The sequence below is a fragment of the Malus domestica genome, chromosome 07, assembly GCF_042453785.1.
Source record: "Malus domestica chromosome 07, GDT2T_hap1".
Classification (NCBI taxonomy): Eukaryota; Viridiplantae; Streptophyta; class Magnoliopsida; order Rosales; family Rosaceae; genus Malus; species Malus domestica.
In genome coordinates this window covers 1,035,122-1,096,074 of record NC_091667.1, presented here as the reverse complement: position 1 = coordinate 1,096,074, position 60,953 = coordinate 1,035,122, and the positions used below count along the sequence as shown (strand labels likewise).

Sequence of the window (60,953 nt, the reverse complement as noted above, 5' to 3'; positions counted from 1 at the left end):
AAATGTCAGCCGAGATCTGATGATATATCTACCTCCGTCCTCCAATCCACAAAAGTCCAATCCACACCGTCATCTGACGATGGCCGGCGCAGGATTGCGACACGGCCCTGCACCACTAATGGCACACGTGTCTAAGCTTAGTCTCTGCATGGCCGCAACTATTCGCAGCTCATACGGCCGACACTTTTTATCAGCAGTCGTCTTATCGCAATTCTAACACCTGTCCAACGTATCAGTCTCGTTAAATAAGCAAGCTGCAACCTTCGTCGTCTTGATTCTATCTTTGTCTGGTATCTTCAAACAGCGAAGAAAAATAACAAAAAAGAATCAAAGGAGTGTTTGTTTCCCGGGAAAATAATGGTGGCAATGACGACGGCCAACACGACCGAGGAACCAATTTTGTTCAGGATGGACAGACTCGATACAATTCTGAGGCAGTTGGAGGAAATCCGACGCTCGCAGTCGCATTCACGTTCACATACTCATACGCCAAAGAGTAGCTCGCTTACGTCCACACCCTCGAGGACGAGCGGGACCCTCACGAGCGAGGGAGGGAAATTACCCTCATCCGCGGAGTTGATCTCTCCCGAGAGCCTAGAGAAGCACTGCCGTCCGATTGAGCACGTGATGATGGAGACCGACGCCAAGGGGTCGCTGATCGAGCGGCTGGATCACGTTGAGGACCGCGTGCTGAAGCTGTGCGTGCAGCTGGAGGAGGAGTTTATGGAGAGTAGTGCCGAAAAGAAGAGAGGTGACGAGGCGGAGATGATCAAGAGGAGTGAGAAAGAGAGAGAGGAGATGATCAGGAGGAGTGAGAAAGAGGAGAAGATTGATATCAGTGAGGTTGAGAGGACTCAAATTGATGTGATTAAGAAAAAGAAGAAGAAGGGACTGAAGCAACTTATTAAGCAGTCTGTTATGGGAAAAGGAAAACCCAATAAATCAACTAACCTTTGATTGATTAGGGATTTTTTTTTTCTCTCTGGACTTCTGTATTTTGTTTTTTAAAGTTCTTTTAGTTCTCCAACTTCTCAGCCTTAGTTTGGAGATTGATGAGTGTGTAATTAATCAAGCGAGAACGTAACTGGTGTTGAATTAGACTAGTGTTTTTCTTTTTTGATAAAATGCTTTAATTTCTATTGAAGTTTTTGACCTGTCATCAATTGAAGTATTAGAAACATGAGCAGATGGCATTTCTGTAAAATTATAATTGATTTCACAAAGCTACAAACATATCCCAAGTAAAGCATCCAAGTCAAGTGACTTGGGAAACTAGTAACCTAAGAGCAGTTCTACCGTGGGCAATAGCCCGATGGACTGGCTCTCAAACAGGGCCAGATAGCCCAAGCAATGAGGTCCAGTGTATGCAGGCGATTGAGCCCAAGCAAGCCCGAGGAAGAGGCTCGGCACGAGTAGCCAGCCCGAGAACCCGAAGGCCACGTGACGCAAGGCTGACGTCTGGGCGACGTCAGCCACGTGGTGGATAGGCCTGAATAGAGTCGAAGAGCGGCAACACCCTGATGCGGTGGTGGACGAGCATGGAAAGCTCTTCGCAGAGGTCGATCTCAACACCGGTGACGTCAATATCTTGGAGACGGAGGGCGAGCTTCTCGCCGACGTGAGAGGCGACCTTGGCGTCCCAGAAGGTTTGGGAGCGAGGGAAGCGGTTGAGATTGGATGGGTAGAGGACGACAAACTCTTGCTCGGAGGAGGAGGCCATGGTTATGATTGAGGAGCTGCTGCGGCTCGTCACCTGTGCTGTGATTTTGCGGCATGAGAGCACCAGGCGGAGGACATGGTGGTTTCTCGACATTGCAATTTGCAGAGAATGATAGAAACAGAGAGAGACGGAATTGGGAACTATTCGGTTCTATTATGTTCAATTCTATTAAGTCACCGCTAGGTGGTGTTTGAGTCTGTTTTACTTTTCTTAAAATAATTATTTTGTATTATTTTATAAATAAAAAAATACTATTATTTTATTGCTTATTGTTAGGGCTATTCAGTGTAGGGATGGAGATACAAAATGCAATTACTGTTTATTAAGGGCAGTTATTGTTCACTGGGTGGATTAAATAGTGAATAGCCCTAGGGGGCCTTAGCAACGGTGGAGTTGCTCTAAGCTCATGGGAATTTACAAAACTTAGCTCATGAGAATTCATCTCCTACATTAACAGCCCCTAAACTTGGTGGTCTTGGAGCAACAGGTTTGGAATGTAGAATTTCAAAGTGAGGATTGGAAACTGGACTTTGTGAATATTCAAATACACATGTTTACGAACAAATTATGGTTAAGCTCAATTTGTTTCATCTGAGCATGAAAAAATGGATCGGTAGCTATATAAGTAGTGTTAAGATTATCACAAAACATAAAGGTGGGTGAAGTAACAGGAAAACGAAGCTCGCACAGAACATAGGAAAGCCAATGGATTCGGCACAAGCACGAGCCAATGAATGGTATACAGATTCCGCCCTAAATCGAGAGACTGTCCGCTGTTTAGTGGAGCTTTAGGAAATCAAATTCAGTGTAGGGAAATATAAGAAAACCTGAAGTGGAATGATATGTGTCCGGACACCTAACCCAATTAGCATTAGAAAAGAAGAGGACTGGAGGAGCAAAGGAAGGAAATCCCATGGTCCAGGGAACGCTTAACATATTGTAGGATGCGTTAGCAGTAATGAGATGAGTCTGTGTGAGACGAGACATGAACTGAGATATATGATTAACTGTATAGGTGATATCTGGGCGAATCAAAGTAGGATACTACAAAGAACCCAAAAGATGAGGAATTTTCATGAGACCGAAGTGGTGTGCCATCCTGATTAGATAACTAAGCACGAGAGGCAATGAAGTTCTACATGGCTTACAATCAGTCATATTTGTCTTTTTGAGTAAATTAATAGCACACTTGGTTTGAGGTAGATGAAGACCAACCGAGGTAGGACGAATCTCAAGACCCAGAAAGTAATGAAGAGGACCAAAGTCTCTCAAATTCATGTCTCAAGAGATCTAGCCGAAGAGCAACCAAAATTATTACAAGTTAACATAATATCATCCACATAAAGTAAAAAAATAAGATGGGTTATACCACGATGGAAAGTGAAGAATGAGAGGTCGACAAGACATTGCACAAAGCCTTGACGGATGATGAATGTACTGAAGCACTGAAATCAAGCTAGGGGAGCTTATTTGAGACCATAAAAAGCCTTGTGTAATTTTACAAACCCGATGAGAGTGACGAGGATCTACAAAACCCGGTGGTTGGACCATAAAGACATTCTCCTGTAAGTGGCTAGGCATTTTTTACGTCTAGTTGGCCAATGGATTACCCATGAGTGACTGCTAAAATAAGAACAAGACAAATAATGGCAGGCTTAACAAACATATTGAATGTCTCATCATAATCAAACATGTTGAAACCAAATTTGTGCACATCCGCAAGCAAATGTGAAATCCAGTCAGAATAGCACATGATCTTCGATGAGGGAAGAATGAGGTTGATTGGATGGTATGATTGAATGGACTGCCTACATAAAGGGAAATCAAACCACGTGTGTAGTTTTAAGATAGAATAGAGTGGACCATCCTTGACGAATAGCCTATGACGGCGCGTTAAGGAGACGAGTTTTCCATGGACGTGTCTACGCGTAGACGGCCACGTAAGGGTCTTTGTTAGGCATAGAGAATATGTGTGTAGAAGTTTGAGAGAGAGATAGATGTGTCCCCCGTCCTCCGTTAAATACCCAAGCTAGTGTATTTATGGAGACCTTTGAGAGTTCTTGTAGGAAAAGTAATCAGGAGACTAGAATCATGATTATGTTGCCTAATCCTTAATATATCCTAATTTGATAGTAATTAGGATTTCCTTACTTGAAGGACAAGTAATATCTTTAATAGGTCTTCATTCTGGCTTACCAGACTACGCTCAATGGGCTTCGTGTATTCCGATCCTTTTTGTCACCAATCATGTGCCTAGAAAATCGTCCCCACAATTGGCCCTAACTATGCTTATAAGAATGCGCTTCCACTTCGAAGATAGATAGTTACCAATATACAGTGAGTGAATTATCCTAGAATAATTTCTCTAGAATGTGCATTGGAAGCTTATTTAAGTCATTAAGCCTGTCAGAGTAAAACACTTTACTCTTTTCATCCTTCATAATTGCGGAATATAATTTAATCTGTCAATCTTTCCGAAGTAAGCTAACTTCAAAGTAAGGAGTACTGAGGCGAAACACGAGTAAGTTGTAGGCCCGACACAGAGCTCAAAGCCCCCCAACAATGACATTGATTCGGAAAAACGTCACCTCCCAAATTTAGTATTTATTAAAATTACCATCGAGGTATTCGAAGTTCCACCTTAGTCCAGTACCAAGTATTAAATATTAAACCAATGAAAAACCTTTTACCCTAGAATTGCAGTATTGCATTGATCGGATTAAGGATGAAAAAGTGTCGAATTATATCTGGAACGACCTCCAGATTTTAATGACAGTCTAACATGTTTGAGCAGTTGTTAATTCTGTTTGTTCTTTCATCTTGCCCCATTCTAGGTGAAAGGCTGATAACCTGAAAAGTCCGTATTGTTGAAAATTTTGAGTAGAAATTTCTTATGTGGGGTTTGTCCTAGGGGTGGGCAAACGGGTCCTGGACCCGCGGGTCGGGGCGGGTACCCGCGATTTGGGGCGGGTAAGGGGCGGGTCCTAAATTTCAAAACACAAAACGGGGCGGGGCGGGGCGGGTACAAGAAATTAGCGGGGCGGGGCGGTTCTAGAAATAGGAGGGAACGGGCCCCCGGCCCGGCCCGTTTCTAGCAAGAATAATTGGTTTTATCCTCATTTCAGTCTTCTCAGTTCTCATATACTCATAGTCACTCACTTTTCCTTTTTCCCAACTCGATCTCTCATCCCGACTCGCTCTCACTGTCCCAGCTTCGTCTGCCGCCGCCATCATCAGCTCCGTCCGCCGCTGCCATTATCAGCTCCGTCCGCCGCCGCCATATCAAACCTCGATCCAGGGAAGTTGAAATCGTCTCTTCGTTTTTTTTTCATTCAATTTATAGCGAATTTCTTTGTTTGATGTGGCTTTAATTTTTGAATGCATGCAAGGAATTGGGATGGGGAATGCAATCATGGTCGATGATCTGGAGCTCCTTGTTTTCTAATGTAATCTTAAACCGCTGCTGCTGTGTCTCTCTCTCACTCACTTTCTCGAAATCAGTCTCTCTCTGTCGAACTCGAATGGACGAACGACGAAGTCAAACAACTCAAAACGATGAATCAATCATCTCATCCACCTGACTCAGACTCATATTTGCAGCGCAGTCGAGCTCTGTTAACAGTCCTCTTCAGTTAAGGTAATATGTTTTAGGGATTTAGGATTTAAAATTAAATTAAGGTTTTCTAGATTTAGAGATTTTGTTGGGTTTTGAAATCTTGACCTCTGTTATGTTCCAATTTCAAATCTTTTGTTCAAATGATTTGGGTGGAAAGGGTCGAAATCTGGGATTAAGCATTAACTGGTATCAGTTTGTGAACCATTGTTAAAATGAGATCATATTAATATGTGCTGATGTGCATTTGTGCTTCAACAATCTGTGCTTCAATATTTCTGTAATTGTAAGTGTAATATGTGCTGTTGTGCACTGCAGTGCAGCGGCAGGCTGCAGCTCCATTTTATAAAATGATGTATTAAAAAAAAAAAAAAAGTTGGACCCGTGGACCCGCCCCGAATCGGCCCGTTTCAAACGGGCCGGGTTAGGTCCGGTTCCAAAACTCAAAATCTCTTTACCCGGCCCGTCCCGCCCCGTTACTATTTAAAACGGGTAAGGTCCGGTTCCTTCAAAATTGGGCCCGGCCCGGCCCGTGCCCAGCCCTAGTTTGTCCCACATTGACCATTCCCACAAGGTCTCCACACTTTATAAGGCTTTATCTCTTATAGAAAGTGATTGGAAGATAGGCCTTGGAGAAGAAAATTGGGCTCACCCTTGGGGTTGGGCTTTGGGGTGTATTAATTAATTGGTAATTAATATATAATTAATTATAAATAATATATAATTAATATATATTTAATTATCAAAAAATGGGCTATAATAATTAAATTATTTAATTAATTATTTTTCGGATTTAATTAATTATTTATTTTTTATGAAAAGACTCATCCTTTCAGATGAAGTCTGAGAGTTCTTTCTAAACACAGAGCAAAGCACCCTTCTGAAGAGATGTCTCCCAACAGTCACACCCCATTCTCATACCTGTTGCAAACAGGCATCCATATGCTATATATACATCCATCTGCATGGCATTGAAAACACAGAAAATAATCAACTTCATCTTCTACATTCCTAAACCTTCTTACTGAGAGAAACACACTAAATTCGCCAGAAGTTAAATTTTCCGGTGCTGGAATTTTAATTTGATCGTTGAATCCTGGTGAAGCAGACGTCTGTAGAACTACAAGCAGAGAGTAGGGACGAAATTTCTGTTTCAAGGACATTGCGGTACGCAAGCCTCGATCTTCAAGTTGTCTGTTTTTATAATTCGTATTCTAGTTTATATTCTGTCAATTCCTATTGCATTTATTATTTATTAGCATATATTTAAATCACAGATTGTTGACTTATATCCAACAGTCCGTACAAAATTCTTTTTACCACACAAGAATACAAGTAAAAAGGCTGCCACTGATTTTGATGATACTAGCGATGGGGGAGGAGATTGGGAGAGATTGCGATAGCTTTGGGTACATGCACTACTGATTGCAACAGAGGAGGAGATTGCTTGGCGAGTGTGCTGCTTATTCTGGTGGGATTAGATGTGTCCAAACCGCTACGGTGAGGGATGAAGACAAAATTCCTAGGTGGCAATGAGGATTGGGAATGGGTGGACTTAAGGTACGAAATGTTGCCAAACATATGTTATATGTGTGGGAAATTTGATCATCACGATGTAGAGTGTGAGGAAACTCTGACCCTAAAAATTACACGTATTGAGCCGAAGTAATCTACGAGCTAACTACGTCTTTCTATGGATGATTGTTAATGCGCGTGTGCCAATTCATTACCGAGCTTGGTCAAATGAATAAGTGATGGTATGATAATGAAACACACTTTCAATTTCTACACCAAGAAACTTCGACTAAGGAAGGAACACTCTCGGCATTGGGCTCTAAAACATGAAGACAAGGTTTCAACTATATTTGTGAAAATATATGTACGCCGAATCGGCGTTCTGAAGACCTAACTCTAAATGATACTTGTGAATGAACCGACAGATCACTTCACTGAGAGAGTTGATGAAGTGACCTTTTTCGATGAAACAACTAGAGATTCTTAGCCACCTGAAACTTGGGATAGATAACCAGTAAAAAAAGGAGCAGGTGTTGTTTAACCAACCGAAGAAACTCTTAGACCGAGCTAATTCTACGACTCCAATGATTTTAACCAAACTGAATTTGTGTTGTTGTCAATCAATTGATGTTTAACCAAATTGAATATAGGTTGACGTGTTAGTGAAGCAATTACTATTTCTTAGGGTATGAGAAAGTTTCGCGTAGAGTGTTAATTTGTGTGTTGACTGAAGGTCCTCTCTACGTTGTAAAACCACTTTTATTTATAGGGGTGAATAACCAAATTTGCCTAAGTAGAATCATACTAGGATAAAAAGTCCACAGTTTATATTGAGTACACTCAATATTATCTTTTGTTGGAAAATATTAGGATTTTAGTTTATTTGAATATTTGGTTTTCTGGGCTTAGCCCGTTAGCATTAGGGTTTTGATTTCTTACCTTTTAGGGTTAAGGTTAGTTTATTATAAATAGCATGCTTGTTATTCAGTTGAGAAATAAGTTAGTCACAATGTAGCCTCTTAGGGTTTTGGAGCCGTCTCGGCATTCTCAGTTTGTTTAATAATATTTCTATTATTTTGTTAGTCTTGTTCGTCGTGCACTCTGATATTCAACTTGGTATCAGAGTATGTTTGATCTTTCGGGATTTAATCCGTTCTTGATAGGTATCCATGTTGTTTGTTTGATATTAGTTTTCAGTGTTAGTTTTGAGAAGAAAAAAAATTGAAAATGTTTGCTTTGAACCACCACTAGAATCCCATTGCCATAGCACGCGGTCGTCACCCTGCCCTGCAATCAAATTTGAGGATTGCTGCACTTGTTTGGAGAAAACAAGAAAAAAAAAGAAAAAAAAAAGGAAAAAGGAAAAAATTTGTTTGGAGGTTTTGACGCCCACATGGGCAAGGAAAAGAAAATGGCTTGTTTGCTCATTTTTTTTTGTGTTGGAAGCCCACACGGATGAGTTTTGCTGTGGAGTTTACTCGTTCGTTATTCAAGTGCTTGGATCCGTGATCACTCGAGTGATAGTTGTGTTTGTTCATTTTTTGTTACTATTGAGATATGGAAATCTCATTAGTTTAGTGACGGGTTCTCTCCATTCTCTCAACACTAACCAGTTTGAATCAGAATCAGTTTGCTAGTAAGAATTACGAATCAAGTCAAGTTTGTCAATCAAGTCAAGTCAAGTCAAGAATCAAGTCAAGTCAAGTTTGTATGCACTCTTGAGTTTCGATTCATGTTTACTTTTGGGCAACTTGGCATTTAAATTGAATGAACCAAAAAAGAATAAATTTACAAAAACAAACAAATGTATACCTAAATCATTTTTTTAATATATAAAAACCTTTACTTCTCCACTCCATCTTTTTAGTCTTTTATTAAAAAAATAAATACACGAGTTCATGGAATATCAAATCAACAGTGTGGTCAATTCAACAAGAAAAGAGAGATGCGACCAAATTAAAGCCACATAATTTGATCTAAATTAATTGATAAATGCATGTGGCCCAATATTTGAGTAGACATGTTATTGAGTTTCTACTTTTTCGAGTTTGAAACTCTCGTTTCTATTTAATTATTGTAATAGTTTCGAATAATAAATTTAAAAAAATGGCAAATGGAAATTAAACTTTTATCAGTGTTTCTTGATGCACAATAATTCTTGAAATTGTTTACAACTGATACATGAGTATATTGACTCATCAAAGAAAATGAACTAATCCTAAACTTCAATCCATCTAATCAGCAACTAATTACACCTCAGAAGTATTCATCGATCCCACAGATGGATCCAGAGGCGACGTTCTGCAAATCGGGCAAGAAGGGTGGAGCTGCAACCATTTATCCACACAAATTTGGTGAAAAAAATGGCCACAGTTAGGCACACATCTCAATGTATCTGTGTCATCAAAATCTGCCAAGCATATGCAACAGCAAGAAGGCGCTGAAACTGAACCAACCATTTGAAGCTTGGCCTCGGAGTAGGGCAGTTTCGGGTAGCTGCATATTGTAGCTTCATCAAGCCCTTGTTCTATGGTTGCGGAGCCCTCGTCATGGTCCGACGGGTCAACCGGAGATTGTCTCCGCTTGCAGTAAGAGATCCAGTATATGAGTATGATTATGGCGATGACGCCAATGCAAACTCCAGCGGCATCATATATTTCGTCAGCGTCGACTGGCATGTTGATTTTGGCTTAATTACCTCAACCATGTAGAAGAAGAACAAGGGTGCATTTTTTTTCATTTTTTTTAATTGATTGTAGAAAATGATTAATGCTAAATATTGTGAGGTGGAAAGGGCGGCGATTTAGAGATGTGTTTGTTTTGGATTTGGAGGTATTAGTTGGTATCTGGGGTGTGCCCAAGTAGTGGAGATTGTATCTGATTCTGTTAATAATATATAGTTTCTATCATATTCTTAACAAGGCAATTTGTCCCCACTTTATATAATAAACGAATTGTTATCTGGGGTATGTCACAAGTAGTGGAGTTTGTATCTGATTTTGTTAATTATATATAGTTTCTATCATTCTCTTAACAATGAAATTTGTACCCACTTTATGTAGTAAACCATTTATGCTTATTTTATTTATATTATTTATTAATACCATTTGTACTATATTTTTAATAGAGATAGAACTTAAATGTGGTAGTTGTCCTACCTATATTAGAAAGATAATACAAATAAATTATTAGCATAGCACTACTCTTGTTTATTTGAAGAAATATTGATAAAATGACCGAAATATTGAGCAAAATGCAATTACATTTTGAATCAATTAAGATTTTGTGTTTTTAAGGAGCGGTCAATGAATAGAAACTTTTGCAAGTGTTATTGACCTATGTTTTTTCAAGAAGCGGTCAATGAATAGAAATTTGAGCAAGTGTTATTGACCTATGTTTTAGAGAAAAAATAGTTTTTATTTACCTTAATGGAAGCGAATAGTTGCTTCAACTGACCTATGCTAGAAAATTAAATGCTTATTAACTTAGCACAATATACGAAATTATTTATTAAGTTAAACCAAATAACTTGGGAAGCATTTTTGCTCACCACCATTTAGTTTGGTGTGCACCACCTTATTTATCACCGATAGATGAGTTTGAATTTTGAGATTCGTGTAGTGGATATGGATGAAAGGAAGTCCATAGGTATTCAATTAAAAATTTAAAGGAGTTCATAAAACCACATAGGAATCTGCATGTATTTAATCAAGATTTTAAAAAAGTCTATTAAACTCCATTTGTATTCAACTATAAGTTGATTGTTAAAGTATTTTAAAAATTAAGAATTTTGAAGAATTTTATAGGGTATATTAGGATTTAGGAAATCAAGCATCTTTCTCTAAGATTTTGACTGAATTCACATGGAGTCTATAAAACTCCACTAGAACTCTATCAAACTTCGTGAATTTATGACTCTTTAAGAACTTTTAAATCTCAATTGAATACACATGATATGTGCACAACTTTTTTCTTCTTAGAGCATCTCCAATTGGGAGATGCAAATTTGGGGAGAAAAAACCATATTTATATCTCATTTTACATTTCATGATATGTAAATAAGTTCTACGTCAATGAAAGAGTTGTAAATTTGAGATACTATTTAATTTTCTCTCATTAATTGACGGAACCCACTATCAAAAGATATAAAAGATGTAAATTGAAGTTTTCAAAACATATAATTTACATTTCTCAATTGGAATGTTTTTCGAGGCTAACAAAAAAAAAATGTAAAATACGCATTTCAAGGTATTTTATACTTCTCATTACCGATGCTCTTATGTGCATACCCATATGTACTTTATTGGGAAGTGATTTTCCCACAATATTTTTAGTTTCTTAGAGCATCCCAAAATGAGATGTCGAATCTAATATTTTAAAATTTTATCTGATAGCAGATATGGTCTATTAAATACAAATGTTAAATTTTCTTCTTTTTTAATGAATGTGTCAAATATTCATTTTATTATTATATTGGACATTAGCTATTAAAAAATAATTAAAATTGTTTTTAGTTTTTGTTTTATTGGATGTCAATAGGACTCATGAATTAAAATTAAAATTATATATTTGACTCTTTCTTTGTTTGCTATAATAAAAATACAGCTAAAAAATAAGGAGCTAGATAACTGGGTTATCACATCATGTATGACATCTCCATTGGATAACATCCGAATATCTTTCAATCCTATTTGACTTTGACATATCCTTTAATGATGGTCTTACATACCAGTGTAATTCTAGCCGTTGATTTTATTCTATTCTATGATTATAAATATAAAAAAAAAAGTGAGAAATTAGAAAGAAAGTGTAAAATTCACTTTATTTTTATTAGTTTGATTCAAAGCAAAAAGTTAAAAGAGCGCACAAAAGAAAGGAATAAGTGTGTTAAGGTTGCTTTCCTAGCTATTTCCTTCCCTAAACGACGAGTTAACTTTTTTGGGGGTGTATGTACCAATTTCAAATATGTGGTGCTGTGTTATAGTGATGGAGATCGCAGCAACATGTAATAATTGTGAATAAAACTAACAATAATTATGTTTTTTTTTTTTTTTGTCAATCTATCAATATTATTTTAGTTTCAAAAAGTTATGAACATTATTGAGGTTGGCTAATTAACTTGCAAAATATGCGGTGAGACTGAGTCAGTCTGGTCCTCCGTCCATCCCGACGGGCAGTCTCACAAGAACTGCATGAAAGAGCAATCTGAAAATCACGTATGAAAATCTCCACATGCATAAAAAAACTACCAACTTAAGGAAACCCTAAGCTAATTAAGAATCTCCACAAATTAAAAAGGGTAAATTCAGTAGAATCACACTGACTCATATTTTCTGAGAAGTTAATTAAGCCGCATATATTTTGGAAAATCATGGTGCTATGAGCTCTAGGTGGGATTCACCTCCAAGGCTCCAACTCTTGTTTCTTATTTTTGTTGTTGTAGAGAGTGGTTGGGCATAACCATATACCTAACCTGTTCGTCTTTTTTCTTCTCGGTTTTGGCTACTTGTCCCCTCGTTGTAATTTTTTCCTTTTTAATAAATTGTGGTAGCCATGAATGTTTGAGGGTCGTCCTCTAGCCATGCCTATGCTAGACTAAAAAAATGTGACTTACAATCGAACCAATGAATATTATGAGGGTGATTATCAGGAACGGAGCCATAAATTTCTTCTAGTGGGGGCAACTGAAAACAACTAAGAAAACCTTATTATAGTATGGTTATACACAATATGATATTAAGGATTGTTTCAAATGATGATATATCATAATTCCAATATTACAAAAATTTCAATATAGTAGTGGAAAATGACAAAGTGATGAGAAAAATATAAGTACATGATAGGCGGGAGGGGGTTTTTTTTGGTTTGAATGACAGAACAAGAGCATTATTGCTCATATAATATTTGATATGAAGTATAAGTAGAATGAATGTATGTTGAATATTAAATACATATATTTTCTTAAAAAATAACTCGTGTATATTATATAATTGTAGTCTACAACTAAACAAACGAATAACTTGAGTGGGGGCATCTACCTCCAGTGAGCCTTCATTGGCTCCGTCCATGGTGATTATAATGTCTTTCATGTTCTAAGTATGGTGAAGATGAGCCTTTTCAAATTTGAATTTCATTTAAAATTGACACTATAAATTGAATATGCTTGTGCTTGGAATACCAAAAAGTTCCATTAGGTTCTCACTCCAATCATATAATGGATCATCATCCAAAAACCTTTGAAAATTCAATTAGTAATGATACAAATAATTAACATGAATGAATGAGTAGATCTGGGCGTGTTAGTGTCAAAATCAGACAGAACCTGACTTATGTCAACATGTGACTTGTCTTGGGTGTTGCTTTCTTTCTCAGTGCCAAGAGATGGCTTGAGAGGAAGTATGAGAGTAGGCGTGCCAGTGTTGGAGGCTGTCAACATACAGCCAATGTCTAGTGGTTTGTAGGTTTGCGATTAGATCTGACTCTTTAACCAAAATGATTGAGCACTGAATGAGACGCTAATTTAATTAGGTTAATTTTTATGTCTCTGAGACCAAGGACTTAAATCCAGTGTGTTATTCTTTGCCCAGGAGCGTAAGTGGAAGAAAATAGAAACGAACAACTTATTGTAATCATTTCATAGTTGAAGCAAGATTAACAAGCATTTAACAAAAAGCTGGTGAACTGATGAGCTACTATATATAACTTGAAACATTGAAATGTAGATACACTTTGAAATGTTAAGAAAACAGTAAATTGTTAAGAGTCAAGCCATAGAGGGCAGGATAATGCTAGGAGAATCCAACGATAAAGTTGGTATAAAACTAGACTAAGAAGGAAACATTGCCTCAGATAGGTGTGGTGGTTGGAATTAAATTAATTAGCCAATATTCCTCTGAGAGAGATATCCAAGTTCGAATTAAGCTTTACGTAATTTATATTAGATAAATTAGCTAATATTATACACAGAGAGGGGGTTCGGGATGAATGATCTTCTATTTGCTTCTTTTGTCATTGGTAGATCGATAGAGTAAAGATTGAGTTTCATTCAATTAGGCCATCTCCTCCAAAGAGAGACACCAAATACAATATAGTGCAATATTACATAAAACACAAACATCCTTTGCCAGGTCACCATGATACAAAATGAGGAAAAAAATGCATAAAAACTAAGTCGAGTTTTTATGCCTGTACTAATAACAGGAGTGAAAAAAATACAAGGGTTTAGGGTTAATCATGGGATATGTTGACTGTCTCAAGTATTCCTGTAATACTAGGCTGATAAAACCTACTGTGGTGAACGACCCTTGAGAAAACGCCAAGGTCCAGTTCCAGTCCCCATCCTGCAAATGTAGTATATAGCAACCTAGCTCAGTTCAAGTAATTCAAATCATAATGTGGAAAGGATCGTTGGAAGAGGTCTCAATTTTGAATTCCTTTCCTCAATCCATTGCTAAGATAAATAAATTATAGTTGGTCTAGTGGTATTTCTCTTTCTGATATTGTAAGAGAGATAACAATTTCAAATCTCTACTCCCATTGTTAGTTCTAAAAAAATAGAAGGAAGGATAATTACCTCCATACACCAGCAAATGTACGTAACGCCATATAAATGGTTAAAGCAATCCAGATTCCAACAAAACCATGGGATTTTGAGAGGAGGAACAAGGATACAATGCTTGCTATGGCAACCAGAACCTGAGAAGCACAAAAGAATAATTTGGATTATTAGCTAGTAACACAACTTGTGAATAGGAAATTTGGAAAGGTTTATTGCAAAGAAACTTACCAATGAGTATGCAGCATATGCAAAATCAGATGCTCCAAAGTTCACACCATCAAACACAAAAGACAGCGAATTGATCGGTTGCGTAGCTGCAACAAACTGGTGAGTAGAAAACAAATTAGATGATGATTCTTTTCATGCTCGAAAATAACAGTAATAATTATAATAAATGAAGATTTGGCTTTAGAAGAGCTAAATTTAAATACCGGGAGGCCAATCTTTATAAGGTGCAAAACGTTAACATCTCTAGAAAATACTCCAGCTCCAAAATACAGACCAATTCCAACAACAAAAGCAAGACCCACACCAAGAATAAAGCTCATCTGCAAAGCATATTCTTTCACAAATTAGTGAAAAAGTAAATAAATGGGTTGTTCAAATGATGAAGGGTTTATAATTTATAGATTTTTCCACTATGTGTAGAGAATGAAGTACCTGCAAAACCCGGGTTGCGGTAGCTGTGGCCTTTTTGTAGTCTTTCTCAGCAAAAGCACATGCTAGAATAGCCTAATGAGAAAATACACACAAAGATTGTTTGAATAAGTAGTAAACATTTCTGCCTTTTAAGTCACGCTTACATTTTATTTTTTTTGTTTTAAATGAGAAAAAACAATACCTGTCCTGCAACAGCCAAACCATCAGCAAGAAGAGATGATGTCAACCAGACCTGCAAGCAAGTCTGAAATGCAGCCATCGGAGTTGGACCCAGCCGCGCTGCCAGGGATGCGGCCAAGGTCACACAGAATGTAACAGCAACCACCCTAGCCAACAATAGAGTTCCTGTGCCCAAATTCAAGGAAAAATTGTAACTCAAAAAACCATAATATTTGTCTAATTATGCATTTCAATTACCATGATTGGAATATTAAGGGATGGAGGTCAGATGAATTATGCTAACTATAATACTGGAGTGAGATATTAAGAATTGAGCTCATTACCGTTCTTCAGAAACCGGCCAAACTGCAAATCTTTAAGACTTGGAGGTAAGAGATCAACTTTTGTTGTTAAGATTATGAAGAGTACCAGCGCCATCAAGTACCTAAAACGGTTTCAAACATTTTAATATTAGAAAAGATGCACACCAAATCTTAGATAAAAATGTATGAACAACAAGATTTCAACAGCAGTTGAAAATATGCAATTATAAAAAATAATACCATGACAAGGGTGACACTACTCACTGAGAAATAACATGTGCCATAGCTGCACCTCTGATTCCCATACCGCAGACAAAGATGAGTAATGGATCCAGGGCAATGTTAACTGCGTATCCGGCAACTACAATACGATACAAATGAACAAATAAACTAGAGTAATTAGACTTCTCCATCACTATAGGGTTGATTTCATATAGGATATGTTTCTATTTCTTGTGTTTAATCATATCTGAGGATAATGAGAGAGGAACACAAATCAAAGTAGTTGGGGGGTGAGAAATCGGAACAGAGTTTTTGGCCTACCAATGACATATAAAGGAGTTTTTGTATCCTTAAAGCCACGGAAGATCCCTTGCATGGCCAATGTGAGAAGAACTGCAGGTGCACCAATCGACCTTATTCTCAAGTACTTCTGTGCCGGGGCTAGCATAGGGGAACCCTGCTCCATAACAAGAGCTGTAATTCTTTCCTTCATTCGATATAGGCGGAGATGACAAAAATGAATCACTTACCGGTTTCACACCCATCACACCAAGGAGAACTTTGGCTGTAAGCATGAGAAATATAGCTTGAAAAAGGCCTAATATTGCCCCAAAGATGAGTGCTGTTGACGCTGAAGCAATATGTCGCTTCTTTTTCCTGATTTTCGTCTTCACACTGTTGTTCATAAGATCCGAAGGACGCTTTTCCATAGTGGTTTTGGAACCTAATCAAGAAACCACCAATGCATATTATGTTTTAAGATATTTATTGATCTTTGGGTTCTAATGGCAGTGAGCTAGAGCCTAGAGATCAAAAGAGAGAAAGAGTACCATTTTCTAGTTGAACACTGTTTTTAGCAGCACCTTTCTCTGCATTCTCAAGCTTAACATTTTCCAATATGACTTTTTTTGATTCAATATCTTTAGCTAATCCCTCGTCTGATCTCTCACCTTCCGCTTCAGCAGCACCTTTTTCCGCTTCCACACACTCAATATCATCAGTTGAAGCCTTTTCCACCCTACTGTTTTGAGTTGAAAATTTTCCTAGATGCTTACCATTTTGAGGTGTATCATCTCCTTTTGGTTTGGCAGCCCCTTTTTCCATGTCATCAAGCATGTCTGAATTCTTTTCCCGCTTCTCACCTTTCGCAGATTCCGTGTTCATTTTTGCAACAGTATCTTCCTCGGCAACAAAGGAAGTTGTTATACTGACTAATGGGAATATAGTAATCCTTGAAGCCTGGTTGAACAGGGCAATAGATACTCCTGCTGCCGCAAGCTCGACTGGACCTATAGGACAAAAAGATTCATCTATCGAGTCAATCTACGTGAAACAAAGATCAGTCGAACATGAACTAATAACCGTGTCTTTCAATAATACAGTAACTGATGAGTTTTTAGTACAACACTGATCAATGTTGCCAAACTCCATACAATTTTTATCTTACTGTGAACATGCGGACAATTATTTACAAACAAAATTATTTCCTAAAAATTTATGCATTCCAATGCAAGCTCCTCTAAAAATCAAGATAAAGCAAAGGCAAATGTACCTATATGACCAATGAATGCTGTGTCAATCAAAGAAGCAACTGGATCAGCAGCTACAGCGAGAGCAGCAGGGAATGCAATCTGCAGTATCTCCTTCCCGAGTGTATCCCATTTGAAAACACGCCTGCAATCACGTGGAAAAAAAAAAAAAAAACTTTAGTACTTTACCCTTGTCAACCTTAAATTAAGATAGAAAAGGCTGTCCCCAAAGCAGAAAATTAATTAGAGAGAGAGTACTAAGGGCTGGTTTGGTATTGCTGTGCTTTGAAAAAAAACTGCTGTGAGAATAAGCGGCTGTGCTGTGAGAATAAGCGGCTGTGAAATAAATCAGCAGAGTGTTTGGTAAACTTTTATGTAAAAGTGCTTTTGGAAAAAAAAGCAGTCTGATAGTGGGTCTTTTCATTAAAGGAGCACTGTAGTTCTGTGTGCTTTGAAAAAAAAGCCAGTTTTCCAAAGCTACAAATTGCAGCTTCAGCTTTTTCCTTTGATTTCAGCTTATTCTCACAGCAGCTTCCAAAATAAGCCATTTTTTTTAAGTTTACCAAACACCAAAAACACTCCCAGCTTTTTTTCATAGGAGCTTTTTTTAAAATCACCTCAACCCCAAACTGGGGCTAATTAAAATATGGTAAATGTGAAACTGTATACCTTGCATCTTTGAAGAAAACACCAACAGGCATCTTCCACTTGCTCACTGGCTCATGCAAATGTTGCTCCTCAGCCATGCTTAAGTTGATACTGCAATTCCAAAATAAAATAAAACTTCCTAATGAGGTCACTTCACTTGAGCTTTTGATATCACTATACAAATGTAGTACTTTCTGACAATCCAACCTCAGTTTCTTTTTTGACAAACAACGGGATAATTTCCACTAAATTATCTAAACTATGGAAAGAGGGACTCAAACTTGGGTGCAGATTAGGAGACCACACTGCTATAGCCAATTTGGCTAAACCTAAGTATACACAATCACATATCAAATGCAGACCTCAAAGTAGGAGGGAAAACACAAAATAACTAAATAAATAAATAAGTAAATAGACCTTCTATGTAAATGAACTGCCTCAGAAATGACTCCAGGAGGGCACACGAGACACTAAAAGCTCAAGGTGGATTTTATAGCTCCATATAACTGATAGAAACCTTCCTCAGTTATGATGTTTTGTAGACTGAACATCAGTCAACAGAAAGAGCTCTCTAATATTATTATTTTTTGTTTATAAAAATGCAATAATCAAAGTTGGAGGACTCCGCTAACGTTTGTTTGAAGTGCGTGAGCAAAGACAACTTTCGTGAATTATGCACTCAGTTACGAACTTTCCATGCAAGAGCTAAGAGTAAAAAGCAGATTCCACCACAAAAATGATTAATGAAAACGGACTAAATGCTTCAAAGGAAAATTTATTGCATACAGATATATTAGGGGAAGAAGTAGAACCTCGAGTGTAAGACATTTTCTAATGTAGACTAAATTTGATAATTTGACAACATTAATTGCATGCCAAATTTATGGAAAAGAAAAAAACATGTTACCAATGCTTATAATGCCTAAATATGTGTAGCATATTTAACTACTATTGATAAACTTTCTATTTGGGACATCTCTTTGCATTCTCACACGTCCGACCCACTAAAATGTTTAAGCTTATTAGTATGTGGGCAACACAAATTAAGTGATATGGAGCATGTGGTTCACATGTATGTTGACCTGTATTGATACTATGAAGAAAGTCAAAATTCTACCACGTCCGTATATCTTTATGATCTCCTTTCCTTTTATTTGTCAGATTTTTGGAAAATAAAACATATAAAGTAATTCAACACCTTATAAGCAATTGCGACGTCATCTTCCACATACATTCGACCGGTCTAACAAATATGTATATAATTGTCAGGTAATTCACATATACATGAGTTTAAGGATTTTTTATTAGATTCCAAAATGATCATCATATACTTTTTAATTTTTAATTAGGAAGAAGTGCAAGATAACTTTTTGGAGTGGCAATAACACTTTTTAAAATTTAAAATATTAATTTTGTAGTTTTAAGACTTAACCTTTTCTTTGAAGAAATTTTTTATTGTAATAAAATACAAGTGGTACATCACGTGTTTTTATATAAGTTGTGAAAAATTTTAATATTTAAGTTATTAACTTGTTAACACGCATATTTTACTATTTGTATTCCGTGTTCCGATCACACTGAAAAATCTCTCATTTGAATCTTGTGCCTGAAAAAGTGTTTCAATTTTGCCATTTGGCTAAACGGGATTTGGCAAGGACAAATATTTTTTAGTAACCTTTAAGCCAACCATATAATATTACAATGGCACAAATTCGAAGAGGGAAGGGACAAGGTAGGTGTGACCAAACATGGATACTGCACATATATACCTCCCTCGGGTTTACAATCCCTGGTTAGTACCGCAAAGCATTAAGGCAGGTGTTTTCTATATCGAGTACCAACAAAACTGAAGTCTTATTTATCATCGAAATAAATCACACATGAAGATGAGAGAGAGACAGAATGATCCTAATGTCCATGTCGTGTGAACCTTGCTTGAAAAGAATATTCGACTTGTTTCTATGCGAAACTAGGTTTAATTAAAGGAAAATTAATAAAAAAAAATTGAAAACTTTGAGTTTTAACGATAAAAACAAAATAAAAAGTAAAGTGAATAGTATCAAGATAAACTTTTTAGTGTACAAATATGATTTTTCGTTAAAGTTAACAATACTGAGAGCTTTTCGTTAAAGTTCCCTTTAATTAATCGAGGACTATGTACAAGTAATTTTCTGGGTGAGAACATAGCATTGCTATATATTCGTACGGTTATAATACATGCAATCATGCTATTACACATGAATCGATACATTAAGCGACGATAACATAATTGGCTATATATGAATTTTTTTTCTTTTTAATAGAATATGCTCATGAATGAATTGTTAATAGATATTTCTAAAAGTTTAAATTTTTAAGATCTAACTTACAAAAGAATTTTTAACTCAAGTGGTTAAATACATTTTGCTCGTGCACCTAGTCCTATATTCAACTCTCCCTCGTCTGTATTTTTATAAACCAAGTACTAGCATATGGGCATACACAAATGTGTGAGTAAATTTTTTATTTTTGTTTTTGAAATAAAAGGAGAGAGAGAGGAAGAGAGTGAGAGAGAATGTGGGGGTGGGAAGTTTTTTTTTTTTTTTTTAATTAGATATATGTTAGAATTACATGTAGGTGAGACTTTGAAAAAAAAAACAGCAAAATTTGGTTGTGTGAAATTACATTTCTACCCCATATTTCTTATTCATGTTCTGTTTTAATTAGAGGGTTAAATTGATAATTTCATAGGGTTTTAGTTGACAATGAGTGTTTTATTAATTAGTAGAGATTAATCCATGAATTATATTTTAAGAATTTTTGTTTTTAAATACAAATAAGAGTGTCTTTCCAAAACCAAGAAAATAAAGTTTTTTTTTTTTGAACAAACGATATTATCTACACTAAAGGGTTGGGGAGTGGTCTAAGCCTCATAATGAGCTAACAATAATGTGGTTCAAATTCGCTTTTGGCGAGAATTGAACCTAAGACCGCTCACTTACAAGTGAAAGAGAAATACCGGCTCACTTACAAGTGGAGAAAAATATCAGTAGACTATAGAACTAAGTGGCTAAGTTATTAATTTGTTTTTTATTTGTCACCATTGTAAGAGTTAAAGGTACAAATCATCACTTACCTAAAATAATCACAATATTCAAGTAAGCAATTATCATTTACGTTCGTTTCAATTTGCTATATATCATAAAAGTTTGTTATGAAGCCAGATATCATGAAAAATTTGTTATGACTGAGGTCTCTATATGATAAGAAAGTTTCTGTATGCACTTTCAGTCTGCATCTCTGCTTTCAAACTAATTTTTTTTTTTTTTTTTTTTAGTTCACCAAAAAAAAAACTAAATTTTTTTTTAAAGAATTTAAGGAAGGAGTGTTCGAAAGTGACTATTTGAGTCCTGGTTGAGGAATTTTTATTTATATTTATTTTTTTAAGTATAGGGATTATTATTGCATATAATTCTATATTATACAGTAGTGGATTTGGCCAAGAATGTATGTAGTGGAAGTAAGGTAAGCAAGCAGCACTGTGATTGTGAAAGGAAAAGCCAAAAACAGAAAACAATTAATGCAACGAAATCAATCACAAAAGATTTGCATGCGGGGCGTTAGTTGTGGATATATGGGTCATTCTCATTAGCGTAATTTATATAGCACATGTACACTGTTAACGTATCAAATTGAATTAATAATATAATGTCATGTGGACACAAATTTACATCTAAATTATCGATATAGAATATCATGTGATAACAATATTCACGAACTTGGTCATTCTCCAATTGCAGGTCCATAATTATTATCTCAAAAATTGGCAAAACTCTAGTTATATTAACCGATATTTCCGTACTTGACCGTCCAGTACGGGATTCGTATAGGCTCGAATAATGTGGGGTGCAATTGTGTTTTGCAGGTCCCCAAAGCCATAGAATTTTGTAGGCTTGCATGCATATATAAAACAACGCAGATTATGCATATGTGCAAGAAAAATATGAAAGAATGAGACACAATAAGCTTGATCTAATTATAAGAAGCATGCATACATATTATGCATATTATCTCCTCGTATCGTCGAGGTTTTACCAAAAAAAAATTGGTGTCTTTTGATATAGGTCCAAAGTAACTAAAAATTGGACCTATTTCAAAAGTCAAAAGTTACTAAAAATTTGACGTATTTCAAAATTTTCATTTTTTTTATTAATCTAATTGTGAGAAGCATCAAGCATGCATGCATGCATAGAAGAGAAAGAGTTTGAAAGCAACAAATATATGTACCTATCCAAATTTGGAAATGTCTAGAGATAGAAAGAATGAGAAGGAGTTTATCTTTTGGAAGTAACTTGTATACCTTTGCGCTTATTGTTCTTCGTGCTGAGAGAGCTAGCAATATTGCAAAACATACTCTTTTCACCAACTTCCTTTTGATAGATAGCTCACTTGCACACCAAGCCCTTCCTACACTATATAAGTACTCTTCCTCCGCCTCTATCCCTCCCAAATTAAAAAAAATAAAGAAAATAAAAAATTGTATATTGCTCAACCCACACGCACAGAGAGAGAGAGAGAGAGAGAGAACAAAACTCGTTCTTTTAAGTTTTAAGAGTGGAAAAATCTGACACACAAGAAGCAAAATAAATTTTAGAAATATCATAGTGAACGGAACTGCCTATGATTGAATGACAGCATCGCAATCTGTTGAAAGAGTGCATACATAATTGGTAGCACTCTTTTAGATTCTGAAAAGGTGTGTAGTCCACCATCATCGTAAGCTATAAATTATTAAGTTTGTATTTAATTTATCCTACTTTGATTTGATGCAAATCGAAGTGCTTTAACTAGCTGGTAGCAATCGAAACTTTTCAAATTGTGGGCTACGTAGGATTTCCAATACTCCATGCCTGGAATTAACTGACATTCCCCTTGTGACCTAATTTTTACCGGCTGGACATTGTGAGCCCTGGTTAGTTCATAAATTAGGTTATTAGTTCATAAATTAGGTTAACTTCGTTATTTATGTAGTAGCCAATGACGTTTGTAGCATATAATAATTAGTGGTCTTAGGAATACAATGTGCGTGTGCCAATTTGTTAAACCTATTGTTGATGCACAAAACCGGATGGTCTTGGTACAACGTAAATCCGACCGTGAATCTGCACAAACGCTCAAGAACACGAAGAACACAAAGAACACAAGGATTTTATCGTGGTTCACCCCAATGTATGGGCTACGTCCACACTGTAGTTGATATTGTTTCTCTGTATGTGTATGGATACAAGTGTTTGGGGAAGTCCCTCGGAGAAAGGAGGGTGGGGGAGAAGGAAGGAGAGCCTCTTGAATTGTATGAGGACTCTCTCTCTAAATGTATGAGAGTTTTGAGCCTTGTAGGATGGCTTGGCTCTCTTCCCCCTTTAGAATGAGGGGAGGAGTCCCCTTTTATAGAATAAGGGGCTCCTCCTCTTTTACAAAGTATGGGCTTTAGTGTGAGGCCCAAATACAAGGCCCAAGTCCCAAGTATACGAGGCCCTAAATATGGTATAAACACCTATGATGACACATAATTTTAAGACCAAAACCTAGTGCTCTTAGCAAATTACTCTCAATTCGGACTATGTTGAGAGAAAGAGATTTTTAACGTAGAATCCTTGAACTTGTTATATTGTGGAACAACAGTTCTTTAGGCTAACTCCATTAAAATTTTCATCCAAATTTAAGAATTTAAAGAGGTGAAAAATAGATGAAAGTTCTAATTGAATTAGTCAACATGATCAATACTTATGAATTTTTAGTTCAGAAATCAAAACTCTAATTGAGCTAAAATACAAAGACTATTACTCCACAGCTTGCTTTTCGAGCTACTGTACATAGTGAAAAAAATACTTTAAATCTAGGAACACCATCTAGTGAAGCTAATGGGGGGACCCGAAGACACTTATGTTTGCAATTGCATGCATGTCGATGTAAAGATAACTTATTTAATGAATAATGTTGCCGCTTATATAGTCCATATATATATATATATATATATGCTAATTTCGATCATGCCCACAAATATTTTTGTATCATCGTCTTACTCAATAAAATTGCAACTTATTATGCACTAGTATATACGCAACTATGCAGATATGAACTATACTTGTTCATCCACCAGTTTTGTTATGCAAAATAGTTATCGAACAATCGTTTCACTTTTTATGTGTGTGTGATTCTCTCCTTCGACGTATTTAGCTGGGGAAATATCTAACATGTTTGAACGAAAAAAGGGTACCAAACTTTTGGACCTAATTAGCTTGACAGTCATCTAAAGTAAAGTGATTCACGATGCAATAATTTAAAGGAAAATAAGAAAAGTATTCCACTTTCGTGTGGAAGCCACGATAATACCACACTAGACTTGATTAAACTAAGAAGACAGATTCAACTTTCGCGTGGAAGACACAATGTTGCCATTTCCAGTAAACTGAGAAGATGAAACCCACTCATCTATTTCTAACATCCTACATACTATATATTTATATTACGATTTATGTCCTACACATAACTTTGAAGTAAGGGACATCAGTTTTGTGGTAGTAAGAATCTACCGTCTTTAGTCTTGATGAATTTATACTTAAAAAAAAAAAATAGCTTTGACTAAGGACCAAAGCGGGGGTACCGCGGTGGCCGTCGAGGGGGGGGGAGTGTTAGCCAATGGATCTCCAATGCTTAGGTCAGTATCTCTGAAAAGAGGTAGTGTTTATGGCTTAATTGTGTAGCAAAAGCATACCAAAAAATGATGCATAGTATATATAGGGAGGTGGCCGGCATGGTAGGGTTCTGCCCTACATGTGTTGGCTTCCCATTGACAAAGGTGTGTCATCCATAAGATGGATAAGGAAAGAATTATCCCGAATACATTAATTAGGAGATAATATACTGGGATAATGAAGTAACTATTCTTGACTGATTGTGATGAGAACTTCTTACTTGTTTGAGTTGATTTTCAATCAGGAATGTATTAAATATAGAATTTGGTGATTAATCATATCATTAATGTCTTTCAATTTTTCATGCCATGAGCTGGGGAGCTTGGTGGTGTTGTAATCAGCTGCTTAAGTCTCTAGGGATGTTGAACTGTGCGTGAGATGAAGACATTTTTTTCTTCTTCGGACAAAAATTCACGTGTCATCTTTATGATTTTTAGAAATATTTTTGGCTCCACAATTTCCCAAAATAAAAAAGCTTTTGCTCAATGCTAATCTTCATTGAGGTTAGCGTCATTAATGACCTCTCTTGCAAGTGGTTGACTGTATACATTATGAAAAGGTAAGACTAGATAGATCAAATATTTAGACCGAATCTGCAAACTGTATAATGTGTCACTAGTATAAAATAATCACATTAATCAATTCCTAAGTAATCATAATAATCACGTACAAAATATATGTGAAATCCCGTTCTTGGATTTCATTGTTATAATCTACATGTTTGTATTATTGAGATTTTATACTATTTTTTGAGAATTTAAATTAATTTTATATTTTAATTACTTAAGTAAAAAGTTGAATTTTTGATAAATAATTATTTATAATCCGTAGACCTTCGAAGGTCACAAGTAATGTTTTTTAATAGATCTCAAAACCACGAACGCATAGGCGGAAGCCGTTTGAAAGTTCGGATTATAACGGTATAGCTACGGACATTTGAAGTCATTTTACCAAACTATAGTTTTTAAATTAGTTAAACCCCCACCATGTGGGAATTTGGCCTATCATGTGTGAGTAAATTTCGGCCCAATCAGACTATTGGACCAATCTGATTTAAGAAAAAGGGACCAATCAGTTGGGGCGGCGGGGTTAGCAACCAATCAGGGAAAAAAGAAAAGAAAAGAGACCTCCCTCTTCGCGTCGGCCTGTGCACCCACAACCAGTTTGAACCCGGTTCAAATCCTGCGCTTCTGCCATTTTTTCCATTGATACACCACATCCACCACCAACAACCTCTTCCTCAACCTCCCCTCTACCATTCCCGCCCAAGATCGAAGGTTTTTTAGTCCAATTTCGTGTAGAATAGTGCCAGAGAACCCAAGGGTGCTCGACGACGATTCCCCCGTTCCGGTGAGTTACACCACCCATAACCACCCTTAATCAACTCTCTTGGACCCAAGAACAAGACTCAACCAGTTGTAGGGGCGTCGGAACACCGAGGAAGGAGAATCGGAGTTAACCCATTCTAGGGTTTCCCACGGGTTGAGTGAAATTGGAGCTTTTCCCGACCGAATTGGACTTCGACCCAAATATGAAAATTGCTCCCCTTGACTTGCTCTACATTTTTGTGAAATTTGGTAATTTTTTTGAAATAGTGAATTTTTCGGCAAGTCGGGGCGGCTGACCGCCACTTGCGGTGGCACGTGGGCCAAGGCATCCTTTAACCTTCCTAGGCTAAATTTGATACCCCAATTCCATATATGAAGTTCGATTGATGAATTTCCGTCGTTTGAGTATATTTTCGTTAAGGTCCGCCACTTGAATATTCTAACTAACAACGATCTGACTGTTGGATCGGCACCAAACTTTAATACGTAATAGTTCGTAATATTTGAGGACAATAAGAACTTGCGAATCGGGAATCCAATGTATGGATCTTCCCAAATTGGATTTCTAAGTTTGTAAAATAAAATGTCGACCGCCACTTGAAATTGCGATTGGCGGAGATCCGACCGTTGGATCGCGATGAGATTTTAATAAGTTGTTATATGAGCATAATAAGGACCTTAGGAGGTTATTGATCCAAAATCTGTTGGGCCGATCTTCTGGATCAAATTACGTAGGGTTGTGGACCTTACAGTTGATCGATGGGAGACTAAAATTAGTACTACGGGAGACTAAATGACGTCTAATGGGCTTACATTGGTTAGTAAGTGACTTTAAAATATGTGATATGGTTACTACCCTCCTATCATATTTAATATCCTTTGTGGATATCACATAACTTTATAAATGTGATTTTTATATATTTAGGAAAAAAAGAAAAAAAGAAAAGAAAAGAGACCTCCCTCTTCCCGTCGGCCGGTGCACCCACAACTAGTTTTGACCTGGTTCAAATCCGACGATTCCGCCATTTTTTCCGTCGATACACCACATCCACCACCTGCAACCTCTTCCACAACCTCCCCTCTACCATTCCCGCCCAAGATCAAAGGCTTTTAAGTCTAATTTCGTGTAGAACAGTGCAGGTGAACCCAGGGGTGCTCGACGGCGATTCCGCTGTTCCGCCGAGTTACACCACACATCACCACCGTTAATCAACTCCTCTTGGACCCAAGAACAAGACCCATCTAGTTGTAAGGGCGTCGAAACACCGAGGAAGGAGAATCGAAGTCAACCCATTTTAGGGTTCCGGCGGGTTTGAGTGAAATTGGAGCTTTACCAGACCGAATTGGATTTCGGCCTAGGTATGAAAATTGCTCCCCTTGAATTGCTCTACATTTCTGTGAAATTTGGTAATTTTTTAAATAGTGAATTTTCCGGCAAGTCGGGGCGGCCGACCACCACCTTTGGTGGCGCTTGGGCCGAGGCACCCCATGACCTTCCTAGGCTAAATTTGATACCTCAATTCTATATGTAAAGTCTGATTGATGAATTTCCGTCGTTTGACTATATTTTCATTAAGGTCCGCCACTTGGATATTCTAAATAACGACGATCCGACTGTTGGATCGGCACCAAACTTTAATACATAATAGTTCGTAATATTTGAGGACAATAGGAACTTGCGGATCAGGAATCCGACGTATGGATCTTCCCGAATTGGATTTCTAAGTTTGTAAAACAAAATGTCGACCGCCACTTGAAATTGCGATTGGCAAAGATTCAACTGTTGGATCGCGTTGAAATTTTAATATGTTGTTATATAAGCATAATGAGGAGAGGTTACGGATCCGAAATCCGATGTGCGGATCTTCCGAATCAAATTACGTAGGGTTGTGGACCCTACTGTTGATCGATGGTTGAATTTTGGTCAACATGTCTCGAAACGTTCTAAATACTAAAATTAGTACTACAGGAGACTAAATGAAGTCTAATGGGCTTACATTGGTTAGTAAGTGACTTTAAAATATGTGATATGGTTACTACCCTGCTATCGTATTTAATATCCTTTGTGGATATCATATAACTTTATAAATGTGATTTCTAATGAAATGTGATTTTTATATATTTAGCCATGGACCTATGTTTACTAAACATGATTTGGTCTACATACTGATGATGATTGTGATACGTGATTTGACGTGCATATTTACACTGTGGTTGATTTGCATAATTGGTATGATATGATGAAATATGAGGGCTAGTAGTGGACCGTTAACCTGTTGTCATGGGGTTTGTTGCTTCAAAGCATGTTTCACATCTCGTTTCATTGTTTTGTTTCATTTCGTTGAGCCATTCTAAATTTAATACTTGTGCTTTGTTTCCATTTCTTGTTTCGTTGAGCTTTCGTAATTTGAGCACTTGGTTCATGTCTTGTTTCTTTGAGCCGTTGATTTGTTCATTGACCCTCCGCTTGGTTCCGTTGAGTGATCTAAAATTGGGTTTCCGCTGTGATTCCATTGAGTGATGTTCCAGAATCTCTTCTACTCCGCGATTCCGTTAAGTGATGATCTGGAATCATATGCACTTGGATTCCGTTGAGTGATGGTCTGGAATCCCTTCTACTTCGCGATACCATTGAGTGATGGTCCGGAATCCCTTCTACTCTGCAATTCTGTTGAGTGATGGTCCGAAATCGTATCCTAGTTTGGATTCCTTAGAGAGGTCCAGAACCCCTTTTGGTGTCTTGGTTTCGTTGATTGGTGCGGAACTCGATCTTGATGGATTTCGTTGAGTGGTTTGAAATCGCATCATTTGACTTGTTGGTTCTTTGGATTTGATATCAGCTTCAGAGATGTAGGCTTCGGCTGAACTGTGTCGCTCTGGCCCTGCATTTTGGTATATGATATGTGTTATTGATTGATGTGATTGTGGAATAATGTTGGTTGTGATGGTTGTCATTATGATTAGACTTATTAACAATTGTGGCTAGAGGATAACATTGTGCTTCGTTGACTGTTTTTTGAGATGTTGCATACTATGAATTGCGGTATTATGTGAAACATAGTGATTTATATAAAGGATGAATTGGAAAGCATATGTGTGGGAATAGCACACTTGCGTGCCTGACAAGATGATAATTGTGCTTGGCTTATGGTTGATGTGTAATGTGGTACCCTATGTTTTCCGCTAGAAGTATTTTACGAAAAGATTAGAGTATGACAATTGACGAACTACGAATGACTTGATCCCTATTTAGGGTACGTAGGCAGTCTAACAATAAGGTTAGATACAGCCATAAAGTGTACAAAAAATTACTATGCGAATCAATGCTCGAGTTGTGCTTCGCCATATCCCGGAGGCAGGGTATGTTAGACATACGGATACTTGATGATGTCAATGTGTCGATCTGGGATGTATGTCGGGATCGGGGCGTGACAATATAATTTAAATTGATGGTCTTCTTAGCATTACCCAAAAAGAAGTGTAGATATGTGAGGTAAACAAAAATGGGAGCATTTTTGCTCACTACCATAAATCTTTTTAAAAAAAAAAAAACGTTATTATCTATACTAAAAGGGTGAGGGAGTAGGTTAAATATCACAATGGGCTAACAACCTCCATAAATCTTGTTGTACGCTCACCATACACCTAAGCATCTGCCATGTGTCTTTTATTTAACCTTGGTTAATTTTTTACAACATTGAAAAAGTAACATTTAACGTAAAAATTAACTAGAGTTAGTTAAAAGAACACATGAACAATAATTAGATGTATGATAAGTATACATCATATGACTGTGAGCAAAAATGCTCCCGTTAATACCATCTAGTAAGACTAACAATACACGTGGACTAAGAAAGCTCAGATTGACATAAGTGCCCTTCAACTACCCGCGGGAAGTAAAGCTCAAACTCACACCCACATCAAATGAGGCAAACATGATCTCGAAAACTTCTCCCATTAAAGAAGGCACATGTGTTGGACTTGCGTATTAGACACAAGCGCGTTATGTCACTCACGAGTTATTTAACTTGCAATGCATGCTTCCAAAGCTATGGTCTCCAATGCTGTAACGAACCTTTCTTATTTGATATTCTTAATGGTGTTACTGGAACGTCCTTCCAATTATTTTTGAAAAAGTATTGTTATTGTTAGTCTAAAAATATCATCTTACAAACAATATTTTGTATACAAATTTTTCTTAATATGGCTTTTTAGAATTTCAAATAACAAACTCATTTTCAAGATACTCACCTACGGACAGAGATCCTCTTCGGATTTCACTATTTGGAGTCCAAGGACCAGCAATGTGGATCACTTAAATTGAATCCGATAGCTCTCATTAACTCATTCTGATGGTCCATCTCACACAAATCAATGACTCTGATCTCATTTTTACACAAACCAAGAGCCCGGATTTCCTGATCCTTAAACTTCTGACAATAAAGTCCAAAAAAGGAATATAATAATTTACCATGCGTATGAACCACTGGATAATTAAAAATGTATATGGATAGAAACGTGAAACGTCGACATTTGTTTTGTACCTCAACGATATAAAGGAGATTAAAAAATGCAACTAGGATCCAACATGATAATTTGTTTATGACATTGGTGTAATTTACATAACGGATGGCACGGGAGCTTGTGGCTCGACAGCACACGAATCTCTCATTTTTTTTCTCGTTCACATTCTCTGGTGTCTTTTTCTTTCAATTAATTATGCAGGTGCTATTGTATGACTGAGTACGATGCTTTTTGTCATACGCCCTTTCAACGACCAAAAAACATTCTGCTTGGTGATGAAATTTAGGTTTTATGAGATTCCAAACGACCCGAAAACTTGAGCGCACTCTCACACGAAGCACCAACGGCAAACCCTTCCCGGACTCGAGCATGTCGTCCATGCTTCTTCCGGCACCATACATAGGCTTATTCCTTGTTCCAACATATAACTTGAACTTTGATGACCCACTCTCAGCATATAGCTTTGGTCCCTGAAAATTTTGAATAACGACTGATTGCCCGGAACAAATTGATGTATCATCAATGCAATATGAGTGTGTACAAAGAAAATTTTTCTACTGTTAATCTAAACCACACATTTAGACACGAGTATTTCCAAAAGTGCTTATATTTATAGACCGGCAATTTAAACAAACACAAATGTAACAAAATTAAGAAGTGAACTTTACACCTGATTGAACATATATATATCTACTTACATGTGATTGTGCAAAAGGTAGCCGTCCGAAGCACATTTCCATTGTTGGAGGACGAATGTGGAGGCCGAAGAGCTTAGACTTGTTCTCTATTATGAGATTTATAGAACAATTGCTGGTAAGGAACTTAGTCGTGACACCCGAGCCATCCACTCCTTCCCCAAGCCCAAATTGGCCAATTCCTGCCATCTGCAGTTTCCAGAATTTACAATTTTTTTACAGTCTTAAAGATGTCAGATGAAAATTAAAAATGTTATTTACCTATTCAGTTTTACATCTTTGCCTTGATGATGCTTTTTGAATTTGTAAGCTTGTATTAATTATCTATTGACTTTTATGACTTTAATCATTTTAAGGAGAAAATATCAATCAGAATTCTTGAGTTCTCCGTTCAATTCTTGTGAATGTTATGAATAAATACAAACATTTTTATTTTTTTGTTGATTTAGTTCATTAGATGCACTTAATTGGTTTTTTTTGTGGCTTTAATCGTTTTGCTTGGGAGTTGGGAATAAGCTTTGCTTTCCCATTGTATTTAGAACATTACGATTTTTTCTTTTGTGAGCATCATGAACATTAGTTGAAGTTATTAACGGTGGCAGATTTTTGAGTCTGTTTGGGCCTGAAATTTACGTTTCGGCCGATCAGTATTTGGACTCAATATTACGTTATTGGTGATCGCACCATGCAATCGAGACCGTAAAATGAACAGAGTTTAAGACTATTAGAAATGTACAATGAATTAGTTATTGTGGGATATTATTGCGATTTTTAATCATGATAAATAAATTTTTTATGCAAGATAAAAGGGGTTTCGCGTAGTACAGTTCAAATCAAATTAGCATGGGATTTTTACGAAGGTGGATTGAATTGGAATCATGGTGCACGCGGTCTTCAATGGATGCTAGTGGGATTGCGTGGGCTTATCCTTAGCCAAACTAATTAATCATGGATGCTAATGGGATTGCATGGCTTATCCTCAGCCAAACTTCAATTCGGTCTTATCCTTAGCCTGGATTGTAATCATAGATGCTAATTGAATAGTTTGTTTCAATGGTGTATAAGAGTAATTATTTGGCTAAGGATGGTGAATGCTTATCAGGAGAAGCTCCGTGGCTGAGAAGTCTTTCTATAAATAGAATGGTTATGCACCATGACAAGCCCCTTGAACTCAACAATCAAACTATTCAGACGCTCTATGCGAATTTTTTTTTCAAACGCTCTACGCGAAATCTTCTCGCAACTTTGAGATAAATACTAATTATCCTAACCTTCATATTCAGTTCGTCAGAACATCATTGGGTTGACAAACATCACTAGAGCAATAAAACTAATCGCCCTCGAAGTACCTTCAGTTCGATGCAACAACACTAGTCAGTCGGTTATCTATACAAGTCTCAAGTATCGAAGAATCTTCAATTCCTTTGCCAAAAAAGGTCACTTCATTAACTTTCCAGCGAAGTGAAGTGTTATATGATTGGTTACTCTTAGGTGCACTTTGTAGTTCGACACTCAGGTGGCTGAATATTTGCCTCTATAGCCTGATACTGATTCAGCGCACTTATATTCTCACGACCGTAGTCGCTCAGCTTCAGAAGTTAGTATGCAACACCACATCTATTTTACTCGCCCGACTGAACTCGGTTGCAAGTTGGCATGCCTACTTTCACAAAAAAGACGTCGTTAATTTATAGTTACTCGGCATATGTGCTACGTAAGTTTTGTATTTTTAAGGTCACGAGTCTTTAACAATATTCAGGGAGACGTTCGGGGTCAATTAATTAGAAGCCCAAGTTATGAGGTTATGTTCAGTTGGTTACACACTGGACAAAGATTCATAGTGGCTTGCATATAAATTTGTTATCAAAGTGTGAGAATACATGGATGTGCTTTATGTTTTAATATTAACCTTTTATATCAACTCTAGTGTTACATTTAGTATGGGAAAACGAATTCATGGAAAATGATTCCCCATGTCTTTACTTGGGAGAAAGTAAATTCGAATTTTTTTTTTCCTACGTTTAGTAGGTAGGTAGAAAATGCCAATTTTTTGGTATAAAATTAGCATTTTAAATTGCCAAACGATCGAGGACATATTTGCCATAAAATGGTAGCAGTCAATTTTTTTTTTTTTTTCATGGGGAAGGAAAGTGAATACTAAGGTGAGCGAAGGTTGCACTTTCCCCTATTTTCCTATGGGAGAAAATCATATCCCAAACATGAACTTGCCAAACATCAGAATTGGGAACACTCTCTCATTCCCAAGTTCTCTTTCCTCCACATCAAACGTAGCCTACGGGCGAGTCATTATGCATTTCTTGATCATGTATTCACCAAGAGAATATTTTTGCAATATGTGAGCCATTTTAGGTGATTCAAGTTTAATTGTTTTGTTTTATTTATTTATTTTTTTTTTTGTGATTCAAGTTTATTTGTTTTGTTTTTTTTTAATTATTTTTTGTGATTCAAGTTTATTTATTTTTTTTTACTTATAAGTAATAAGATAATTTACACTAAATTCATCTAAATTAAGGAAAACAAGATTCACTTGTGCAAAAAGGGAAGGAAAATGTTAGAAACACTATTTTTTTAGACCATATTTTGTAGACCACGTGATGCGGTTGATGGTTGAATTTTTTCTTCATTGACTTAAAGTGGTGTACACACACTACTCTAGCTAACTTAGCCAAGTCTATGTCTACCTTTGTGCTTTGAGTCTCATGATTGTTCTTCTTCCTTGTTCGGCCTGTTTCCAACCTAATCACATTTCTTTTTCTTCATACGCAACAGTACAACTTTAAGGTAGAAAAGATAACCTGATCTTACAAAGGGCTAATTTCGTTTATATTTTCAATATTAGGAACTAATTAGTTAACTAAAACACCTGCATATAGCCATATAGGCTAATATTTTAAATTCTTTTTTATTTAGGTTTAGGTAGAAGTTAAAAAATCAAACAAGAAGTAAACTACCTGTATATAAGCTAATATTTTGTGTTAGAATACTTTTGTGATCGTACGTACACTTCATAGTTCATCATTAGGTATTATATATTCTCTTCGCCATAATTATATATATGTCCTATATTACCACCATAATAATATGTCGCAAGCATGCTACTAGGCCAATTGCAAAACCATCATGCCATATATATTATGGTTAATCTTTTATAATAGATAAGATAGCTAGAATCAATATATACGCATAGTTTTGAAACTAAAATGAGTACTTTTTTTTTTGAGAGATTGTTGAATATTTGAACGTACCTGAATAGACACTTTGGGTGGTGGGGGCTTTGTAGCAACGTAAAACACAAGCAGTGCAATACACAAACTCAACACAGCCCTCCAACTTATTTGCAAAAATATCCATGCAAACGAATCAGAATTTCGATATGAACAATTCCTCTTCCACCACCCCGATCTGTTCTCCAGCCCATAACAATACTCCTCCTCATCATCTTCATTGTCACCGTGATCATCACCGCCATTGCCACAACCACCACCTTTGACGACAATAACCAAACGGTTTTTGCAATTATCGGTCCCTGTGCCGTTACTACGTGCATCAAAGGAGATCCTTTTTTGGTGCTGGAATGAGTGACTGGATCCACGAGAGGACGAGTAGCGTGATAGAGTGGAGCGAGAGGCCTCTTCGTGGAGAGTCCGGTTTGCTGGATTGGGTCGTGTTGGGGAGTGAAATTCGGATTCCAGGATGGTGTTTCGAATATCCGCGCTGTTGGAATGGGAGATGGCGGATGGGCTTTGCACGTAGTATGGACAAGGGTATGAATGAAATAGAGCTTCTTCTTCCTGATCATGCTCCATAAATAATATCTAGAGAGAGAGAGATGTGATTTGGAGCTCTAACCCTTGACATGGGAATGGGGTTTTTGAAGGGTTTTTAAACTGCAGAGAGAGAGAGAGAGAGAGAGAGAGAAGTTGCTTTCTTTTGTGGTGTGGGGTTTGGCTTGCCAAGTAGGCTAGGCTATAAAGAATGCTTCGCTTTGTAGGAAAGACTGAAACCATTGAGTACAATCAGTAATCAAACAATTTTTAATTATTACAAACAACAAAATAATAATAATCATCATCACATTTAGTTTCTATTCTCTTTTAAGAACGTTACTTCATTTAACTCTTCAACTTATTGGGTCTTGGGTTCATACCCTCATTCTCTTAATATATAAATATAGTTTAAAATAAGAATATCGTTTGTATTAAACACAAGCATTACTTCATTGTACCTCTATACAACCCATGCATGGTCATAAAAAATTACAACTCAACCAACTTGAAAATTAATTTCTCAGACGATCTCCAATATAAAAAACAAAACCTGTAAGTTATAACTTATATTTGACTTCAAATGTGGTGGTGCAAGTTGTAATTTCAATGCATGCATAATCAAATTTGACTTTTAACTTTTTAATTTTTCTGCATTAGAGAGCGATTAAGTCAATGTTTAACTCGAAAGATTAAGTCAATGTTTAAATCGAAAGTTACATTCAAAGTCAAACAAGACTTTGCATACAAAACCGGGGTCATCTATGATTCCAACTTTTTCCATACATAGTAGACATATTAAGTCAAATTGAGCCATCCCTCACCACAGATTAAATACTCCAATGGCTTATCATTTCAATCATGAAAATTTTAAATTTAAGGTATGTCTTATAACTGTTTCATTTTAAATTTAAAGTACCTATATCAATGTACATTGGATTGAAGTGCCTAAAATATCAAGGCCCCCATTTTAGTAGCTCGCCCCAAGCTCCTAAATCTCGGGGCCGACCTTGTTTTGGCCTTAGGATCAAATAGTACATCAAAGCAGAGTTGATAGCCCCAAAGAATACATCTATGGGCTGGAGTTCAAATGTAGATTGAAGTTCTAAACTTTTGCTCGTTTCCACATACCAATTGTTTTAACATAGCCTTAATGGGTTATATGTTACCCGACAACTATGCTTACAGATAACTATTTTTTTATTTTTTCTGAAAATATTACTTTTGATACTTTTAAATATCAATTTATTTTTTCATAAAAAAAAAACAATTTCTATCTTTTTAATTACTTTTGATAGTTTCGATTAATCCGTCATCGAAAGCTATTCAACCTCGACTAACTCTAATTACTGTCATGTCAAAAAGAAAGAGGAAAAACTTCCATTTAATTAAATTAATTCGATGTCCCTACCTAAGCAAATAAAATCTGCTGAATGATGAAAAGGCATAACAGCGTGATAACACATAATTATTTGTTTTGAGCCACGCTAATGAGCCTGCCCGTGCTCACTGGTCACTGGAGCCAATTCTCTATGCATTTCGAATCCAATGCGAAAGTTACGGGATAACCTTTTGATCAAGTCCAAGTCTTTGCTTTCCACCGAATTCTTCTTTAATTCAACAACAGTAAAAGGCATGAGAACATGCGTTAATTCATACTTCCTCGACGACACGTCCCTGTGTGTTGTATTGGAAAAAAGGCAGTACCTGTATACCATTGGTTGACCCTATCCAGGTGTGAGAATGCCATAGCTAGTCACAAATCACCAACTCTTATTCTGGGATTAAGTTCATCCACTCCCAAGTATTTCCTCTCCCTCCTCAATCCTCATCAATTAAACAAGTGTAAGTCTGCGGTACCTTTTAATATAAAAAAAAACAGCGGTATCATTTAATTTGAACGTTGATAGTGTAATGCAATTATGTTTTTACAGTAGATTGATGTTTACAACGTAAAAGCCAACCTTATTATAGTAATATTAACCTTATTCGGTGTAATTTTTTTTCCTCAAATGATGGAATTTTATTTGTTACTTATGAAAATGTTTATATCTTTGATCTGCAAGAATATTAAATAACCATTTGGGGAAAAGCACACCCGTTTATGAACACCATTATTTCTACTAATAAAGGAACATTATGATTATTATGTAACCTTTGAGTGTAAATTGGAACGAATATATAGTGTTACATTACCTTTCCTGTAATTCACATGTTAAATGTTAACATTATGTTGTAACTCTGTTATACATTAAGGAAGGGAGGTCATAACCTGTCTATATTGTAACAAGACGTCCATGGTGCAATCAACATTGCTAGCGTAATACAGTCCCGTCTAAGTATAATAACCTACATTGACACTGTAAAAGGACTTTCACAATATAACCTCCAACATCATTATGTGTTATTAACTATATATAATCTTAATGTAATATTATTACATTGTAAAAATAATAATGATCCTCTAAACATGATTGCATGACACTGCCAATGTTCCCCCAACCCCCTCCCTCAACCCAAGAATTTCCCTTTATATATTTTAATGTAATAATGGTCCTCTAATTTTCTGTTTCTTTAACAAAACAGAAGAAATAAAATATAAAAGTTCCCATAGGCAGTACTCATGAGAGTAGGAGAAAGGGAAGAAAAATGGTAGTTAAATAGTGAATAGACGTATATTACTTTCATTCAAAGGGAAACGATGGATTGAGGTAGAAGGTTGGCCATATATGGTAATGATGATTGTAGAATTAAAGTTTGATAACATATTTGAGTTTGACATAGATATACGAATCCAATCCAATATGCGGGTAGTTTTTGCTTTTGCACCACGACAGTGATAATTAAATTAAGTACAACAATCTTATTAAATTAAGTACAACAATCTTATAAGACATTAGCTCATCTACCATGACAATTTTACTACGGAATATAGAAAATGAGATTTTTTATCACATTCATATTCCTAATAGGCACAATGCCCATGCACGGACATCAACCGTGGTAGATTTGTTTTTGTCTCATAGTCTGCAAATGAGAATTATGACACAATCACATTTCAAAACAACTAAACAAACCATTTGTTCATCACAAGTTATAGGCATTCATACATCATATAAATTCAGATTTTATTCATCAAACACGGAGGATTCGGTCCCAGAAAAACATTCTGAGTGAAACATCGAGGAACTGTGAAAAATCGAGGGATTAATTAGCTATAGTCTAGGCCACTAAGAAAACTAAGCTTCTATTACCATTCTATACCTTCTCCGTGCTACCTTAAGTCTTCCAAGCAGTTTCCACAGCTCTTCACAGCCGGCACCTCAACTCCTCGAACTTATCGTGGCACCGGGCCACGCTTCTCAATGTATTGACTAGACAAATAGTAGTGAGAACTCAATTAGCAAGTGCAGGGTGCAGTGACCTATTCCCACAAGGATATGCAGTTAAAAATGACAGAACAAACGAAATATAACTATTAACATTATTTTATTAATGAAAAATAAGAAAACAGGATACCTAAAACAGGCTTGGCCCAACAAACCAAACACTAGGAAAACTAAAGGCTATTATTTCTTCCAACATAGTCATCAACACAATGTATGCAATGCCCATTCGGTACACTTGAATCATACAATCTCTAATCCATCATTGTTGCAGCAACATGAAGTCCAAGGCAATATCCATATATACTGCTCAACTAACCTAGAAAAAATTACATCCTAAAGATAGTTATATTGAGCTTGTATGAGAAAAAAAACACGTCTCAAATATATAATTTGTTCAAGGAAAATCAAACTTAAGCTACTTAATATTAAATTAAAAAGGTTACCTTTAATATCATCCTTATTAATTCTTTAGTAATATTAAGTAAGTCACTACTTGATCAAGCCTAGGATATCAAACTACTAAGGCAGAACATAAAAGACTCCCTTCAAGGCTGATGAGTAAAGAGCTTCTTAGAATAATCAACGATGGTTAGCCTCTCATCCTTACCACTTATATATGAATTAATTTGTAACACCCATAGTCAAGAGCTGCTTAGTCCACCCGTAACAATAAAGAACACGTTACAATTTAGCTTAAATTAAATATATAAATTCAAAATAAATATGAGAGGGAGGTTTTTGGTATTTCAATCTAATGGTATTTCTTTCGACTGATGAGATGGAGGTTTTAGGTTTGGCGAGTTCGATACAAAATTATTATGGATGACCAATTGTGTAGGCTAATCCAAACCTCACTCCTTTAATGCAGAATTTCGTTGTATATAAAAAAGTAAAAATAGATAAGAGAGAGGCAGAGAACATTGAATATATTGAATCTACTTTGCTCCTTAGCAACGTTTGTTTACATAATGCGATTACATCCATCTCATCTTTCACTACCAACTTCCACCTCCAAATTTTTATTATCTTGTATACAAAACAGTCCTCTTATTCTATTCTCTACTTACATCACTATTGACATTTCTGATGTCTAAAGGAACAATATTATTTCATATATGCACTAAAGGTTTATTTGGCCAAGTAAACAAGAGCCAAAAAATTGTTTTGCAAATGCCTTAGCTATATACGGATTTACGTAGCTCTGCTCTCTTCTTTAAGAGAGAAAGGAGGAAGTATCCAGCATGAAACCCTCAAAATCCCATTCTCCCACTCTTACGTTTTCTCCTTGCCCTCCATTAATATTTCCAAATCCAAACATGTCCTCCTCTTCATCTACTTTAAACCCGATCAGTTCCGTGTTATTAAAGCAACTATTATGGAAGTGGTAGTTGTTAATACTACTATTCTTGTTGCTTATATTGTCAGCTACTAATTGACCATTCAGATTATTCTTAATGCTTCTGCTTTCGAGTGGAGGAAGAAAAAGGTCACCTTCTAACCCCATTTTATGACCACCCTCTAAGTTTCCATAATCCCCATAATGCCCCTGATTATCTCCAATGTTTGGTAAGTGTGGGAAACATGTAGGATTTACAACGACGTCGTCTGCATGGGCCATGTCATAACGATTGTCGAGCATATAGAAGGGATTGAATAAGGTGTTGCTGATAACGGCCATGGCTTGCATGGATGTGGATGATGAGGATGATGAGTCCATGTTGTACATGGTCATCATGTCATGGTCATGCATAGGCATAAACGTTCCTCCAACGACAGGATCTCTGGGATCAGAGGAATCACTATCGTTTGGTGACGATGTGGACGTGGACATATTGTTATTTTTCAACCTTTTCTTCAAGGCTGAATTCCAAAAATTCTTTATTTCATTGTCCGTTCGTCCTGGAAGACGTGCAGCAATTTGTGACCACCTAAATTCATCACAAGAAAAACAAATATAACCTAAATTAATCACAAGAAAAACAAATATAACTGATTAATTAAGACATAATAAAAACAGACAAAGAAAAGTTAAGACCGATACAACACTTCATCACATTTTGTTTTTTGTTTTCATCATTTGAAAAAGAAAGCACCACTAAATCAATAGCTAATTGGTATGCACGTCGTTAATTTCAGTTTGTTTATATACACACATCAATTCTGAACCATATATATGTGCACGACTAAAACAAAATGCATGACTTGAAATGCCATGGATGTTTAGTTGCTTAAGCACTTATGCGATATAGTATGTGAGTGTGTGTGCACACTATTTGCCCAATTGAGCTCAGAAAGAAACACGGTAGAAAACAAACAAAATACTTAGGTTTAGGATTACTTTCAAGGGTTAAACATGCATGCACCCTATGGTGAAGTATATATTAATTATAATGGTACCCTAAAATCTACATGCACACAATAGTGCAAGTTTATATCCGCATCCGTTGAAACTGGCAAAAACACCCTCAGGCATCTCTTTTTTTTCCTCATCCAGTGTGCATGCAGTTTGGCCGTCAGAATTTAATTAAACCCTACAATACACAATGTGCATTTACATATATGTGCGCATTATAAGATATGTGGTTCAATATCCTAGTGGATAGAGTGTTGAGTTTCCACTCATGCGTCATGGATTTGAAACTTTCTCCTCCCTAAATTATTGTAATAGTTTAAACCCTCTCCCTTTCCTTCATAATAAAAATAAATAAATGTGTGCGCATTGAAGTATAATGTTGTATCATGTAAACTTAATTATTACTTAAATGTTTTGTACAGAAGTGAAGTCTAACCGTTGGAAATAAAACATTACAACCCTAGATGCTGAAAAAAATTCAAATTATTATTTTCTCTGAAAAATATATCCTCTGTAAGTTGGCATACCAATGGAAATAATTCTAAAAACCAAAACTAAACAATTGTCTGACTTAAAATATTTTCAAATTACAGGTGTTTAATATGTAATATTTGTGCTTATAAACATTACAACCGAGAGAATGAGAGAGAGTACCTATTGCCAAGAATTGAATGGAAATGGATGATAAGCTCTTCCTCTTGGGGTGAAAAGGCACCACGCTTGAGGTCAGGCCTCAAGTAATTGATCCAACGAAGACGACAACTCTTTCCACATCTTTGGAGACCAGCATTTCTTGCAACGTCACTCCAACAGCCTTGTCCATTGGTTAGCATGTACATCATCAGCTTCTCATCTTCCTCTGGTGACCACAACCCCTTCCTAAGCTTGCTCATCATCATCTTCTTCTTGTTAATAGTTTTCGCTCCGTCGACATCGTCTTTCCCAATAGACTCCGGCTTTCTCATTGTAATTGCAAGCGGACTTGTTTTCTTGGGGTTTTTTTGGTTAAAGTAGTTAATGTGATGGATGGAGATCTACAAGAATGATATATAAGATGATGGGATGTCTTCATGGGGTGGCAATGGTGATGATGATGGTGATGGTTGTGGGGTTTGCTTAAAATATGCATATCAAAATTTGAGAGAGAGATAGAGAGATATAATATGTTTGTTGGTCGATGGGTGGAGTGGAAAACGGATTGGAGGGGGACCTCCATGGCTCCATTCCCATATGAGAGAGAGAGAGAGAGAGAGAGAGAGAGATTATGTGAAGTGGAAGCAAAAAATTTAGATGTCTAGTATACAAAAGATGATATAGGATTACCTTGTGAGTGAAGAAAAATGAATCGAAAAAGACCATAAAGAGTCAAAGACAAGAAGAAAAACCCTCTCCCTCTATCAACATACACGTGAAATTGAAGTTTATATGCAGAGAGAGAGAGAGAGTACAAGAGTACTCTTTGTACACTAGGCAAAGTGTTGCACTTTTGACACTGGTAATTTGTAGTTTACTTAATTTTTTTTGTGTGATGGTTATGGATTGTTTAAGTGGTTGCATGAAACTTATTGAGGATAACTCAATCATGTCAATTAAACATGCTTTTGAAGCAAACTCTCACTTTCGGATCAAATCAATTACAGTTGTTCTCTGTTTGGTCAAAATTATGCATTTTCAATCTCATATTAGAAGTTAAGGTTTCGCAGCTAGCAAATTCAATTAAAATTATTAAACATGATATGTCTACAACCCCAAGTACTACTGGAATGTAACAAAACAACACATTGTTCAAGTAGTTTCCATAGCCAGATTCAAAGTAAATGACAGCTTCAAAACCTGCGACCAAAAAAGAAAGCTTAAACCCTAACACAAGAAATCAAACCAAATGAAGAAAAAGGAGAGAAGAAAAAAGATAGGTTGTTATGCAGCATAGTGTAGAGATGGTTTCACCAGATATAGATAATTCATGATCTTACTTTCATTTTTCGTTTTATAGCTGAAGGATTTTGATTGGACATGCCATCAATGTTCTGCAACATTTGCACAGCGTTTGCATAAATAACAATTACGATTTATCAAGAGTTTCTCCTTAATTATATTAACAGCATTTTCTTTTATTTAATTTTCTTAAAAAATTTCTTACGTATGTAATGTCATATGTTCTCTTGTTAGGCAGTCGTGCATCTGAACTAAGCCATCAAGTTGGCTCTTTCCCTGTTTTGTTTCTCGTACATAAAGTCTATGATCTCTTATAAACTGTCTGGGAACATCGCCCTGATGTGAATTTGGATTATCGATCATATTGATCCTGTGTATGATTGTATCTAAATTCGTAATAACTCTAAGATATCTCACAATTAACTGCGGGAATCATTCATGATTTGTAGCCATCAAAAGTGTATAATATACTCATAGATTTCTCTATCCCATGTTGTATCCTTACCTAATCCTCCTGTTCCTGCATGTTAAGAGATGCGACTTCCCAGTCATTTTCCAACTTCGAAGCCAGATGGCAAATCAGATTATTCAGAAGCAGTCGTATTCAACTCAAGATAATCTCAAGAAAATTCAGTTACTTATGTTTGTTTTCCAAAAACTTTAAAATTTTGTCACTCTTTTTCAGGGAAAAAGTGAGAGAGTGCAAAACTCTCAAGCTACTCAATTGTTTGTAGAAAGCCCCCCTTATCTTTTCTACAGCCGTCCCAGGAAGGATAGAATAATCCATTCATATACGTATATCTCATGCTTTTGAGCCTGTCCCAAGCAAACATGCCCTACTCTACTACTTCACTTGGCTACAAAGACAAGAAAGACCAACTCACCTCATCATCCATAATATTCACCCTTACACCTTGTACTTGTCCTACAGGCCACAAAAACCTTACAAAAAGTGAATGTATCATTGAGATTTGAGAGGCAATATATCTATCTGTGTCTTCAAATCTCTGGCTGGGTTCATAAAAGACCAAATTCTCCAAGGTCTTCGAGAAATCATGGCTGAAAAAGCGATGCTCGGGGAACTCATGAGCAAAAGGAAAAGGTGGAGAGATTTATGAGGTTTGATCCCCACAATTGGATAACTTTGTTTGTAGATAGATAGATGGTGGAGTTTCTATCATCACACTTTTTAGGGGAAGAAAAGGTTTGAGGGCAAAAAGTTCATACAAGATCTGAAAGAGGAAAGTTTTTTGGCTGCTTAGTACTATTCACACAAGCAAGTACAAGATCACGCTCCGAAAAAAGAAAAAAAAACATGTAATCACTCTCTGACTTTTTCCTTTTTTTGGTACCATCTTAAACGAACAAACTGAAACACTAAGAAAACGATAATTGGGGAAAGCCAAAAACATCCCGATTGGAAAAATGTAGAAAGCCTCCTGCAGTCGTTGTCAACGTTGTCATGTCATTAAAGCCGACGTGTTTTACCTTCCATAATTATGATCGGTTTTTGTCCACAGCGAGAGACGGAGACCCAAATTAAACAAAAAATGTAGAAAGCCTCCTGCAGTCGCAGGAGAACTACTCCCACGCTAGGGAGAATAGAACATTTTTTTCGCTAATGACCATAGCGAGGGCAACAGAGGATTAGGCGAGAAGGAATATTAGGGCCAAAGTCATCGGACTACCAAAGCAACCTACCCAGCTCTCCCTCAAAGCGTTGAAAATGGAACAATTGATTGAGAGTGTTTTAGATTCGAAGATTTTGCAGCAAAGAGAAGATTGGAGTTCTGCGATAGTCAGAAGATCAATGATAATGATTGAGATCCCTTCCGGATTTTATTGTCCCAAGCCCAAGGACCCCAAAATCGGAGCCATTCAAGAGAGAGATCTAAGCATTCAAATTTTTGAAGTTTTGTGTGATAAGACAATGAGATGAACTGATGAGAGCCGTAGAATTAAAATTGAGTGGTCCGGATTTCAGGATCCTTAGGTTTTGAACACAAATATCCAAAGTAAATCTCGATCCAGCAATGATAGAACCTAATAAATAGACAACCCATAAGTAAAAAGACCATAGCTAAACTCATGGTTGGGCTCGTCCATTGTCGGTTGACTAGCAATACAGTGGTGCGAAAAAACCTGCGTTATAAAACCATTATCCACACTAACATTTCATTAATGACCACATCTCTACTAATTAATAAAATTCATTGTCAACCAAAATCTTATGAAATTACCAATTTAACCTTCTAATTAAAAGAGAACATGAATAAGAAATATGAGGCACAACTATAATTTCACACAACTGAATTATACAGTTTTTTTTTCTTCAAAGCATCACCTACATGTAATCCTAACATATCTCTAAATAAAAAATAAAAAAACTTTACACTCCCACATTCTCTATCACTCTCTTCCTCTCTCCTATTTCAAAAACAAAAATAAAAAAATTTCTCACACACTTTGTGTGTGCCTATATGCTAGTTACTTATTAAGCAAGGTTTGTAAAACACAGCCAATCAACATCTCTATATAAATACTTGTGAAGCAATTGAACAGAGCTTGAACAAATTATAACTTCAAATGTGAAAAAGAAAAACATACAGAATAGGAAGTCCCTCAGTTAGCCCACAACACATCCGAAAAATGAAGCTTTTATTCGCAAATAGATGGCATCCCGATCAAGTTTTCCATCTTCTTAAACAAAGGTTCGAGCAACAAAAGTAAACAAGTTTTCCTTTATAGAATTTTGACTATAACAGACAGGAAATGGAGGAGACCGCAGCCTCAGTCTGCAAGCACCTTTTAGAGGTTGTCAAAGTTTACGGGTTCCCGCAAATACCTCTCCATCTGGCGTGCCCGAGTCTTGATGGACATGTCAAATACCTTCTTATCAAACTCTATCACGAGCCCACCCAATATACTAGGATCAATCTAGAGCGTAAAACAGAGAATCAGATTTCCATCCAATGTAACAGCGATTTGTGAATTAAAGAGCAGGCGGAAAGACCACTACTTACCTTCTGTTCAAGAATGACCTTCTTCCCTTGTCCAATTAATTCCTGCAGTGTCTCCTTCAATTCTTTCTCCTCTTCAGCAGGAAGGGGCTGATCACAGTATAACAATTAGACAGGAAAATATGGAGTAAAATTTATGTTTCATCATTCTGTATTTTTTTAGTCATATAACTTTCCCTCTGCCCTGGCAGTAGGTCCTCGTTTACGCAGTCTGTTATGCTCGTAAGAAAAAATAAATTTACCATTTAAGGACTACAACTTACAATGACAGATGTGACAATAGCTTTCACTTCTCCCTTATGTGCCATGGTTAACTCCGCAAATCTCTTTGATATGGTTTCAAGGTTCCTTAGCCTCCCATTCTGAGCCAAGACAACTAATAGAAGAAAACACAGATGCATGAATAAATAAAATAATATATATTTATGTAGATACATTTATATTATATATATATATATATATATATAGAAAAAGGTCGTACATTTACCTCTCCCAGACCCTGCGTAAAGCGGGAGCCTTGTGCACTGGGTACGACCTTTTTATATATATATATATATATATATATAGAGAGAGAGAGAGAGAGAGAGAGAGAGAGAGTGAGAGATGAAGGGACGAGAATTCAGATATAAAAACAAAACATGTCGACTCTGCATTTCAGCCAAAATAAGGGAAAATAAGCAACCATGAGAAAATTCCAAAGAAAAACAAGATTAAAGTTGAGTACAGATCAAAGAGAAAAAAAATTTAATTTGATGAACATGCATGCATACACGATAGAATACCTTCAGCGAAGACAGTTATTAAAGCTATAATGTGAATAGTGCATTGCACTTGCACATACACGTCAAAATCTTACTAAAATAGCGGTCAAGTTTTTAGTGTTCATATAAAATGCAGATAATTATATTTACCGACGTTCAATTCCATATGAACAAGTCCTATGTCTGGCTACAGGTGATAATAATAATAGCAACAACACAAACAACAATGATATTAATTACAATAATAACAAATAACAATCCTTCAAAGTGTAACACAAGACGTTTTATCCTCTCAAGAGTCAAGTAGAAACAATTTACAAAAATCAAAATCTGAACCCAAACTCATTTTACAGCTGCTAACACATCCATTGTATATTCATAATAGATGCATGTCTAAAAATACCCCACTTCATTGGTGATTGTAAATATCTCAGATTCTTTCAAATCAGTTCAACCAAATCCCGCTTACTATGGTTGATTAGTAAACCTTCACCCAATTACTTCAGATAGAAAACAAATTGCCCACGCAAATGAATAAAGAAAAGAAAATGCAATGCAGTTAGAGTTTTGAGGTTTAGAACCACCTAGGATTTGGGTTTGAGGCTGCCAAAAGAGGATAATGATTTGGGATTAGGCTCTATTGTTTTTTACTTTCTATTAGGAGGGAGCACATCTGACTTTCCTTTTGATTGGTCTGATGCTCTCTCTCTTAATGTTCTAAAGAATCCAGGCCAAACAAGACGTTTGGCCTTAGGGTTTTAAAACAAAAAAGTTACCCAAGAGGGATGCAACTTTTGCAAAACAGCGCATCAGAGTGCCTTAAAAGACACATATTATGACAGTAATGATAGCAACGAATGCCAGCACTTTAGCGACTTCTACCATCACTACTGCAAAGGAAGGGATAACACTATACCAGAAAAGTAGGATTAGCCTCAATTGACTGAAAATTTCTAATTTGTCTGGCATAGCTACATACATAAAAAAATGTGCTGGGTCCAAGAGCCGTCTCCTCCTCCCATTCCTGAACAAACTAACTCTATTGACCACAATCAATATACTTTCCCTTTCTTTTGGCATAACCCAATTACAATACACAAAACCCATAGTTAACAGGTGGTCGTTTTGTTTCGACAGTAGTACAGTAATGCAATTTTCACAAAACAGCACACAGAGATGAAATTTTCAGAGCAAGTAAAATTCATCACTGCTGATATCAGAATACAAATAAAGGCAAAAAAAACATGAAACATACATAAGAATACATCACAATTTTTAGCTAGAATGAGACAATAATCATACCCAAAAAGTTCTTTGTAATTTCTGAAAATTTAGCTTCAGCTGCAATTTGATCGATTGCCTTCACTCTAGTATCTGCTGGCACTGACAAATCCTTTGTGAACTGAGAAAAGGTAGGACTTTTCTTCGTAGCCTCAACAATGGCAAAAATCTCAGACTCAACCTTCTCCAAAGCATTAGCTTTTACTGCAGCAATGTACAAAGCAGAGGCATAGTTCCCAGAACCCCCAAACAAAACCAATGGCACCTGGCATACCATGGCAGAGCAAATCAATACAGACCTAATTAGCATAAGCAAATTTGGACACAGCACGCACATGCATCAGCTTATGTTCTATATTACTGACACTTCACATAATTTAGCTACAAGTCTATAAATCTTAATGTACTTTGTAATAAATTACAATGTTGTATTTTTTTCTAAGCCCCATTATAACTAAGTGACATCCTAATAGTTTTTTTAATTATGCATACCACAATATAACATACTTTGTGAAAAATATAGACAAAACTATGAATTCCGTCAACACAGTAAAACAGGCAACATATGATTGATTCCAATGCAAAATTCAAAAGCACCAATCCAGTTTCAGTAAAGCATGAGAACAGAGAGTAATGACAGCTACAATCAACCGAGATTTAGTTCATTATTTGATGCAAGATAAAAAGAAATAGAGTGAAGAAACAAAAAAACGAAATGTTCAAGCCCATGTACAATAATAAGCGCACTACGTCCTTGCCAAGAAAATATTTTTCTTTTAAACGAAAACCATGAATTACCTGAACCTTCACTTCCTTCTTCCCTTGCGCGGTAGAAAAGTTCCTGGATGGCTACAAATACAAATATGAAAACAATTAATCCACATTCTACAAATTCGACTAAACTTCAAATAACGGCCTCGTAAAGCTTATTTTCTCAAACCTTTAAGAAAAAGACACGCACAGATACACACTGTATATACTGCTAAAGCTGTGTTTGGTTGAAAACAATGTGAAGCAACAAATTAATTAAATATTAATCTGAAATTTGCATCCTTTAAAATTTCTAACGATCCTAATCAAAATTTTTGTCCCAGTAACACACATTTTTCATTATCTAGACACAAAGTACGAATACAAATTTATAATCAAAACTAATTAATAAATTAATCAATAAAAATCCTATCTTTTGGGGGAACATGAATCGGAGAAAGCAAACAAATTAGATCAGACAACCAAAACGAAGATAACTGTTCGCGTTTTATCCGTTCTATGTATTTCTGCGAAATTTGAAATCTCAGCACCTCAGAATTGATGAAAGTAGGGCAAAGCACGGAGCGGTGGGCGATGGATCCGTTGGCGGCGGCAGAGAGCGAATCTGATTTGAGAATCTTGGTGACCAGAGGGAGGCTCGATCGAATTCGAGTAGCAAATGCCATGTTAATAAGCCCTAATTTTTGTTTTTCCGTCTGATTTTCTCTCTCGCGCAGTCGTCTGCACTTTCTGCTGCTTCGCCAAACACCGGCTTCGAAAAATGATAACTTCTAAAGGTAGTAAATGGTAATTTACTATCCATGCGAGAACGCAACATTATATTATTACCTCGTGGCACTGATTTTTGGTGCTACTGTGACGGAGTGTGACACGTGTGGGCTAAGCGAATCAACAAGGGTTAATAGAAATGCTAAAACACTCCCTCAAAAGTGTAACTCTTTATGAACTCTAGCAGCTTTATTTTTTGCATAATATTTCATAATGTTGACACGATAATTAATGTTAAACTCTGAGTGGCAAAAAGTCTAAGAAGAGCCTCACTTTCAAGTCCCCTTAGAGTTTATCAGGGTTAGTTACGTTTTGGTACTTTTTGGTTTGCTCTTTCGTAAGAGCAACTCCAACGGAGTTGATAGCCCTGTGGAAAGAGGAGCTATTCAACCCAATCCCCTCGCTTCCTTGCTCCAGCCCATGCGGGCGGTTGGGCTAAGGGGGGGCCGTGTGAGAGGTGAGGCACTAGTCCAAGGCCCAAGCGCCTGAGGGCTCTCTGATACAAGGATGATCTCAACCATGTTATAAAAAAATTTGTGTCAGGCGCGTGCATCACACACGCGCATGGGGGGCGCGTCACCGACTAGATTTCAATCGGTGGGGGTCGTGGTTTGAATTCGAATATGTTACCGTTCTTGGTGCCACGTGGCACCTTTAAGGCTGTTGGATTTCAACGGATTTTTTTTTTGGACCGTCAGATTTCCAACGGTAAAAAAAATTTCAAACCTCCCCCAACAACTAGATGATGTGGCACAATCTCAGCTATTGGATTCCAGATCAAAGGTCCACGTTATTCGTCTTTAAAAAATTTAAAAAAAAAAAGAAAAAAAAGGAAAAAAAAATATGTTATGTTACCGTTGTAGCACGTGGCACAATCTGAAGGGTTGGATTTCAAATTTTCTTTAATCCAACGACAAAAATTAATTAAGTTAATAAAACATGTCAAAAATTAATTAAAAATCAGAGAAAAGAAATATAAAAATTAAAAAAAATAAAGATTTTATTTTTCTATAAATACCTTATCATCCGTCATACACCACAATTTCATATTTTCTCAAATACTTTCAACCACATTCAATCTTTCTCTCAAAGTTTCTATATACTTTTGTTTCCAACCTAATCCTTTATTTTTCCTCCATATAACCCACCATTCATCCTAAGAAATCACACACCAAAATCAAAATATCTATCCTTATTACCATGGCAAAATATCTATCCATATAACCCACCATCCATCCTAAGAAATCACACACCAAAATCATGAAGCGCAACGAGACAGATTAAAAATCCTATCCGAAATTACAAATAAAATTATTTTTTATTATTTTATAAAATAAAAAATATTAATATTTTATTTCCTATTACCATGGCTATTCAGTTTATGGATGAATATGCAAAAGACAATTACTGTTCATTAAAGACAATTACTATTCACTAGGGGGGATTCAATAGGCAATTGCCCTAGGAGGCCTTCCTACATTGGAAGTGCTCTAATGTTTGCAAGTGCACTTCAAATTTCACCAATTTAGTACCATTATCCTTCAAAATTCGCTCTATCAAGTGCAATTGTTAGTTCACCCATCAATAAGCTCGTTGGTTGTTCTAGTACCATGGAGCTTCTTGCACGAAACACTTAAAGCATTTTTTAGAATTCACTTGCATTTATTAAAGATTAGTATCAAAAGCACTTTTAGTCATTTTAAAAGTACTTCCAAATATCCACGCATCACTTGGGAAATATATTTTTGACAGACTGATACTAAAAAAACATAATACTCTAATCTGCACTCCAGTTAGAAAATTGGAACTCGGATGCAAGGAGAGTTGACGCCACTGTCTTAAGCTCTTAGCAGTATATAACAAACTCGTAAAGCAGCAGTCAATTCTCCAACGTCATTTGCCTCGTAAATAAAAAAGGACCGTTTACAATTGAGGTATGAGTTGCTTCACCTGCACACAAGAATCTGGACAGGCTCGGTACTGCACAAAACCTTTTCCCAAAAGTTCGGAAAGAAAATATTATAGAGCACAAAGATGCTAAAAACATAAGAGACTGATTGGCAAATTCACTAATTGTACCACATTGCAGACACTACGTTCACTCGACAAACGTTCACGCTCAGATAAATCGCGGTTTCTCCGTTCTTACATCGTCCTTGTTCAAGTGCTGTACCTGACATGGGGAGATAGAGAAGAGAGAAGAATTCAAATACTGAAGTCGGGACGATGGCGAACTGATGACAGAAGGATGGTCTGTTCATGCAATACGTGCATACCTCTAAGAGTCTTCTAATACTTGATCTTCCACATTACAGAGGAATGTGATCTGTCGACTGCATACCTTAGTTGAGAAGACACAGACCCCGATATTGTATGCTTTAACAACTTAGACGCCAACAGCGAGATCAACTCCTTATGTCGCGATTGCTTTCTCTTCAGTACTTGGATATAAGCATATAAACCAAGCCATTCAACCTCTCCCTTTTCCAGTTGAAGAATTGGGTGGAAATCAGTATGCACAGAACGCATCCTTCTCTTTATGAGCACATGCATATACCTAAAATCAATATAACAAAAACAACATGACTCCAAGAAAGAGAAATAGAAATGTCGTTGTACTTGAACATTTTGGATTTCGGATAACTGGAAATCCAGTAGCTAGATTTTAATGTCTCAAAATAAAAAATGATGACTAAATTTTAACTATCATATTCATATATGCAGAAAACTGCATGTTATTGATGAAATAATTACAAAAGATAAAAGACAACGGAATAGAAGAATACCTCAAAGATCTCTTGATAATGTTAGCATACGATCTAGGGCGAAGTTTCCAGATGTATGATAAGTCACGAACATAACAATGGAACTTCATTGCACATAACAAGAATGCTTGGTAGATATTTAATCTCACAACAGATGCCGAATTGATGTTGGAATCAAAGAATATTGGATGGCATTTAGGTTTCATAAAGTCACACAATTTTTTCTTCAAATGACGACCTGGTTGGTCTTGCCAGCTGACAGTAAGAGTGGAACGTAGATGGTTGTTCCAGTACCTGATAAAGAGATGAAACAAGTTACTCAAAACACTTAAGTAATGCAGAACATGAATGATATTTGTTTTGACAGACACTTGATCATAGCGTTGTACAAATTACAAAGGCCTCAACCATACCAAACATCTAGCAGACATGTATCACACTTGTACAAAGCGTTATTCAAAAAGACATTCCTTTGGTGGACTATAGACATGAATAATTTGACCGCTTCAGCAGTGCATGAATTTAGTTTTTAAGAAATTGTGGAATTTATTATTGACCTCAATAAACTCAAAAAGTAAAATAAGTCATGGAAATTAACTTTGTGTAGTCGGCCTGAACTTCAAGAGTGCAAGAATTAAGAAGCAAGCCACTCCATCGAATGAATGAGATGCCGTCTTCACCAAGATACACCCTGCTTGATGGTATCCCAGGCATGTGTTGCATATCGAAATTCACACAGAACTTCTTTTCATTCATGTAACAATTATAATCCCGAAATCCTCTTTGCAACCTGGTGAAGAAGCCAGCAGCCTGATTCCTTGAGGTTGAGATGAAAAGAAAGTCATCAATAAATCTTAGTAGAAAATAAGTAGAGGTTGAGGCAATGCCATCCTCATTAGCACTCTGTGCAGCAGAAGCATCTCCAAAATTATGTCCTCTTGATGAATCTATTGTCACGGGTTCCCAAGTTTTTTCAAGAAACGGAAAGATCACATTCCTATCCAAATGTCCATAGTATAATGAACAAAGCAAAGAAGACAAAACACTTCCTTGAGGAATACCTACACCTTGCAGATAAAACTTTTTATCTAACTGCAGCACATTGCGCTTGACATGTTGATTTAGATTAAAAAAGAGTTCCTCCTTCTTCATGGACCTGCTATATTCCTAAGCATTAGAAAATAAAACTATCAGCTAAAGTACCTCAATCTATAAAGAAAAGGAAAGGGATAATAATGCAAAGATGCTCAAGAAATTTTAAGCAAGTACACAAATTTTCATCCCTTGCCCCATGATAAACATAGATGGGACCTTCAAGGTTGCAAAGTTAAAAGCTACTGAATTTGAAACAAATTAGCACCAAGAACCTTATGCTCAATGTTTTGAATACTACTTCCTTTGATATTGAACAACTTATTTTCTTTTATATAAGCAAGATGGATGGCTTCGAATTGATTAAGTTCATAAATATACAAAATACAGAGTACAGACTCAAAGAGCGGAAAAATTGTAACATATTCCACAGAAACAAAATTAGTTCACAAAATATAGCTGGACAATTTTTCATAAATACGCAAAAATACCTGATTAACAAGGACACTTTGCAATGATCGGTGTAAGGCAGAAGATGTAAACCTCAAGCTGGTATGTTGATCCAATAATGCAGGATTCTCATGAACCCATAAAAATTCTTTTGTGCAAAGAACTTCATATGAATGTTTTAGAAAATATTCATCCATTCTTATGGCATCTTTCATCACACAAAGCAGCTTATCCTGGTCAACAGTATCATAGGCTTTTGACACATCAGAAACAACAATAAATACATCAGGCATCATTGTCGGTCCATTCTTTAAACCCATCACAAATGGACATAACTTTCGATAGACATCATTGTAATCAAAAACTGATGAACCTAACTTCTCTGGCTCCTTCAACCGTATAGCTTTTAGAACAGCATGCGTATCACGAAGAACGCTATTGACAGACTTGAAATATTCAAATTTGACCCTTTTCTGAAGACTTTTTTTCCTTCTTACTATGCCACTGGACTGCTCTGCCAAACTGAACTCCTTTTGTGGCATTTTTGATGATGCTTTTAAATTTGCTAGCAACCGCACTCCACACTCTTTTGGACAAATCCGAAGCTTTGAAAAACCAAATAATCTTTTTCTTATAATCCTTCTAGTTGTTGCATCATCCAAGTAATAATACCTCTGATCTTTCATGCAACTGATAGTCTTATTCTTCACCTTCTCCCAAACTGACTTTTGATAGTAATATACATCTTGCCTCCCGTGCTCACTTTCGGTGACATAGAAGTTGACTTGCAACAAAGGGACAATTATGGATGAAAAGAACCAATAAATCCAGCTTTTCAAGACTTTTTGTTTAACAATATGTGCAGCATCATTCAATTTAGGGAATCCTTTATGAATGTCTAATCCTTTTCCACCCACGTCTTTTACTGCCTCATTATTCATGCCGCAGAAATACTGTTTATTTGATAGAAATGGGAACCTAGATGTTTTCAGTTTATGCATACATTGCCGTAAAGAAAAATTTTCAAATCTTCTAAGATGTATGAACTTCGAAATATTTCTCCTCAATATTCTCCAATTAGAAGCAGTTCCTAGCAAATCTGAAGGAATGATTCTCCTACAAACAGCCCATATAAACGAGACCACCTGACTTTTCAAGCAATAAGACTTAATAGCCTCGGAGTGAGAATCAGTAGCATCTGGAGATGAAACACCACAATGCTTGTCCAATAATCTCAAACTATGGCAATGTTGAGCTCTGCGTATGAGAGTCTTAAGCAGCTTAACAAGGGAATGATACCTGAAAAACATAAGCCACCACTTATTGTTCATATATGGACCACAACACACACGCACACACAGGAACCCAACATAAAACAGAGATAAGAAAATGGCTAGAAGACAAGGATTAAAGACCTAACTTGAGCACAATTAATAATTACTCCCAGTCTCCACAACACACACACGCACAGCAGAAACGCAAAAATTAAAACATATAAACAAAGAACTTTAAAAGGATGTAAGATATCATGACCATAGCAATTCAAATAATCATTTCCACATATCGTTAGGCATAACATTTCAGTTTTTGTGCTCCTAGATACAAAACGCAAATAATTGTCGGCAACATATCTATACATAGTCTGGTCCCATCCAGTACAGAACCTATCAGCACAAAGTAGCAAATACTCTTTCATTTACCCCGATGGTATCATTTTGTTAAAGCAATGCCAAAAAAGACCTTTTTCATTTGATTATCCTATGGAAAGGCATATCTTTTAATATACAGAATATTACACCACGTGCTTAAAAATCTAGTGGATTAATAACAATATTTATTACATTTACTGCTGGCTATTAACCAGATTCCTTATTAAAAAATTCTTGTTGAAAGATAGTAGGATACCACTCTGTACTTCCAACGCTAAAACACACTAGGTAGGGTCAAAAGTAAAAATAAAAGCAAAACCATTCAGTATTCCAGAACACCACCAAAATATTATCAAGAATAATGAGAAGCTTACAGGCATGCTGATCCCGTGAGACAAAGACCACTTCCACGAGGACATATATTTGACATAGCACTTTCTGTGTCGGATATGCCAAAAATACTCTTAACAAGAAATTCTGAACCAACAGAATTTGGCTTTAAAGAATTCAGAACATCTGAAGATCATTAAGTGTTATACATTGGTTATCATTTAAAAAATAGAAAAGAAAAACCCTAAGTTTCTTTGGGAAAAATCTTGTAACAGAATAAAGGAAAAGGACAAGACAGCACCATACATGATAGGAAATCATCATTTTCAGGGAAATCAAACATTAGAAAGTCATTACTGCACAAACCGTTGCTGCTCGTGAAATATACTGAGATGATAAGGCAAATTTCTATTCATACAATTTATTGCTGCTTGACAAGATTAGCAAATCCAAAGATACACACATAGATTTCTTATCACTTGGTCTCCATTGACCATGGTCATCAATTGTTAGGTCAACATTGGTGTGTTCAAATTCCAATAAAATATTATTGGATTTTGATCAAACAGTGGGTCACCATAATTTTTTTTGGACAATGGTAATCAAAGATCAGAACTGTGTATTTCAGTATGTATATACATATACACACAAGTACAAAAGGATACGTTTTCTTGGGAAAACTGATGAAGACTGTTCCAAGTTAAAGAACATGAATTTTCTGTCAATTTGAGCCCCTTTGGCAACCTTTCTTGGAATGCGTAACCCCAAACAAGAGCACTGCCAAAGAAAACAAAAATTAAAAAGAAACCACTAAGAAAATTACATGAGAAGGGAAATAACCAGAAAAGAAATTTGATAAAGCTTATAAGCCTCTTCAACATTTTGGACCTTTCATTTTTTATTGAATGATATTGGAGAAGGGGGGATTCCAACATTTTAGAAAAAGTCTGAATGAGAAAACTGTCAGGTTTACCCATGAACCTTTTTATGATGATGAACTGAGCAATATGAAAGCCTGCTAGATAAGCTTTCCTTATCACCGATAATTGTTTTGGAAGGATCCTGAAAGCTGGTTTCTTGAGAAGGTAATAGCCTACGCTTCTTGTGGCGCTGCCAACTAAATGGCCTTGCACGCTTTTTAAGCCTTTGGGAACCCTGTTCAAGTTCCTTATTTAAATCACCTTCATAACTGTCAGTAAACGTGCTGGTTCCATTATGACTATGCTTATCCTTACAAACACTGCAGCAGCCACTGCAGGCAGCAGAACCAATGGTTTTATCACTGCTAAAAGAACTAAGGTGCTGTCTCTTCAACAATGAGTGTACATTATCTTCTCTTTCCCTCTTTTTCCGGGATCCTGAGATAAAGTTGCAAATCCAATCACCAAGTTGTGGTATTTTATCACCCTTTTAAGGGGTGGCGTTAGAGATGAACAACCAAAACAATCAGAGACAAGGAGAGATTACACAAAACAAGTGACTCCATTTGGACACACCACAAATCAACATGCACAAAGAAACACTCTGAGCCCAAACATACCAAGAAAGATCAGGCATTGTCAATACCCTAAATTACATTGAGGGGTAACTAAGATCTGTGATCATGTATATGCTAAAAGATAAGAAATTTATTTTATATCGTAGTCATTATTCACGTCTGTGTGTCTAGAGTTGTAGTATTCATTCATTCTTGAGCTAGCTGTTTAAGATGTCTACTAACCAATTGATTTGTACTTCAATATCATGAGCAGACCAAGAAATAAGAAATTAACACACATGAAAGCTTAAAACCAATGACATGCTGCACAAATTTGATCGTACTTTCATCTAAATACAAGGGATAACTGTACGCAGACGAACTATACTTATCTCCAGATAATCGAAGCTAGGTCACATTTTTCAGTACTTCCCAACATAGTACATTACAATAGAAGCTAATGATTACCATACGACTCAGGCAATGACTGTTGCCACTGTGGCTGCTGCACACGCTTCAACTTCTTCGGACACAACTGACTGATTGGCAGACCTGTGACCTGCTGGTGGTTCGTACGCAGAAGTGGCAAAAATATCGATGCATTCCTTAGTAAATAAACCATAATGCCATCCCCAACCTGTCACACAAAAGTTTTATCCTTTATCAGTTTTAGAATCCATACATAAACTTTCCACACATCATTAATCGCAACTAATCAAAGCGGTTACACGATCATACCCTTTCTAAGAGAAGACACCAAGCCGACGAAGTTAGAAGCTCCACAATGCCGCTTGACTGATTAGACTGCCAAAACATATACAAATCAACAAATACATTTTTTTAAACTGACTATATAATTACATTCCATATAATTAAAATAAATGGTAGAAAAAAGAAGGAGAATTTACCTTATCATAACCACTGCATATCACATTGGAAGACACAGGTTGCTCAACCATCATCGCTTCAATCACTGCTCTAACAATCTGGCCACAAAAGCATGCAATATTTACATTAATAAACAAATTAAAACAACCTAATGAACCCTAAATATATATACACACAGAGCGGTGGATTGCCCTTGTGGATATGGTCTTCCTCTTCAACTCATTGCGTCCCAGTTCAAACCACCCCTCTCTTATTTGTGTAGTTTAGAGTAGTGATATCGCTTTTAATCCATATATGTGTATATAAGTATATACACACACATACATAACATATATACATAAACTAAGAATGTGTATGATTATAAAGTACCTCAATTTGGGACCAGTGAGAGTCAGGGGAAAAGCGGGTGATGGCAGGTGCATTTTTCGCAACCACGACGTATCCATGGTTGAGGAGGTGGCGGTAATCGGAGGGGTCGTCAGGTCGGAGGAGAAACGACAAGCCGTCAGGTGCGGTGCAGCTGAGGCAACGGCGGCCCTTGCAGAAACGACAGTCGGCGGGGACTGACGACGACGAATGGGGAGGGAGCAAGGAGACGATGGTGTCGGACAATGTTCGCGCCCGTTTGCCGAATAGCCTCCGGAGGACCTCCGGAACGCGGCGTTTCCTTCGCATTTTCTTCCGCATTATCGGGACAGCGGACAGTGGAGTGGACTGGATTGGACGGGACGGGACTGTGAAGAGACGAGAAGGACGAATAGTCTTTACGAATTTTAGAAAGTTAATAGAAGTGCGCCATTTTCAGTTCCAAAATATAATTGTGTTCTAAATATGTAAAAGTTACACTAAACTAGGGAGAGGAGTAAAGCTGAGGTAAAATATCACATTATAATTATAGCACTATAGATGATAAATAAGGTCTTGTTTGGTACATCAGATAGGACTATTAATATGGAGGCGGATGTTAGGCGCTCTCTCGTATTAAATTGGACCAGACTAATTTAATTTGATCCGCTTATTTTACACGGCATACACCCTTTTGCTAAAACCGTCCAAAATGGGCGTATTATTTAGTCCGGTCCCTTTCCTTCTCTCTCGCACAAACTGCTCTCTCTCTCTTGAACTCCCTCGTCGTCACCCTTCCCTCCGTCTCCTTCTCTCACCATATCTCTATCTTCTCTCGCACGAACCTCAAGTGGAGTAGATCCTGACAGGCTTTGAGCCTCCACATCAGGCTCAAATTCAAGAAGTACCTGGACAAGGTTAGGCCGACCTTGAGCAACCGCCAAGTGAATCAAAGATTGGCCCTCATAATCCACAGAATCGGCGGCTCTCCATGAAGGTTCGCTCTTCTCGAATATCATTCATCAAACCATTGGACACAAGTTGTGCCAAAATAGGTGAACCAACAAACATATTTTCATCGCACCACCACCGCACAATTTGGAAAGATTTCATCTGGGTTCTAGAACCTTGACTGTGAAATGATGATAAGATTTGAAAATTCGAAAGGATTTCATCTGGGTTTTACGATTTTGCCTGTTTGGGTCAAGAATTGGTAAGGGAGTGAAGGTGTTTGGAAGGGGCGGTGCGGCATTGAGATATGGGGAAGAGATGATTTCATTTTTTTTTCTTTAAATAATTTGAATTCCTCTTATCCGATATAGTACCAAACGCTATATAAATAATACGGTCATTATCCGATATAGTACCAAACACAGTATAAATAATACGGTCATTAGTCTGATACTGCACCAAATGCCCGACTAATTTAGTCAATACCATCCGGTGGCTATTTATCATATCTGACAGAAATAGTTAGTACAGTCCGAGCTGCCAAACGAGGCCTAAAAGAAGGAGGAATAGATGATTTTATTGATTTTTCTTTCTTTCTGTGTGTTTTGATTGCAATCGAATGCTATATTTATAGAGCAATTCGCATTATTACATTTTGAAATTTACATCACATGCCTTTGAAAATACAATCTTGTTGTTTCCAAAGTCTTCATCACATTTATGGGCATTGGAAATCTGTGTGTGAGCATTCATAACAATGTAAATGTTTTCAACTACTAAAGTTTTCAACTGTTGATGTTTTCAACAAATTGAGCTTTTTTGTTGGGAATTTCAAGTTAATTACAACAATTTTGCCTCTTATTCGTTGCTAAGTGAAAGGTAATAAGCTTGATTCTTATCAAAGATAAAAGAGGTATTCATCAATTCCCCCCTGAACTTGTAACTATTGGTCAATTTCCCGCCTCAACTTTAATTTTGGCCAATTTACCCCCTAAACTCTCATAATTAGTCAATTTCCCCCCTCAACTTTAATTTGGCCAATTCCCCCCCCCCCCAACTCTCATAATTATTCAATTTGCACCCTACTGTTAATTTTTTAATTTGATCATAATTAAACAAGTGTGTGTAAGAAACTAAATAAGATGTATGTTAATCATTTTCCTATGTCTTTATCCTATTACAAATAGATTAAAATTTAGAATTTTACAATTTATCATAGATAGTATTATTAGTCATAATAAATCAGCATGGAGTAATTTTATTTGATTTTTTACTATACAAAATTGATAACGAAAAGGATTGATGTGTACATTTTTGTATGTGAATACAATTTTCTTTATAAAAGTGAAAGCTAAGTTCAAGTAGATTGTGGAGAATCGAGCTTTAGTGCAAAAATGGCTAATCAATTCATAATTTTCGACTCCTTATTAAGAATAACACATTTTATTGAAATAGGTCTGATCCATGAGTTTAGGATTATTATTTCTTCTTCTACATGTTTTAAACCCGATTCATAACTTTTTCTTATAATCAACCCATATCACATACTAATTGTATTATGTTTTTTGTACATTTTACCCTATATTATGCATGTGAGTTTATGTTAATTTTAGTACTTTATTGGAAGTTATTAGAAAGATTGAAAGAAAGAAAAAAGAATAGAAGGAAAATTTAAAAAAAAATTAACAGTAGAGTGCAAATTGACTAATTATGAG

At 36.4% G+C, this 60,953-nt stretch overlaps 7 protein-coding genes across 13 annotated transcripts; all 7 read right to left on the bottom strand.

Annotated features, from left to right (window-relative positions):
* Positions 1–1,468: 1,468 nt before the first annotated feature.
* LOC114825938 (uncharacterized) lies at positions 1,469–1,813 on the bottom strand. The gene has a single exon (XM_029105020.2). The coding sequence runs from the start codon at positions 1,811–1,813 to the stop codon at positions 1,469–1,471; it is 345 nt and encodes a 114-aa protein (XP_028960853.1).
* Positions 1,814–9,097: 7,284 nt separating this feature from the next.
* Positions 9,098–9,526, bottom strand: LOC103438402 (RING-H2 finger protein ATL70-like). Its single transcript, XM_008376954.2, has one exon. It carries the CDS (start codon positions 9,524–9,526, stop codon positions 9,098–9,100), a length of 429 nt encoding a protein of 142 aa, XP_008375176.1.
* Positions 9,527–13,871: 4,345 nt separating this feature from the next.
* Positions 13,872–22,426, bottom strand: LOC103428379 (protein DETOXIFICATION 43-like). 6 transcript variants are annotated; one of them, XM_070824288.1, is made up of 15 exons: positions 22,287–22,426; positions 17,969–18,058; positions 17,323–17,444; positions 16,826–17,059; positions 16,601–16,747; positions 16,301–16,494; positions 16,092–16,227; positions 15,813–15,909; positions 15,570–15,670; positions 15,248–15,411; positions 15,067–15,138; positions 14,838–14,954; positions 14,635–14,730; positions 14,422–14,543; positions 13,872–14,188 (listed from the first exon to the last, which is right to left on the bottom strand). In XM_070824288.1, exons 2-15 carry the CDS (start codon positions 18,043–18,045, stop codon positions 14,134–14,136), a joined length of 1,734 nt encoding a protein of 577 aa, XP_070680389.1. In that variant the 5' UTR covers positions 18,046–18,058; positions 22,287–22,426; the 3' UTR covers positions 13,872–14,133. The 6 variants fall into 6 exon arrangements, with proteins under 6 accessions (XP_070680389.1, XP_070680390.1, XP_028960852.1 ...); XM_070824289.1 differs by having other exon boundaries at positions 16,601–16,738; XM_029105019.2 differs by lacking the exon at positions 22,287–22,426 and adding an exon at positions 18,365–18,600 and having other exon boundaries at positions 16,601–16,738.
* Positions 22,427–30,500: 8,074 nt separating this feature from the next.
* On the bottom strand, positions 30,501–35,181 carry LOC103438399 (uncharacterized). The gene is made up of 3 exons (XM_008376952.4): positions 34,495–35,181; positions 31,232–31,417; positions 30,501–31,003 (listed from the first exon to the last, which is right to left on the bottom strand). The coding sequence occupies exons 1-3, from the start codon at positions 35,053–35,055 to the stop codon at positions 30,719–30,721; spliced, it is 1,032 nt and encodes a 343-aa protein (XP_008375174.2). The 5' UTR covers positions 35,056–35,181; the 3' UTR covers positions 30,501–30,718.
* A 4,130-nt stretch (positions 35,182–39,311) lies between these two features.
* Positions 39,312–41,773, bottom strand: LOC103438400 (transcription factor MYB46-like). Its single transcript, XM_008376953.4, has 2 exons — positions 41,410–41,773; positions 39,312–40,330 (listed from the first exon to the last, which is right to left on the bottom strand). The coding sequence occupies exons 1-2, from the start codon at positions 41,718–41,720 to the stop codon at positions 39,616–39,618; spliced, it is 1,026 nt and encodes a 341-aa protein (XP_008375175.2). The 5' UTR covers positions 41,721–41,773; the 3' UTR covers positions 39,312–39,615.
* Positions 41,774–45,331: 3,558 nt separating this feature from the next.
* LOC103420449 (ATP synthase subunit O, mitochondrial-like) lies at positions 45,332–49,324 on the bottom strand. Its single transcript, XM_008358516.4, has 6 exons — positions 49,054–49,324; positions 48,551–48,601; positions 47,774–48,017; positions 45,974–46,086; positions 45,714–45,800; positions 45,332–45,627 (listed from the first exon to the last, which is right to left on the bottom strand). The coding sequence occupies exons 1-6, from the start codon at positions 49,186–49,188 to the stop codon at positions 45,499–45,501; spliced, it is 759 nt and encodes a 252-aa protein (XP_008356738.1). The 5' UTR covers positions 49,189–49,324; the 3' UTR covers positions 45,332–45,498.
* A 1,801-nt stretch (positions 49,325–51,125) lies between these two features.
* On the bottom strand, positions 51,126–58,827 carry LOC103438500 (telomerase reverse transcriptase). 2 transcript variants are annotated; one of them, XR_011582965.1, is made up of 13 exons: positions 58,312–58,827; positions 57,963–58,040; positions 57,793–57,858; positions 57,523–57,691; positions 56,559–56,935; positions 56,243–56,354; positions 55,622–55,763; positions 53,640–54,897; positions 52,655–53,223; positions 52,078–52,350; positions 51,568–51,848; positions 51,371–51,464; positions 51,126–51,241 (listed from the first exon to the last, which is right to left on the bottom strand). XR_011582965.1 is itself a non-coding variant. In XM_029105016.2 (12 exons), exons 1-11 carry the CDS (start codon positions 58,627–58,629, stop codon positions 51,581–51,583), a joined length of 3,630 nt encoding a protein of 1,209 aa, XP_028960849.1. In that variant the 5' UTR covers positions 58,630–58,827; the 3' UTR covers positions 51,126–51,464; positions 51,568–51,580. The 2 variants fall into 2 exon arrangements, 1 of the variants encoding a protein (XP_028960849.1); XM_029105016.2 differs by having other exon boundaries at positions 51,126–51,464.
* Between the last annotated feature and the right edge of the window lie 2,126 nt (positions 58,828–60,953).

Excerpts from the sequence above, each read along its gene's own strand:
- LOC114825938 (XM_029105020.2), bottom strand. The coding sequence starts at position 1,813 with ATGTCGAGAAACCACCATGTCCTCCGCCTGGTGCTCTCATGCCGCAAA.
- LOC103438402 (XM_008376954.2), bottom strand. The coding sequence starts at position 9,526 with ATGCCAGTCGACGCTGACGAAATATATGATGCCGCTGGAGTTTGCATT.
- LOC103428379 (XM_017330386.3), bottom strand. The coding sequence starts at position 18,045 with ATGGCTGAGGAGCAACATTTGCATGAGCCAGTGAGCAAGTGGAAGATG. Across the intron at positions 17,445-17,968 it reads GTTTTCTTCAAAGATGCAAG|GCGTGTTTTCAAATGGGATA; the intron begins GTATACAGTTTC and ends ACGTGATTGCAG. Across the intron at positions 15,412-15,569 it reads TGGCCGGTTTCTGAAGAACG|GAACTCTATTGTTGGCTAGG; the intron begins GTAATGAGCTCA and ends ATTTGGGCACAG.
- LOC103438399 (XM_008376952.4), bottom strand. The coding sequence starts at position 35,055 with ATGGAGCATGATCAGGAAGAAGAAGCTCTATTTCATTCATACCCTTGT. Across the intron at positions 31,418-34,494 it reads CACCCAAAGTGTCTATTCAG|ATGGCAGGAATTGGCCAATT; the intron begins GTACGTTCAAAT and ends TGGAAACTGCAG. Across the intron at positions 31,004-31,231 it reads TACCTTTTGCACAATCACAT|GGACCAAAGCTATATGCTGA; the intron begins GTAAGTAGATAT and ends CAAAATTTTCAG.
- LOC103438400 (XM_008376953.4), bottom strand. The coding sequence starts at position 41,720 with ATGAGAAAGCCGGAGTCTATTGGGAAAGACGATGTCGACGGAGCGAAA. Across the intron at positions 40,331-41,409 it reads CATTCAATTCTTGGCAATAG|GTGGTCACAAATTGCTGCAC; the intron begins GTACTCTCTCTC and ends TGATGAATTTAG.
- LOC103420449 (XM_008358516.4), bottom strand. The coding sequence starts at position 49,188 with ATGGCATTTGCTACTCGAATTCGATCGAGCCTCCCTCTGGTCACCAAG. Across the intron at positions 48,018-48,550 it reads AGAAGGAAGTGAAGGTTCAG|GTGCCATTGGTTTTGTTTGG; the intron begins GTAATTCATGGT and ends ATGGTATGCCAG. Across the intron at positions 45,628-45,713 it reads AGGTCATTCTTGAACAGAAG|ATTGATCCTAGTATATTGGG; the intron begins GTAAGTAGTGGT and ends TTTACGCTCTAG.
- LOC103438500 (XM_029105016.2), bottom strand. The coding sequence starts at position 58,629 with ATGCGGAAGAAAATGCGAAGGAAACGCCGCGTTCCGGAGGTCCTCCGG. Across the intron at positions 56,355-56,558 it reads CAGTTCATCATCATAAAAAG|TGCTCTTGTTTGGGGTTACG; the intron begins GTTCATGGGTAA and ends TTTCTTTGGCAG. Across the intron at positions 51,849-52,077 it reads ATTATCAAGAGATCTTTGAG|GTATATGCATGTGCTCATAA; the intron begins GTATTCTTCTAT and ends TATTGATTTTAG.